This window comes from Triticum aestivum, chromosome 1D (genome assembly GCF_018294505.1).
Source record: "Triticum aestivum cultivar Chinese Spring chromosome 1D, IWGSC CS RefSeq v2.1, whole genome shotgun sequence".
Lineage (NCBI taxonomy): Eukaryota > Viridiplantae > Streptophyta > Magnoliopsida > Poales > Poaceae > Triticum > Triticum aestivum.
In genome coordinates, this window is record NC_057796.1 from 368,090,330 (window position 1) to 368,162,418 (window position 72,089).

The window sequence follows — 72,089 nt, forward strand, 5'->3', positions numbered from 1 at the left end:
AAGCTACCCGCAGCGTAAATTGCTACCTCAGTTTGATGATGAGGCGTTGGAGCCCATACCATCATCGCACAATGCGGCTGACCGACCACCATGGGGTTGGGACAAGGCGGCAACTCAAGCCGAACACCAGCCTGCTCCACCTCACCGTAAGGGTAGAGATCAAACAGCTCGGGGACATACCTATGACCTACGGCAAAAACTGGACAATAATGCAGGACAAACCAGATCGGTCTACGGATCGCGAGGGCGTGCCCCGACATGTGACGACGGCCACCTAGTCGGACGTAATAAGCCCAGTCACGCCTGGGTCGAACTCTGCAGACGGACTCCATCGGAGCTACGTCTCAATGTGGTCTGATATAGAGGCGCCACACACCCTCTTTGCTTCACCGATGAAGTAATGGACCATGAATTCCCAGAAGGGTTTAAACCCGTAAACATCGAATCATATGATGGGACGACAGACCCTGCGGTCTGGATAGAGGATTTCCTCCATATTCATATGGCTCGTGGCGACGATCTCCACGCCATCAAATATCTCCCACTAAAACTCAAAGGACCAGCTCGGTACTGGTTGAACAGTCTGCCAGAAAACTCCATCGGCAGCTGGGAAGACTTGGAAGAAGCCTTCTTGGACAACCTCCAAGGAACATACATCCGGCCTCCGGATGCAGATGATTTAAGTCATATAGTCCAACAGCCCGGAGAATCAGCCCGGAAACTCTGGACTAGGTTCCTAACTAAAAAGAACCAGATCGTCGACTGTCCGGACGCCGAAGCATTAGCGGCCTTTAAGCATAGCATCCACGACAAATGGCTAGCCCGACATCTCGGGCAGGAAAAGCCGAAGTCCATGGCGGCCCTTACGGCACTCATGACCCGCTTTTGCGCGGGCGAAGATAGTTGGCTAGCCCGTTGCAATAATAATGCAAGCGAACCCGGCGCCTCTGAAGCCAAGGATAACAACGACAAGCCCCGACGCAACAGACGCAAGAATCGAATCAATGGCAACCATACCGATTGCACGGCGGTCAACGCCGGATTCAGTGGCTCCAAGTCCGGTCAGCGGAAGAAACCGTACAATAAGAACAATTCGGGCTCATCCAGTCTGGACCGCATACTCGATCTTCCATGCTAGATACATGGCACCCCTGAAAAACCAGCCAACCACACCAACAGAGATCGTTGGGTCTTTAAACAGGCCGGCAAGTTAAATGCCGAGAACAAGGAGAAGGGGTCGCAAAGCGAGGACGATGACGAGGATACCCGGCCACCGAACACAGGGGACAGAAGAAGTTTCCCCCTCGGGTCAAAACGGTGAACATGATATATGCTACACACATCCCCAAGAGGGAGCGCAAGCGCGCACTCCGGGACGTCTATGCGATAGAGCCAGTCGCCCCAAAATTCAATCCATGCTCGTCGTGCCCGATCACTTTTGATCGCCGAGATCATTCGACCAGTACCCGGCATGGCGGATCAGCCGCACTAGTCCTCGACCCAATCATTGATGGATTCCACCTGACGCGAGTCCTCATGGACGGTGGCAGCAGCCTTAATCTTCTCTATCAGGATACAGTGCGAAAGATGGGCATAAACCCATCCCGGATCAAACCCATAAAGACTACCTTCAAAGAGGTCATACCAGGTGTGGAGGCCCGCTGTACGGGCTCAATCACACTAGAGGTTGTCTTCGGATCTCCGGACAACTTCCGAAGCGAGGAGTTAATCTTCGATATCGTCCCCTTTCGCAGCGGCTATCACGCACTGCTTGGACGAACCGCATTTGCTTGATTCAACGCGGTACCTCACTACGCGTATCTCAAGCTCAAAATGCCCGGACCACACGGCGTCATAACAGTCAATGGAAATACGGAACTCTCTCTTCGTACCGAAGAGCATACCGCTGCCTTAGCAGCAGAAGTACAGAGCGGCCTTTTCAATAAGAACCTCAATTCGGCGGCCAAGCTCCCGGACATTGTCAAAAGGGTCCGGCTATTCTGCAGCATGACAGCTTGGCTCGTCAAGAGCTCGATTAGCAATTCGGCCTCCGTCCTAGTCCTGATCAGGTGGCGGCATTAGTCCCACGCGTACATAACTACACACTCAAAATTCCATGGGCGTCAACGGTGGCATAGCTAGCTCATGATCCACAGTACGGCTCGACCGACCCCGGATACACACATGCGTTCACCTTCCCCTTTTTCTTCTTTTTTTCCTGTCCAGGTTCCTTTTCCACAGGCCCTCCCTAGGCCGAGTCACCTGCCCTTTCGAAGGATAAAATACACCAAGGCGGCAAGCAGCTCGGACACATAAGGGAAGCTATAGGAGGCCTCTTCAACGATCATTCTACCTATTTTCGGTACCCGCACGCAGCTTTGCCTTGGTTGTGGCATGATTAATAGCCTTATTGCTTATTGCACCACATGTACAAATACGCTTTGACGTATTAATTATGCTATTATGGAAACTAGTTCGCAGTCCCAGTATTTGCGGCACTGGCTTACTGTCCCTTTCCTATTTCTTTTTCCTGATATTTTTATCAATTGCACCTGTACACTCTGGCACGCTTTCATTCGCCAAGGGCTTCATTGTGCCCCATAACACGGCAACAAAGTCCGAACACTTTCACAGTATAGTTCGGCACCCCGATCTTTAGCATTATATGCATCGGCTCCAAATCATGTCTTTGGTCAATAGTTGGGTTGCCCGGCTCCTGTGCTTACTACCTTACGTTCCGCTATATCGGCTAGGGTAGTAAAGGGAGAACTACTGTGATTGTGCCTTGGTTCATCCGGCTGAGCACCTCAGTAGAGAAAGCCGAAAACTGACTGTCATGATACGGCGTGAGCCGGTCAACTGGTCGAGAGGTTGCAAATCGTTAGAGGTTTTTTTTCCGCATTTCGCGAAGGATCGATTTTTACCCGATCAGGCGTCTACAGCATCCCAAGTTCGGCTTACAAACACAAGGGGTTGCGCCTAAATTTTTATCTATCAAACTCCTATGGCTAAGTGAGGGTAGTAAAGCTGTATAGTCCGATTGCCTGGTTCGCAGCGCTAACACCTCCTTAACGGACCAAAAACCTTTGGATCAAGTGTGTTTTGGCGCCAACCGAACACCCCGGTACTTCCTACATGGAGGCTGAAGCTGACGACTGGCCAACTCTCAGATTTAATAAAAAACGGTCGCGCAGGAGGTAAAACCAAATTTTAAATACAAGCATTATATTACATAATGGCTCTGTTTTTTTCCTAAAAGGCAGGGACAATACGAATGTATTCATTCAAAAACAATGTCCTTATCACATTGGTCCGCCACAATGCGGGCTTCCTCCAGGACACTGTCAAAATACAGTTCGGGCTTGCGGTGCTCTTTGCCCTCAGGTGGCCCCTCGACCACAAACTTGGCGTCCATCTTCGCCCACCACACCTTGGCCCGTGCGAAGGCCATACGCGCGCCCTCGATGCAGACTGATCGCTTGACGACGTCCAGCCAAGGACATGCATTCACCAGCCGCTTCACGAGGCCGAAGTAGCTGCTGGGTATAGCTTCGGCAGGCCACAACCGGATTATCAAATCCTTCATGGCCAGTTCGGCCGTCCTATACAGCTCGACCAGTGGTTTCTGCTGATCGCTAAAAGGGCACTGGATGTTCTGGTGCGAAGTACTGCGACCAGAACAGCTTCTCCGTTGAGCTCCCTTCTTCGGCCCGAAAGAACTCCGCAGTGTCAGACGCATTGCGAGGCAGATCTGCAAACGCCCCTGGAGAACTCCAAATCCGGGTTAGCAAGAAATACTTCTTCTTCACATACTTGCTTTGCATACTAAACGCCTTACCAGCTGCAATCTTCTCGGCCTCCTGGATCCCCTGGAGGGTGCCCTGGGCTTCAACCCCGGGCCTCTTCTGCGATTTGGCGAGCCCTGGCAAGTTCGGTGTCTCGAGCCAAGATATGGCCCTCCATGGTCTCGCATTTCTTAACAGCATCCTGGAGCTCTTGCTGGACCTCGTTGACCCGGGCCTTGAGCATCTTACGAGCGGCCTGCTCCTTGACAGCTTTTTCCTTGGCTTCGGCCAGGGCCTTCTTAAGGGCCTCGACCTCGGTCGTAGTTCCTACATATACCATGCCACTACGGTCAATAAAACTCATTTATTCTTTCCGAATACATAGCAAGTTATTACATACCTTGCTGGTCTTCCAGATGCTTCCTCACTTGGCCGAGCTCGTCCTCGGCCCGCTCCAGTTTCTGCTTCAGTCCGGAGACTTCAGCAGCGCGTGAGGTCGCGGCCAGCAGCGATGCCTGCTCAGTCACATAAGACATATCTAGTTAGTCTCGTACATGATATTGATCCTCTGTCCTGCTTTTACTTTCCGAACACCGGACAGTGTCTCAGGGGCTACTGTCTATATTGGGACTTTCTTAATTACATTATTTACCTTAAAGCCTGTTAGAAGGCTAGTGCAGGCTTCGGTCAGTCCGCTCTTGACGGACTGAACCTTCTCAATCACCGTACCCATAAGGACACGGTGCTCATCTACAATGGAAGCGCCTCGTAGCGCTTCCAGTAGATTATTCGGTGCCTCTGGTTGGACACAGGTAACCGGCGGAACAGGCACACCTCCTCCTTTCGGGGAAGGCTGCTCGCTCGATTCCGAAGCCGTACAGGTCTCCGGAATGGTATTCGGCTGGGGGCCGAATTGGACATGGCCCCCGTTGCCAGTCTCCATGGGGGCTTTCTCCCCCATGTGTCCGGCGGCCGAGGAGTCGTCCTCTGGCGCCGCCCTAAGGGCCTCCTGAACCTCTCCCTGGCCTGGGAAGGTCCTTTGGGACATCACCTCGTTGTCGCCCTTGGCCGTGGGAGAGTGAGCGGTCGGCGGTGACTCGCTGGCCATCGCCTTTGAATCTAACGAACCCCCTGATGAGGATCGCTGGAAGCTGTCGTGGGCCGGACTGTAATAGTGCAACTTAATATATTAATGCCATGAGGCTGGACACATGGACATACACAAGTTTTTAGTACTTATGATGCGGCCAGGGGCTTGGTCCTGCGAGGCCGCTCCGTACTGCTGTCGACGTCCCACGCGGAGTTATCCGTGAGGGGGCCTTTTCCCTTCTTGGGCGCCTCCGCCTCCAAATTTGTGGAGGCTGCCCTCTTCTTCCTTCCCTCCTCCGGGGGGGGGGGGAGTTGCTTTCTTCCTCCTCCTCGTCGTCGTCTTCGGTGGCCGAGGAGTGAGTTTGGTCTTCGGACGACATGTCCGAGGCTCCCTTACGGCGGGGGCCACTTCGGACCCCCTTGGCCTTCTTCTCCGGCGCCTTGTAAGGCGCTAGAACCAACATCTTCTCTAGGAGTGGGACGACTGGTTCTTCGGGCAGCGGAGCCAGACATCGAATCCGCTCCGCCTTCTCTGTCCACGCCTGAAAAGCACACAGTAAAAGTTTTTAGATATATTCCTTGAGTAACTAGGAGGAGGGCGCACCTTGAGACATAAATGACTTACCGCACTGGCAGGGTGAGCAAGATCGTGCCCACGGTCCGAATCTATGGCCGGCGGCGTCTTGGTGCTTTTGAAGAGCAACTTCTAGACATCTTCATGAGTGGTTCCGAAGAGCCTCTCCAAAGTCTGGTGCTTCTCCGAATCAAAATCCCACAGAGGGTATGTTCGGCTCTGGCATGGGAGGATCCGGCGAACAAGCATCACCTGGATCACATTGACAAGCTTGATGTCTTTATCCACCATGCTCTTGACGCGCGTTTGCAGCGCTGTCAGTTCGTCCGACGAAGACCAGTCCAGGCCCTTCTTTAGCCAGGAGGTGAGCCGCATTGGAGCTCCTGACTTGAACTCTGGAGCCGTGGTCCAAGTGGCGTCACGAGGCTCTGTGATATAGAACCTCTGCTTCTGCCACTCCTTGACGGTCTCCACAAACGTACCTTTGGGCCATGTGACGTTGGGCATCTTGCTCACCATGGCTCCTCCGCACTCCGCGTGTTGGCCATCTACCACCTTCGGCTTCATGTTGAAGATCTTGAGCCACAGCCCGAAGTGGGGCTGGATGCGGAGGAAAGCCTCGCACACGACGATGAACGCCGAGATGTTGAGGAAGGAGTTCGGGGCCAGATCATGAAAATCTAGCCCGTAATAGAACATCAGCCCGCGGACGAAAGGGTGGAGTGGAAACCCTAGCCCGCGGACGAAATGAGGGAGGAACACCACCCTCTCATTGGGCTTCGGTGTGGGGACGACTTGCCCCTTGGCTGGAAGCCGGTGGGCGATTTCTTTCGCCAGATACCCGACCCCCCGAAGCTTGATGATGTCCTTCTCCTTGACAGAGGAGGCCATCCATTTGCCTTGCCCTCCAGATCCGGACATGGTGAAATGCTTTCTTGGGGTAGAAAAGGCAAGAACCTGGGCGCTGGAGCTCGAGAACAGAAGGGCAGAGAGAGAGGGAGAAGGCGTGGGTGAAGAAAGGTAGTCCTTATCCCCTTATAAAGGTAGTAAATATCAAGCGCCTCCCCACTCGCCTTAAAACTCGACTATTCCCAAGGGCCGTGCAGACGGCACGATTGGGTTACCCACACTCGTATTGATGAAAATCCCGCAATAAGGGGACACGATCTCTGCTTTGACAAGACGTGCCAATGGAAACCGCATCTCGAAACGCAGAACGGCAAACGAAAACGGTTCAAAATAATGACCGGGTGGATGTGATGTCACATTACGAAAAGGTTGTCGGCGGATTAGACTCATGGAATATTATACTCTCTGCGGCTGTGTGTGGTGTTTCTGTTACAGGCCCGGATACATTCTTCGCGTCCGAAGACCATCTTGGAGTTCGAAAAAGGGAACCTGCCTTGCAATGCCGAAGACGATTTGCGTGCCGGACACCTCGACATTGAAGCCTGGTTCATGGGCTACTGAGGGAGTCCTAGATTAAGGGGTCCTCAGGCGTCCGGCCTGTTAGCCATGGGCCGGACTGATTGGCTGTGAAGACCGAAGACTTCACCCGTGTCCGGATGGGACTCTCCTTGGCGTGGAAGGCAAGCTTAGCGACCAAATATGAAGATTTCCTTTCTCTGTAACCGACCTTGTGTAACCCTAGATCTCTCCGGTGTCTATATAAACCGGAGGGCTTAGTCCGGATCGGGATACTCATTATCATAGTCATACAAGCTAGACTTTTAGGGTTTAGCCATTACGATCTCGTGGTAGATCAACTCTTGTAATACTCATATTCATCATGATCAATCAAGCAGGAAGTAGGGTATTACCTCCATAGAGAGGGCCCGAACCTGGGTAAACATTGTGTCCCCCGTTTCCTGTTACCATTGATACTAGACGCACAGTTCGGGACCCACTACCCGAGATCCGCCGGTTTTGACACCGACACCCCTCTCTCTGGTCCCATGTCGCCGTCGCTGGTGGCCATGAGGGCGCCGGGGTGCGCCACGGCGGCGGCCGCGCCTGCCCTAGATCTAGTCTCCCCTCCGTTTGCTAGTGGGCCATGTGGGGGGCTGGATCTTGGGCTTCCTGGCCTGCTCGTGTGTGGTCGGCCCTCTCCCTCCCTCTGTCTTCTGTGGACGACTTCCCCCTTCCCCCTCGTGGGCCCTGGGCTGTTCCCTTGGTCACTGCTCCACCCCCCTCTCGGCCCAGTTGGCCTGCCAGGCCCATGCAGGGCTGGCCCGGACGGGCTATTTATGGGTGCCGGTGGCTCCGTCCCCCCTCCTAGGGTTTCCGGCTTCCGCTGCGGATCTGCGTAGACATAGAGCTCCCATCCGCCGCCTCGTCAGATCCACCCACCCCCTCCCCTCCTCCTCTTCTTCGCGGCGGCCCTCGCCATGGACAAATCCAAGGGCTCTTCTAGTGATACTGTGTCTGGTAGTAAGCGCCGGCGCGAGGAGTCGCCGGGCTCGGGGATCGATCTGGAGCTCGAAGCTTCCCTTCGTTCCTAGCTGGAGGCGGAGCAGGTGGCTCGTGAGCAGGTGGCTCGTGAGCAGGTGGCTCGCGACCGTGAGGCATGGGCTGCTGGTCCGGAATGGCTCCAGTGTGCGGATCGCGAGCGCGCATCGCCTGGATCTGGCCCTCAGGGCTCTGGATCTGGGCAGACGGGGCCTCCGGCGCTGGATCCATGGGAGGCGGCGGCCCTCTTCGTCGGGGGCTCATCCGGCCCTTGGCTCGGGTCGTGGTTCGTCTGCTCCGGTGCGGCAGCCCCCTCGTCCCGCTGCTGCTGGGGTTGGTTCTCGCCCGCCCCCGCAGTCCTTCTCTGGTCCGGCTCGGCGTCCCCCTGGTCCTCCCCATGGCTCATCCCCGTCGGGCTTGGGGAATGGTATCCTGCCTCCCCCTCCGCCTCCTCCGCTGCATCGCCCAAACGTCTCTGCCCCGAGCAACCCCTCTGCTCTCACCTGCTTTGCGTGCCACCAACCCAGGCATTTCCAGTCAAGATGCACTAACCCACCTTTCTGCCTGATCTGCTGCTCTGAAGGCCATCTCACTGTCAACTGCCAGAATCGCCTGAAACCTCCATCTTTTGTCCACTTTGGGACGGGTCTCCCTGGATGCTCTTTCTTTGCTCTGGACTGAGATCTTCCTCTGGTGGTGGCGCCCCCTCCCTCTCCAACGCTGCCATTGTGACTGTACAAGGCCAGAAAATCTCTCCCCCAACTCTGCTCGAAGGGCTACGGATCTGGGATGAAGAAGGATGAGACTGACAAGTGAATCAGCTCTCAGATTTTGAGTTCTCCGTCGTCTTCCCCTCTAAAGAATGCATTCGCATGATCGCGTCCTGCACAAGCTTCACTCTCCCTCTCAACCAGTTGGTGGTGTCGGTGAAGGCTGCTTCTTGTGGTGTCAAAGCTGTGGGGCCGCTCTCTCAGATGTGGGTGCTCGGGGATGATGTCCCAGTGGGCCTCCGCTCGACCTCTTTTCTGATGGCGTTTGGTGCTCTGATCGGCAAACCTGTGGAGGTGGATACTGATTCTTTGGATAAGATTGGCCCGGTTCGGATCAAGATTTGGTGCGTGGATCCGATTTGTGTTCGTGGTTCTATTGATGTGTTCCCCTCTCCTGATGGTGTTACGCTGCGGGTTGAGGGAGACGAGGCGTTCCACCCCCACCTCCCCCTCCTTCCAACCCTGCGGATCCGGACAAACATGACAAGAATGGTGGTGGTTCAACGGGTGGGCAGAACCCGAGCGGGGGCTCTGAGCCGCATTTCACTCAGTCGGAATGGGATGGGCTGGAAGAACCTGTGCGTGAATTATTCAAATCCAATGCTCCTGTCGACAAGGCTCCCAGAGAGGAGATGGCTGCTCCTGCTCATGTGTCCCTGGCGCCATCTGCGGAGGGGCTGCTGCACAAGGGCCCCACGGCCACGGCCACTCCCATCTCGGGAGTTTGCTCCAACCTCCCAGCCCGTCCGTTCTCTCCCACCCACTCGGACATTGAGGATCTGCCTCCTTCACCCCTACGGTCTGCTGACATGTCCCAGTCTAAGAGAAATAAGAAATCGACGGTGCGGAAATACTTAGCGACAAGCAGGGCCTCCTCGAGTTCCAAACAGTCAATGACGGGCATCTGCCATCGCCTGGATAAGAATTTGGGGTCGGCTTCTCGTTCGGGCCTTGCTTCGGCCTCTCCCGTGGCCCGTTCGGCTTCGATCCGGTCGCCTACCTCCACGGCTCGCAAGGGCAGGCGGCTGCGGGACGCTGGTGAATTGGTGGTGTTGCGGGCGGAATGTCGCGCAGCGGCTAAGGATCTCCCCCCAGGTACAACATCCAGCCCGATCCCCCCTCCTTCCCCGATTCGGCTTGTTTTACCTTCCTTGTCCTGATGATCACCTGTTAAATATCATGACCGATGTGGGAGTGTCTATTGATCCCGAGCAGGGGCCACCTTCTCTCCTCCTCTCTACTATTAGGGCCAATGAGATGGCTCAGGCAGCCATAGCTAAGGCCAAAGAGGCCGTTGCCTCTGCGGCTACGGCTGATCTGTGTCCAGGGGGGCGGGTGGTTTGGAGGTTGGTAGTGGCCAACCCCAGCGTAACACATCTAGAAGGGGCAAATCCAAGCGATCCAAACCCTGCGCTGCCCCTAGCAGGTCGAGTCTTCGCATAAAAAATCTCTCTTACAAATGAAAGCTCTATTCTGAAACATTAGAGGTTTTGGCGCTAGGGGGAGCCGAGACCAAATTAGAGATGTTGTTCGTGGTGATAATATTGACATAGTAGGGCTGGTCAAAACTTTCAAAGAATCTTTCTCCCCTAATGAAATTTCTGCGATTGCGGGCATGGATAGGTTTGATTGGCATGTCCTGCCATCTTCTGTTCACTCGGGAGGGATTCTGATTGGTTCTAAACGGGATGTGTTTGATTTTGTGGCTTTTGATCATGGGATTTTCTGGGCAAGTATTGTCGTGTATCACAGGTCTCTTAACACTTTGTGGGAATTCATGGTTGTATATGGCCCAGCAGATGACTCGCTTGCCTCCCTTTTTCTGGACGAACTCTCTGCTAAGATCGAGGCTTGTACTATTCCGATCGTTATCAGAGGCGATTTTAACCTTCTTTGCACCCCCTCGGATAAGAGTAACTTCAATTTCTCCTGGCCTTTGGCAAACACTTTCAATGATTTCATTAGCAACTGTGCAATTCACGAGCTACCCAGGGTAGGGGCCCGTTTCACCTGGTCTAATCACCAGGCCATCCCGATCCGGTCGGTGCTGGACCAGGTGTTCATCTGCTCCAGGTGGGACTCCTTATTTCCTCGTGCCTCCCTTTATGCTAAAGTCAATGTGGGCTCCGATCATACCCCACTCCTTCTTTATGCTGGGTTGCAGCAATCTAGGCCCTCCTCCAGCTTCTAGTTTGATGCTTCTTGGCTTCTTGTGGAGGGATTCGCAGATATGCTGGCTACTAAGATCGTTAACCTCTTAGCCTCCCAGACTCGCTCCTTTGGTCTTATGGATGACTGGCATAGATGCTCCTACGAGTTGCGTAAATTCCTTAGGGGTTGGTCATGTAATCATGCTGCGGAGGAACGTAGGGCGAAGAATGCGTTAGAGTCTCGGATTGTGGATCTTGAGCGGGCGGCTGACACCTTGGGCATCTCAGAAGCAGGTTGGTCTTTGCATTATAACCTCGAAGCCGCCTTGATGCAGTTGCATCAGTAAGCGGAAACTTATTGGCGCCAACGTGGCACTCTTAACTGGACTTTAAAAGGGGACTCTCCTACTGCCTACTTCTTTGCCATTGCCAATGGTTGCTACATTAACAGCCTTCTCATCAATGGTGTCCAGTCTTCGGACCAATCCCTAATCCTCTCTCATGTGGTGGAATTCTTCTCTTCTCTATTGGGGGCCAAGCTTGCTAGTGGCTTTTCTATCTCTCCCTCCCTGTGGGAGGATGCTATGAAAGTTTCGAACGAGGAAAATGAGGCCTTAATGATCCCCCTGTCAGATAAGGAAATTCGGGACATGGTTAATTCCGCCGATCCCAATGCTGCCTCCGGCCCTGATGGGTTCTCTATCCCCTTCTTCAAGAAAATCTGGCCGCAGTTGCGGTAGCTGGTCTGTCAAATCATTCAGGGTTTTTGTTTGGGCAATATTGACATCTCTCATCTCAACTATGCGCTGGTCACCCTTATCCCTAAAATTAAAGGTGCTGAGCTGATTTCCCAGTTTAGGCCAATTGCGTTGATTAACAATTTTGTGAAGTTCCCGGCTAAAGGCTTTGCGACTCGCCTTTCCCATGTCGCTCATAGAACTATCAATCCTTTCCAATCTGCTTTCATTAAAGGGTGCTTTATTCTGGACGGGATCCTGTGCCTTCACGAGATAGTGCATGACCTCAAATCTCATAAATCTAGAGCTGTTATCCTCAAACTAGATTTTGAGAAGGCCTATGACTCAGTCAGTTGGCCTTTCTTGAGGAAGGTTCTCTTGGCGAAAGGCTTCGACGGTGCCTACGTCCATCGAATCATGCAGCTAGTCTCGGGGGGCCACACTGCGATCTCTGTTAATGGTCATGTCAGTAATTTCTTTGCCAACGGCAGGGTGACCCTGCGTCCCCCGTTCTGTTTAACTTCGCCGCCGAAGCCTTCTCCCATATCTTATCTAGGGCTGCCCATCACGGTCATATATCTCCGGTTGTGTCTCATCTGATTCCGGCGGTGTTACCCACCTTCAATACGCCGATGACACTATCATTATGGTGGAATTGAACGATTCTTGCATTGCCCACCTTAAGTTCATTCTCCTCTGCTTTGAGGCCTTGTCGGGGCTGGAAATTAACTTCTCTAAGAGCAAGGTAATTGTCACCGGCGTTGATGACAATGAGGCTTTGAGGGTGGCGTGCCTCCTAAATTGTAAGCTTGGTCCCTTTCCCTTTAAATACCTGGGCCTCCCTATCTCGCGCGGATATGCTTCATTCGAAAGACTTTGCCCCTGCTGTCTCTAAGGTGGGTAATAGGGTGCTCCCCTGGCGTGGCAGGTATAATTCTGATGCTGGGAAAGTGGCTTTGACCAATGCTTGCTTATCTTCCTTCCTATGTTCCTAATGGGCTTTTACCTCCTCTCGGCTGGGATCCATGCGGGCTTTGATAAGCATAGAGGTGCGTTCTATTGGAATGCGGTAGATAATAGGCGGAAATATAGGCTTGTTAAGTGGCAACTCATGTGTAGGACAAAAAACCTTGGGGGGCTGGGCATCATTAACACTTCCGTCATGAACAAATGCCTGTTAGTCAAATGGTGGTGGAAGATCATGTCTAGTGGGGCCGATTCTTTATGGTATTCTATCCTCAAAGCCAAGTACTTCCCTCACTTTAGCCCGATGTTTGCGTTGGCTCGGCGTGGATCGCAATTCTGGAAGGATCTTATTCGGGTCCGCCCGCTTTTCCTCGAGCATGTTAAATTCATTGTAGGAGATAGTTCCTCGGTTCGTTTTTGGCTTGATTGGTGGTGCGGAGACTCACCTCTCTCTGTGAGCTTTCCTAACCTTTTTACTTATTGTTCTAACCCGAATATCTCCATCACGGAGCTGCCGGCTAATAACTGGGACCTGGCCTTCCGTCGTACCCTTTCTCCTGAAGAGTTGGAAGACTGGCAAACTCTCTCTGCCTTATTCCCCACGCTCTCGGAGGTTCCGGATTCGGTGGTTTGGCCTCTCACTGGCTCTGGCTGCTTCTCGGTCAAGTCTCTGTACTCTAAGGTTATTGGTGGCTCCCCTACAAATAGATTCTCTAATATCTAGCTGGCACGTGTGCCACCGAAGATCAAAATCTTCCTCTGGCAAGCTTTCAGAGGGCGCCTGTCGGTGTCAAAACCGACGGATCTCAGGTAGGGGGTCCCAAACTGTGCGTCTAAGGCGGATGGTAACAGGAGGCGGGGGACACAATGTTTACCCAGGTTCGGGCCCTCTCGATGAAGGTAATACCCTACTTCCTGCTTGATTGATCTTGATGATATGAGTATTACAAGAGTTGATCTACCACGAGATCGTAGAGGCTAAACCCTAGAAGCTAGCCTATGATTATGATTGTTGTTTTTGTCCTACGGACTAAACCCTCCGGTTTATATAGACACCGGAGGGAGCTAGGGTTACACAGAGTCGGTTACAAGGGAGGAGATCTACATATCTGAATTGCCAAGCTTGCTGTCCACGCAAAGGAGAGTCCCATCCGGACACGGGACGAAGTCTTCAATCTTGTATCTTCATAGTCCAACAGTCCGGCCAAAGCATATAGTCCGGCAGTCCGTGGACCCCCTAATCCAGGACTCCCTCAGTAGCCCCTGAACCAGGCTTCAATGACGATGAGTCTGGCACGCAGATTGTCTTCGGCATTGCAAGGCGGGTTCCTCCTCCGAATACTCCATAGAAGATTTTGAACACAAGGATCGTGTCCGGCTCTGCAAAACAAATTCCACATACCACCGCAGAGTGTATAATATTCCACAAATCTAATCTGCCGACAATTTTCATAGTGTGACATCACGGCATGGCCCGGTCATTATTCGAATTTTTCTCAACCAGCTACTGCACATATTGCGAGGCGATTTTCCTGGCACGTCTTGTTGAAGCAGAGATTGTGTCCCCTTATCATGGGATTCTCATCAATACGGGTGTGGGTAACCCAAACGCGCCATCAATCACGGCGCTTGGGGAATAAGCGAGTTCACCGGGCAAGTGGGGAGGCGCACAGTTTCTACCGCCCTTATAAAGGGACGAGGACTCCTCTTTTTCACCCACGCCTTATTCTTCCCTGCCCATCTATTCTCGCGCACTCGAGCTCCAGCGCCCAAGTTCGCATTTTCTCCGCAAAACCACTCCAAACATGTTCGGAGCGGGAGGCAAGTGGATGGTCTCCTCCGTGACGGAGCAGAACATTATGAAGCTCCGGGAAGCCGGATACCTGGCCGCAGACATCGCGCACCGGATCCCAGAGGCGGGGCATATCGTCCCTACTCTAGAACCCCACGAGAGGGTTGTATTCCTTACCCACTTCGTCCGCAGGCTGGGATTTCCCCTCCACCCATTTGTTCGCGGGCTCATGTTCTACTACGGGCTGGACTTTCATGATCTGGCCCCCAATTTCATCCTCAACATCTCGGCGTTTATCGTCGTGTGCGAGGCCTTCCTCCGCATCAAGCCCCACTTCGGCCTGTGGCTGAAGACCTTCAACGTGAAACCGAAGGTGGTGGTCGGCCAGCAAGCGGAGTGCGGAGGCGCTATGGTGGGCAAAATGCCCAACGTCACCTGGCTCGAAGGCTCCTATGTGGAGACCGTGAAGGGGTGGCAATCGGGGTGGTTCTACATCACCGAGCCGCGCGACACCAACTGGGTGGCGGCCCCCAAATTTCGATCTGGCATCCCCATGCGGCTCACATCCTGGAAAGAGAAGGGCCTATCCTGGGGCTCATCGGTGGAGCTGACCGGACTCCAGAACTGTGTTAAAAACATGATAAGCAGGAAAATCAAGCTTGTCAACGTGGTCCAGGTCATGCTCTTCCACCGGATCCTCCCGTGTCAAAGACGGGCATTCAGTATGTGGGAGTTCGACCCGGCTAAGCACCAGACGCTGCGAGAGCTATTTGACACGACACACCAAGACATCTGGAAGGTGCTGTTCAAGTCCGCCGAGGTACCTCCACCCCTTACCGAGGATCACGGACTCAGCGCAAAGCGCCCTGCCAATCTGGTAAGCTCCTTATATCTCATAAGATGTTCCTTTTCCCAGTATAATCATGTGAGGGATCTGAACCTCCACGCCAATTAACAGGACTGGGTCGCGACAGCGGAGCGGATTGATTGTCCGGCCCCACTGCCCGAAGATCCAGCAAGGGCTCTCTTGACGGAGATGCTGGTTCCAGCGCCCTATGAGGCGCCGGAGAAGAAGGCCAAGAAGAAGGCCGCGGGGACCAGGAAAGGTCTCCGGCGCAAGGTTGTATCGGACTCATCATCCGATAACACCGAGGCGCCCTCCTCCCACGAAAACGAGGAGGAGGAAGAGGAAAGTTCTCCCCCCCAGCCGGGAGAGACAAGAAAAGGAAGGCCGCCCCATCTGGGGAGGCCGAAGGGTCCAAGAAGGGAAGGACCCTCCTGTCGGACTGCTCCACAGCGGCCGCTTTCAGCGACGAGGAGTGGTTACCCAGGGATAAGCCCTTGGCGAAGTCGTAAGTATCCGGATACCATAATAGTTCTGGTATATTTCGTTTTATTGCTTCTTATCATGCCAAACATGATCATGCAATCCATTCAAAGCCCATATCGACGTATCCTCTTCGGATGGATCTTTGGGCCCGTCGGTGATGAACAGCGATTTGCTCCCGATAGCCACCTCCCCCCGACCCATGGAAGACACTGAGGTGCTGTCTCAGAGGATACCGGACCAAGGGGAGATAGTTCTGGAGGCGCCCCAAGGCGACATTGCAGGGGCCGGGTGCGTGGGGGGTAAGACTCCCACGGGTTCTGATGACAGGGGCCGCAACAGGTTTGGCCCTCAGCCGGATACTGCACCGGAACCTCCAGTGGTTCTGGATTCTGACAGGCGACCCCTTGCTAAGGGGGGCGAGCCGTCTGTGCCGATGGCCTCTGTCCAACCAGAGGCATCGGACAACTTGCTGGAAGCACTTCGCGGCGCTTCCATTGACGAAGAGCACCGCGCCATCATGAGTGCGGTGGTCGAGAAAGTTCGGTCCGCCAAAAGCGGATTGACCGAAGCCTGTGCCAGCCTCCTAACAGGCTTTGAGGTAAGTAATCAAATTATGAGAAAATATCACAACATAGACAGTAGCCCCTGATGCTCTGTTTGGTGTTCGGAAAGAAAGGCCGAACAGAGGATCAAATAACAATCGCAGGAGTCTAATCAGAATATGTCTATGTGAATAAGCAGGCTTCGCAAAAAATACTAGTAATTCTGCGACAAAACCACTCATTCCTGGTAAGGCAAGCTGATGGCCGCTGCCGCTCATACTGCGGAGGTCGCCGGACTGAAGCGGGACCTTGAGCGGTCCGAGGAAGAGCTCGGCCTTACCAAGAGGCAGCTCGAAGAGAACAAAGGTAAGTGATACCCCGTTTTTATATTGATAAAGATAAAGTGGTTTGTAGATCATAGGATCATCATGAATTTTGATAGGGGCCACGGCCGAAGTGGCGGCCCTAAAGAAGGTGCTGTCCGAGGCCGAAGGCAGAGCGGCCAAGGAGCGCATCGAGCGCGAAAAGCAAGAGGCCCGGGTCAGCGAGGTCCAGCAAGAGCTCCAGGATTTCGTCAAGAAATACAACTCCTTGGAGCGCGACTCTAAGACGCAGGGGTCCGAGCTTGCGAAGGCCCTCGAGAACGCACAAAATGCCAAGGCCGAAGTCCAAAAGGCCCTCCAGGAGATTCAGCCGGTCAAGAAGATAGCGGCGGGTAAGGCATTCATTATGGAAAGCAAGCATGTGAAGGAAACTTTCCTTTTACTTACCCGAATTCGGAGCTCTCCAGGAGCGTTCGCAGATCTGCCCCGTAGCGTATCGGATGCCGCAGAGTTCTACCGGGCCGAGGAAGGGAGCTCGACGGAGAAGTTGTTCTGGTCTCAGTATACTAGGACCGAACATCCGATGCCCTTGAGCGACCAGCTGAAGCAACTGGTCGAGCTTCACAAGGCGGCCGAACTGGCCATGAAGGGTCTCATAGTCCGGATGTGGCCTGGCGAGCCCCTGCCCGGTAGCTACTTCGGCCTGGTAAAGCGGCTTGTGAATGCCTACCCGCGGCTCGAAGTCATAAAGCGGTCCATCTGCATTGAAGGTGCACGCAAGGCCTTTGCCCGTGCGAAAGTGCACTGGGCAAAGATGGATGCCGAAAAGCTGGTGAAGGAGGGGCCACCGGAGGGCAAGGAGCATCGCCACCTCGAAAAGTATTATGACAGTGTCCTGAAGGGTGCCCGCCTTGTGGCGGAGGAATGTGCTAAGGATGTAATATTTGAATGAATGTACTCATGTGATCCTGTGATATGAAACGAGTTCATGTGCGCTATGTAATGCTTGTTAATTTAAAATATTACCTTATGTGCGGCCGTTTATAAAATCTGAGAGTTGGCCAGTCGTCGGCTTCTGCCCCCATGTAACTAGTACTGAGGTGTTTGGGATAAACCTGATCACTCTTTGTCCCAGTTTTGGGTCCTTCGAAGGAGGTGTTCAGCACAACGAACCAGGCAATCGGACTATAAAGCTTTATCACTCTCACTTGGCCATAGAAGTCTACAATTTTAAATTTTGGCGAAGCCCCTAGTATTCGGAAGGCCGAACTTGGGGCGCTATGTACGCCTAAATCGGACAAGGCTGATTCCTCGCCCGAAGCGGAAAAAATCTTTAAGGATTTGAGACCTCTCGAACAACGACCATCTCTCGCCGCATCATGACAGTCAGTTTTCGGCTTTCTCTACTAAGGTGCTCACCCGAAAGAACCGGGTCACAATCGCAGTAGTTCTCCCAATGCTACCTTAGCCGATATAGCAGAACGTAAGGTACCAAAACATGGGAGCCGGGCAAACCCAACTATTGACCCAAGACATGATTCGGAGCTGATGCATATAATGCTATAAGTTCGGGGTGCCGCACTGTCGAAAGTGTTCGGACTTTTCATGCCGTGTTATGGGGTACACTGAAGCCCCTGGCGCACTGGACGTATCAGAATGTACGGGTGCAATTTGTCGTAAATAAACAGACAAGGAAAAAAGATGAAGAAATGTAATAACAAGCTAACGCTGTATATTATTATTTAAATGATACGTCAAAGCGTATGTGTACAAGTAGTGCAATAAGCGAAAAATAGGACTATTTGACATGTCCTATCCAAGGGCAAGCTGCGTGTGGGTATGCAAAACAGGTATAGCGATCGTTATCACAGACCACCTGGGGATTCCCTTGTACGTCAAAGCTTCTTGCTTCCTTGGTGTTTCCTTCCCATGACAGGTCCGATAATCAGATGATCGGAGAGGGCCTTCAGAGAATAGGGGCCTGAAAGGAAGAAAATGTTAAAGGTATACGGGTCCTGAAGCGGTCGAGCCGCATTGTGGGCCGTGCCGTAGCCGTGCCTCCGCCTATGCCCATGGTATCTTGAGTGCGTAATTATGTACGCGCGGCGCAAATTTCGCCGCTTGACTGGGACTGGGACGGAGGCCGAATTGCTAGGCGAGCTCTGAACGTGCCTGGTGATCCTGCTGCAGGGTACTCCGGACTCGCTTGAAGGTGTCCGGGGGCTTTTCGCCGAATTGGCGGTTTGCATCAGAAGGCTGCTTTGCACTCCTGCTATAAGGGCAGCGGTGTGCTCCTCCGTACGGAGCGAGCGTTCTATGTTTCCATTAACTGTTATAACCCCGCGAGGTCCTGGCATTTTGAGCTTGAGGTATGCATATTGAGGTACCGCGTTGAATCTGGCGAATGTGGTTCATCTGAGCAGTGCGTGATAGCCACTGCGGAAGGGGACGATATCGAAGATTAACTCCTCGCTTCGGAAGTTGCCCGGAGATCCGAAGACCACTTCCAGTGTGTTGAGCCCGTGCAACAGGCCTCTACACTTGGTATGGCACCTTTAAAGGTGGTTTTTGTGGGTCTGATCCTTGAGGGGTCTATGCCCATTTTGCGCACTGTATCCTGATAGAGCAGGTTCAGGCTGCTGCCACCATCCATAAGGACTCGAGTGAGGTGAAATCCGTCAATGATGGGGTGAAGGACCAATGCGGCAGAACCGCCATGACGGATACTGGTGGGGTGGTCCCTGCGATCGAACGTGATCGGACAAGAAGACCATGGGTTGAACTTTGGGGTGACTGGCTCCATCGCATAGATGCCCCTTAGTGCACGCTCCCGTTCCCGCTTGGGAATATAGGTTGCGTATATCATGTTCACCATTTTCACTTGGGGAGGAAATTTCTTTTGTCCTCCTGTGTTCGGCGGCCGGGGCTCCTCCTCCTCGTCACTATGCAGCCCCTTTTCCTTGTTTTCAACATTCAACTTGCCGGCTTGTTTGAACACCCAGCATTCTCTGTTGGTGTGGTTGGCTGGTTTATCGGGGGTGCCGTGAATTTGACACGAGCGATCGAGTATGCGGTCCAAACTGGACGGGCCCGGATTGCTTCTTTTGAACGGCTTTTTTCGCTGACCGGATTTAGAGCCACTGAATCCGGCATTAACTACCGTGTCTTCGGCGTTGTCGCCGTTGTTGCGGCGCTTGTGTCTGTTGCGGCGCGGCCTTCCGTTGCTATCTTTGGCATCTGAATTGCCAGGGTTTCTTGATGTGTTGTTGCTGCGAGCCAGCCAGCTGTCCCCGCCCGCACAAAAGCGGGTCATGAGTGTCGTGAGGGCTGCCATGGACTTTGGCTTCTCTTGGCCGAGGTGTCGGGCGAGCCACTCGTCGCGGATGTTATGCTTAAATGCCGCTAAGGTGTCGGCATCCGGACAGTCGACAATTTGGTTCTTTTTAGTTAGGAACCGAGTCCAGAATTTCCTGGCTGATTCCCCCGGCTATTGGGTTATGTGACTCAAGTCATCGGCATCCGGTGGTCGCACATAAGTGCCCTGGAAGTTGTCAAGGAATGCGTCTTCCAAATTCTCAAAACTGCCAATGGAGTTTGCTGGCAGGCTATTCAGCCAATGCCGAGCCGGCCCTTTGAGTGTTAGTGGGAGGTACTTGATGGCATGTAGATCGTCACCGCGAGCCATGTGGATGTGGAGGAGGAAATCTTCAATCCATACTGCAGGGTCTGTTGTACCATCATATGATTCAATGTTCACGGGTTTAAAACCTTCTGGGAATTCGTGATCCATTACTTCATCAGTGAAGCATAGGGGGTGTGCGGCGCCTCTGTGCCGGGCTATGTCGCGACGCAATTCATACGAGTCTTGTCTGCTGTATTCGGCCCTGCCGGATTTGCTTTTAGTATATCCGGCGTGACGGTCGTCGTCACGCGTTGGGGCGCGCCCCCGTGATCCGTAGATCGATCTTGCATGTCCTGCTTTGTTTTCCAATACGTCTTGCAGGTCCTGCGTGTTACCCCGGGCCTTGGTATTTTTGTTTAACTGGCGACGGGGTGCGGGCTGGACTTCGGTCTGACATGCCGCTTTGTCTCGACCATGAGGTGGCCGGTCAGCCGCATCATACGCTGGAAGCGTAGGTTTTAATGCTTCCTCCTCAAGTTGGGGTAGCAACCTGCGCTTTGGGTAACTTTTGGTTGGGCGCTCGAGTTCGTATTCCTCGGCCGCCAGGACCTCGGTCCATCTATCTGCTAGCAGATCTTGATCAGCTTGAAGCTGTTGTTGCTTTTTCTTCAGGCTTTTTGCTGTGGCTATAAGCCGGTGCTTGAAGTGCTCCTGTTCGACGGGATCCTCAGGTACAATCAATTCTTCGTCACCGAGGCTCACCTCGTCTTCGGAGAGAGGCATATAATTGTCATCCTCTGATTCTTCGCCTGCTGCCTGTTCCTTAGGGCTAGCTTGCCCATCCTCCCGCTCGAAGCCTGGCTGGAGGGGATTGTCTTCGTCTTCGGCACTATCCGCAGCGTTATTGTCTCTTGTGCCAGTATGGCTTTTGCTATGGCGGGGCTTAGAGCGGCGCCGTTGACGCCGGTGCTTAGATTGCTTCTCGAGGGGAATATCCTCTGTTGCCTTATTGCCATCGCTTTCTTTGGGGGTGTTCACCATGTATATATCATATGATGAGGTGGCAGTCCAGCGCCCTGTGGGCGGTGGTTCCTGTTCTTCTCCTGCATCGTCGTCCATAAAGTCGATGTCTTCGGAGCCGAAATCAAGCATGTCGGTTAAGTCGTCGACAGTGGCTATTAAGTGGGTGGTGGGTCGGGAACGAATTTCTTCGTCGTCCGCTTCCCACTCGAGCCGGACATAGTTCGGCCAAGGGCCTCCTGACAAGGAGAGAGACCTTAATGAATTCAGCACGTCGCCCAGGGGCGAGTGCTGAAAGATATCCGCGGAGGAAAACTCCATGATCGGCGCCCAATCAGATTCGATAGGCACGGACGCAGGCGGTTCAGATCCCATGGCTGGGGACGAATCCAAGGGTCCGACAACACAGGTCTCGTAGGTGGTGAAGTCAGTATTCGGCTCTATCGCCGCTGAGTGTGCGGCCTTCGTGGCGGGGTCCATCCACCCATCCTCGGACGGCGCAATCTGCTCCGGATTGAGGGCCGGAGTAGCCACAGGTGTGATCTCCCGAACACCGTCCGACGGCAGAGCTAAGTCATGCTCGTCGTGACTGTGCGACGCACCTGACATGGGCTCAAATCCGTTGAAGATCAAGTCTCCGCAGAGGTCGGCGGTATAGTTTAAGTTTCCAAACCTGACCTGACGGCCAGGGGCGTAGCTCTCGATCTGCTCTAGATGGCCAAGCGAGTTGGCCCGCAGTACGAAGCCGCCGAATACGAAGATCTGTCTGGGGAGAAAAACCTCACCCTGGATCGCATCGTTGCCGATGATCGAAGGAGCCATCAAGCCTTTATCGTGACGGCACAGTGGAACTCTCAATGAAAGCACCAATGTCGGTGTCAAAACCGACAAATCTCGGGTAGGGGCTCCCGAACTGTGCGTCTAAGGCAGATGGTAATAGGAGGCGGGGGACACAATGTTTACCCAGGTTCGGGCCCTCTCGATGGAGGTAATACCCTACTTCCTGCTTGATTGATCTTGATGATATGAGTATTACAAGAGTTATCTACCACGAGATCGTAGAGGCTAAACCCTAGAAGCTAGCCTATGATTATGATTGTTGTTCTTGTCCTAGGGACTAAACCCTCCGGTTTATATAGACATCGGAGGGGGCTAGGGTTACACAGAGTCGGTTACAAGGGAGGAGATCTACATATCCGAATCGCCAAGCTTGTCGTCCACGCAAAGGAGAGTCCCATCTGGACACGGGACGAAGTCTTCAATCTTGTATCTTCATAGTCCAACAGTCCGGCCAAAGCATATAGTCCGGCAGTCCGAGGACCCCCTAATCCAGGACTCCTCGGCGCCTCCCTGTTGCCGATCAAATTCGCAAGAGGACTGGCCCGGGCTCGGAGTTCTGCTCTCTCTGCGGTGCTTTGGAAAACACGAACCATATATTCTTTCATTGTGTGCTTGCTAAGCTTGTTTGGAGCTGCGTTAGATCCTGGCTCCAGGTCATCTGGGACCCCTCCACCTTTACTGATCTGAGAGGTCTTGCCAATTCCTTGGCTGGCGTTACAAAGAGGGTTTTCTGGGTTGGTCTGGGTGCCATCTGTTGGTCGTTATGGACTACTAGGAACAAGCTGACGATCAAACATGTTTTTCCTGCTAAACCTGCTGACTGCCTATTTAAATCTTGTATCTTCTTGCAGCAGTGGAGATCATTGACTAAGCCGGAGGACCGGGATGCTCTTGATCTTCTCATATCTAAAGTTCGGGCCTCGGTGTTGTCTCTACCTGGGCAGGATCATGGTGTCTAGGAGTTTTGGAGCTCTGTCGACTAGTTGATGGCTATGTCGTTTATCTTTTCTCTGCCCTGCGTGCCGTGTGCTAGCAGGGTGCCATGTATCCCTCGTACTTTCGGGTTCTTTCGTGCCTACCCGTGTCTGGGTGTACTTGATGGTTCTTCGGTCCGTTCTCGGTGGTGTTGTCCTTTGACCCTGCCTTGTGGCTTTATTTATAAAGTCGGGCGTAGACCTTTTCTCTAAAAAAATATTTACTTCACAAAGTGTGGGCCGGACCTAACCGATCCCCTATATTCAACGAAGTAAAATTTTATTTTTTCTAAAGTTTGCAATTCTAGTATAAATTGCAACTACATATTAGCACACATATAGAAACTAAATATACATTTGAATGTTCAAGCAAGTCAGAATATAGTTTATAAACCGAATTCAAAGTTTGCAATCTGGATTATTCAAATTTAAACACGCTGAATGGTTCAAATGTAGCAAAAAGCATGTGGTAGAACAACTAGGACTCACTAAGACGCTGCGAATGATGCTCAACAAGATCTTGTTGGAGCTGAGCATGAACTTGACGGTTCTCGATCTTGCGATGCTCCTTAAGGAATGTCAATATCCTGTTCGTATCATACTCTGGCTCAACCGGAGTCCCGTTGGTGATGTACCGAAAGTTCTCTCTCGTCTTCAATGATCATATTATGCAATATGATGCAACAAGTCATGATCTGTCATAGAACCTTAGAGTCAGTACTCGGCAGGTCCACGGACAATTGCAAAGCACTTCTGAAGCACACCGAAGACTCTCTCAACATTTTTCCTAGTAGCTAGCTTCTTGACATTGGGCAAAGTGAATGTTTTTGTTACCTTTTGGATGCGGAATTGTTTTGATCAAGGTGGCTCATGGTGGATAGATGCCATCCGCAAGGTAGTAACCATCGAGTAGCTATGCCCGTTGACCGAGTAGTTCCAAGCAGGAGCTTCACCTTTAATAAGTCTAGAAAACAGCGGTGATCTCGACAGCACATTCAAGCCATTGTGAGAGTTAGGCAAACCAAAGAATGAATGGCATATCCAAAGATCCTTTGATGCAACTGCCTCAAGAATGATCGTTGGATCATTGCAGTGGCCATTGTACTGACCCTTCCACCCTGCAGGGTAATTCTTCCATGTCCAGTGCATACAGTCGAGTGATCCAAGCATCCCTGACCATCCTCTTGCTTCACTCCCAGTCATCAGCCTCTGGGTGTCTTCCTCGGTTGGTGCTCTCAAGTACTCCGGGCCAAAGACAGCGATCACTGCTTTAGTGAACCTTCGAGCAACCTCCAAGATTGTGTCTTCACCAATGCGGACATAGTCATCGATTGCATCGGCCGACCACCCATATGCCAAGACTCGAACAACCACAATGCATTTCATCGGAGGGCTTGCACTTATCTCTCCACATGCATTTCTCCGAAGCTTGAACAAATCATCATATCTCTCAACGGCTTTTGCAATAGTCAGAAAAAGACTTGTGTGCATCTGAAAGCGCCGACGAAAGTACTTCTCCGGATAGGTTGGCTCTGGGTTAAATTAGTCTCTCATGATCTTTGCACGACCATCTGCTCTACCACGGTTGATGTGTATGATGGGGAACGTAGCAGAAATTCAAAAAATTTCTACGCATCACCAAGATCAATCTATGGAGTAATCTAGCAACGAGGGAAGGGGAGTGCATCTACATACCCTTGTAGATCGCGAGCGGAAGCGTTCAAGAGAACGGGGTTGATGGAGTCGTACTCGTCGTGATCCAAATCACCGATGATCCTAGCGCCGAACGGACGGCACCTCCGCGTTCAACACACATACGAAGCAGCGACGTCTCCTCCTTCTTGATCCAGCAAGGGGGAAGGAGAGGTTGACAGAGATCCAGCAGCACGACGGCATGGTGGTGGAAGTAGCGGGATCCCGGCAGGGCTTCGTCAAGCGCAGGCGGGGAGGAAGAGGTGTCATGGGAGGGAGAGGGAGGCGCCAGGGCTTAGCGTTTGCTGCCCTCCCTCCCCCCACTATATATAGGGCCAAGGGAGAGGGGGGGGGGGGCGCAGCCTTGGCCCTTCCTCCAAGGAAGGGTGCGGCCAGGGAGGAGTCCTTCCTCCCCAAGGCACCTCGGAGGTGCCTTCCCCCTTTAGGACTCTCCCTTTTTTCTTATCTCTTGGCGCATGGGCCTTTTGGGGCTGGTGCCCTTGGCCCATATAGGCCAAGGCGCACCCCCTACAGCCCATGTGCCCCCCCCGGGGCTGGTGGACCCCTTGGTGGACCCCCGGACCCCTTTCGGCACTCCCGGTACAATACCGATAAAGTGCGAAACTTTTCCGGCGACCAAAATAAGACTTCCCATATATAAATCTTTACCTCCGGACCATTCCGGAACTCCTCGTGACGTCCGGGATCTCATCCGGGACTCTGAACAACTTTCGGGTTACCGCATACTAATATCTCTATAACCCTAGTGTCACCGAACCTTAAGTGTGTAGACCCTACGGGTTCGGGAGACAGGCAGACATGACCGAGACGACTCTCCGGTCAATAACCAACAGCGGGATCTGGATACCCATGTTGGCTCCCACATGCTCCTCGATGATCTCATCGGATGAACCACGATGTTGAGGATTCAATCAATCCCGTATACAATTCCCTTTGTCTATCGGTATGTTACTTGCCCGAGATTCGATCGTCGGTATCCCGATACCTTGTTCAATCTCGTTACCGGCAAGTCTCTTTACTCGTTCCGTAACTCACATCATCCCGTGATCAACTCCTTGGTCACATTGTGCACATTATGATGATGTCCTACCGAGTGGGCCCAGAGATACCTCTCCGTTTACACGGAGTGACAAATCCCAGTCTCGATTCGTGCCAACCCAACAGACACTTTCGGAGATACCTGTAGTGCACCTTTATAGCCACCTAGTTACGTTGTGACGTTTGGTACACCCAAAGAATTCCTACGGTATCCGGGAGTTGCACAATCTCATGGTCTAAGGAAATGATACTTGGCATTAGAAAAGCTCTGAGCAAACGAACTACACGATCTTGTGCTAGGCTTAGGATTAGGTCTTGTCCATCACATCATTCTCCTAATGATGTGATCCCGTTATCAACGACATCCAATGTCCATGGTCAGGAAACTGTAACCATCTATTGATCAACGAGCTAGTCAACTAGAGGCTTACTAGGGACATGGTGTTGTGTATGTATCGACACATGTATCTGAGTTTCCTATCAATACAATTCTAGCATGGATAATAAACGATTATCATGAACAAGGAAATATAATAATAACCTATTTATTATTGCCTCTAGGGCATATTTCCAACAGTCTCCCACTTGCACTAGAGTCAATAATCTAGTTCACATCACCATGTGATTAACACTCATAGGTCACATCACCATGTGACCAACATCCAAAGAGTTTACTTGAGTCAACAATCTAGTTCACATCACTATGTGATTAAACTCAATGAGTATTGGTTTGATCATGTTATGCTTGTGAGAGAGGTTATTAGTCAACGGGTCTGAACCTTTCAGATCCGTGTGCTTTACGAATATCTATGTCATCTTGTGGATGCTACCACGCGCTATTTGGAGCCATTTCAAATAATTGCTCTACTATACGAATCCGTTTACTACTCAGAGTCATCCGGATTAGTGTCAAAGTTCGCATCGACGTAACCCTTTACGACGAACTCCTTTTCACCTCCATAATCGAGAAAATTCCTTAGTCCACTAGATACTAAGGATAAGTTCGACCGCTGTCATGTGATCTATTCCCGGATCACTATTGTACCCCTTGACCAACTCATGGCAAGGCACATTACATGTGCGGTACACAACATAGAATACTATAGAGCCTACGCCTAAAGCATAGGGGACGACCTTCGTCCTTTCTTTCTCTTCTGCTGTGGTCAGGTCTTGAGTCTTACTCAATACTCACACCTTGTAACACAGCCAAGAACTCCTTCTTTACTGATCTATTTTGAACTCTTTCAAAATCATGTCAAGGTGTGCGTTCTTTGAAAGTATCATCAGGCGTCTTGATCTATCTCTATAGATCTTGATGCCTATGTAAGCAGCTTTATCCAGGTCTTCCTTTAAAAACTCCTTTCAAACAACCCTTTATGCTTTCCAGAAATTTTACATCATTTCGGATCAACAATATGTCATTCACATATACTTATCAGAAATGTTGTAGCGCTCCCACTCACTTTATTGTAAATACAAGTTTCTAACAAACTTTGTATAAACCCAAAAACTTTGATCACTCCATCAAAGCGTATATTCTGACTCCGAGATGCTTGCTCTAGTCCATGGAAGGATCGCTGGAGCTAGCATACCTTTTAGCATCCTTAGGATCGACAAAACCTTTCTGATTGTATCACATACAACCTTTCCTTACGAAAACTGGTAAGGAAACTTGTTTTGACATCCATCTGCCAGATTTCATAAATGCAGCTAATGCTAACATGATTCCGACGGACTTAAGCATCGCTACGGATGAAAAAATCTCATCGTAGTCAACTCCTTGAACTTGTGGAAATACTCTTTGCCACAAGATGAGCTTCATAGACGGTAACATTACCGTCCACGTCCGTCTTCTTCTCAAAGATCCATTTATCTTGGATTTCATGGCTTCTAACCATTTGTCGGAATATGGGCCCACCATCGCTTCTCCATAGCTCGTAGGTTCATCGTTGTCCAACAACATGATTTCCAAGACAGGATTACGCATTACTCTGAAGTAGTACGCATCCTCGTCGTCCTACGTGGTTTGGTAGTGACTATCCGAAGTTTCATGATCACTATCATAAGCTTCCACTTCAATTGGTGTAGGTGCCACAGGAACAACTTCCAGTCCCTGCTACACACTAGTTGAAGTGACGGTTCAATAACCCTATCAAGTCTCCACCATCCTCCCACTCAATTCTTTCGAGAGAAACTTTTCCTCGAGAAAGGACTCGCTTCTAGAAGCAATTACTTTTGCTTCCAAATCTGAAATAGGAGGTATACCCAACTGTTTTTGGGTATTCTATGAAGATGCATTTATCCGCTTTGGGTTCGAGCTTATTAGCCTGAAACTTTTTCACATAAGCGTCGCAGCCCCAAACTTTTAAGAAACGACAACTTAGGTTTCTCTAAATGGTGTCGTCTCAACGGAATTTCGTGGTGCCCCTTTTAAAGTGAATGCGGTTGTCTCTAATGCCTAACCCATAAACGATAGTGGTAATTCGATAAGAAACATCATGGTACGCACCATATCCAATAGGGTGCAGCTATGATGTCCGGACACACCATCACACTATGGTGTTCCAGGCGGTATTAATTGTGAAACACTTTCCACAATGTCTTAATTGTGTGCCAAACTCGTAACTCAGATATCTCTATGATCATATCACAGACATTTTATCCTCTTGTCACGACGATCTTCAACTTCACTCTGAAATTACTTGAACCTTTCAATAATTCAGACTTGTGTTTCATCAAGTAAATATTCTCAGCATCTACTCAAATCATCTGTGAAGTAAGAACATAACGATATCCACTGCATGCCTCAGCACTCATTGGACTGCATACATCAAAATGTATTACTTCCAATAAGTTGCTCTCTTGTTCCATCTTACTGAAAACGAGGCCTTTCAGTCATCTTGCCCATGTGGTATGATTTGCATGTCTCAAGTGATTCAAAATCAAGTGAGTCCTATCGATCCATCTGCATGGAGTTTCTTCATGCACATATACCAATAGACATGGTTCGCATGTCTCAATCTTTTCAAAAAACGAGTGAGTCCAAAGATCCATCTACATGGAGCTTCTTCATGCGTTCTACACCAATATGACTCAAGTGGCAGTGCCACAAGTATGTGGTACTATCATTACTATTTTATATCTTTTGGCACGAACATGTGTATCACTACGATCGAGATTCATTTTAGGTGCAAGACCATTGAAGGTATTATTCAAATAAACAGAGTAACCATTATTCTCCTTAAATGAATAACCGTATTGCGATAAACATAATCTAGTCATGCTCAACGCAAACACCAAATCTCGATGGTAGAGGGAGCATGCGATGCTTGATCACATCAACCTTGGAAACACTTCCAACACATATCGTCATCTCACCTTTAGCTAGTCTCCATTTATTCCGCAGCTTTTATTTCGAGTTACTAACACTTAGCAACCGAACCGGTACCTAATACCCTGGTGCTGCTAGGAGTACTAGGAAAGTACACATTCATATAATGTATATCCAATATACTTCTGTCGACCTTGCCCGCCTTCTCATCTACCAAGTATCTAGGGTAGTTCCGCTTTAGTGACTGTTCCCCTCATTACAGAAGCACTTAGTCTCGGGTTTGGGTTCAACCTTGGGATTCTTCACTAGAGCAGCAAACGACTTACTGTTTCATGAAGTATCCCTTTTGCCCTTGCCCTTCTAGAAACTAGTGGTCTTACTAACCATCAACAATTGATGCTCCTTCTTGATTTCTACTTTCGCGGTGTCAAACATCGCGAATAGCTCAAGGATCATCATAACTATCCCTGATATGTTATAGTTCATCACGAAGCTCTACTAGCTTGGTGGCAGTGACTATGGAGAGCTATCACTATCTCATCTGGGAGATTAACTCCCACTCGATTCAAGCGATTGTGGTACTCAGACAATCTGAGCACATGCTCAACGATTGAGCTGTTCTCCCTTTAGTTTGCAGGCTTAAGAAACTTGTCAGAGGTCTCATATCTCTTGACGTGGGCACTAGTCTGAAATCCCAATTTCAGTTTTCGGAACATCTCATATGTTCTGCGACGTTTCAAAAACTTCTTTGGTACCACAATTCTAAACCGTTAGCATTACGCACTGAACTATCACGTAGTTATCAAAACGTGTATGTCAGATGTTTCGCAACATCTACAGACGACACTGAGGTTCAGCACACCGAGCGGTGCATTAAGGACATAAACCTTCTGTGCAGCAATGAGGACAATCCTCAGTTTACGGACCCAGTCCGCATAATTGCTACCATCAACTTTCAACTAAATTTTCTCTAGGAATGTATCTTAAACAGTAGAACTAAAGCGTAAGCTATGACATAATTTGCAAAGACCTTTTGACTATGTTCATGATAATTAAGTTCATCTGATTATTTTATGAACTCCCACTCAGATAGACATCCCTCTAGTCATCTAAGTGATACATGATCCGAGTCAAACTAGGCCATGTCCGATCATCACGTGAGACGGACTAGTCATCATCGGTGAACATCTCCATGTTGATCGTATCTACTATACGACTCATGTTCGACCTTTCGGTCTCTTGTGTTCCGAGGCCATGTCTGTACATGCTAGGCTCGTCAAGTCAACCTAAGTGTTTCGCATGTGTTCCGAGGCCATGTCTATACATGCTAGGCTCGTCAACACCCGTTGTATTCGAACGTTAGAATCTATCACACCCGATCATCACGTGGTGCTTCGAAACAACGAACCTTCGCACGGTGCACAGTTAGGGGGAACACGTCTCTTGAAATTTTAGTGAGGGATCATCTTATTTATGCTACCGTCGTTCTAAGCAAATAAGATGCATAACATGATAAACATCACATGCAATCAAATAGTGACATGATATGGCCAATATCATTTTGCTCCTTTGATCTCCATCTTCGGGGCACCATGATCATCTTTGTCACCGGCATGACACCATGATCTCCATCATTGTGTCTTCATGAAGTTGTCACGCCAACGATTACTTCTACTTCTATGGCTAACGCGCTTAGCAATAAAGTAAAGTAATTTACATGGCGTTATTCAATGACACGCAGGTCATACAAAAAATAAAGACAACTCCTATGGCCCCTGCTGGTTGTCATACTCATCGACATGCAAGTCGTGATTCCTATTACAAGAATATGATCAATCTCATACATCACATATATCATTCATCACATCTTCTGGCCATATCACATCACATAGCACATGCTGCAAAAACAAGTTAGACGTCCTCTAATTGTTGTTGCAAGTTTTTACGTGGCTTGTATAGGTTTCTAGCAAGAACGTTTCTTACCTACGTAAAACCACAACGTGATATGCCAATTTCTATTTACCCTTCATAAGGACCCTTTTCATCGAATCCGTTCCGACTAAAGTGGGAGAGACAGACACTCGCTAGCCACCTTATGCAACTAGTGCATGTCAGTCCGTGGAACCTGTCTCACGTAAGTGTACGTGTAAGGTCGGTCCGGGCCGCTTCATCCCACAATGCCGCCGAAAAAAGATAAGACTAGTAGCGGCAAGAAGAATTGACAACATCGACGCCCACAACTACTTTGTGTTCTACTCGTGCATAGAAACTACGCATAGATCTAGCTCATGATGCCACTGATGGGGAACGTAGCAGAAATTCAAAAAAATTCTACGCATCACCAAGATCAATCTATGGAGTAATCTAGCAACGAGGGAAGGGGAGTGCATCTACATACCCTTGTAGATCGCGAGCGGAAGCGTTCAAGAGAACGGGGTTGATGGAGTCGTACTCGTCGTGATCCAAATCACCGATGATCCTAGCGCCGAACGGACGGCACCTCTGCGTTCAGCACACGTACGGAGCAGCGACGTCTCCTCCTTCTTGATCCAGCAAGGGGGAAGGAGAGGTTGATGGAGATCCAGCAGCACGACGGCATGGTGGTGGAAGTAGCGGGATCCCGGCAGGGCTTCGTCAAGCGCAAGCGGGGAGGAAGAGGTGTCACGGGAGGGAGAGGGAGGCGCCAGGGCTTAGCGTTTGCTGCCCTCCCTTCCCCCCACTATATATAGGGCCAAGGGAGAGGGGGCGCAGCCTTGGCCCTTCCTCCAAGGAAGGGTGCGGCCAGGGAGGAGTCCTTCCTCCCCAAGGCACCTCGGAGGTGCCTTCCCCCTTTAGGACTCTCCCTTTTTTCTTATCTCTTGGCGCATGGGCCTTTTGGGGCTGGTGCCCTTGGCCCATATAGGCCAAGGCGCACCCCCTACAGCCCATGTGCCCCCCCGGGGCTGGTGGACCCCTTGGTGGACCCCCGGACCCCTTTCGGCACTCCCGGTACAATACCGATAAAGTGCGAAACGTTTCCGGCAACCAAAATAAGACTTCCCATATATAAATCTTTACCTCTGGACCATTCCGGAACTCCTCGTGACGTCCGGGATCTCATACGGGACTCCGAACAACTTTCGGGTTACCGCATACTAATATCTCTATAACCCTAGCGTCACCGAACCTTAAGTGTGTAGACCCTGCGGGTTCGGGAGACAGGCAGACATGACCGAGACGACTCTCCGGTCAATAACCAACAGCGGGATCTGGATACCCATGTGGGCTCCCACATGCTCCTCGATGATCTCATCGGATGAACCACGATGTTGAGGATTCAATCAATCCCGTATACAATTCCCTTTGTCTATCGGTATGTTACTTGCCCGAGATTCGATCGTCGGTATCCCGATACCTTGTTCAATCTCGTTACCGGCAAGTCTCTTTACTCGTTCCATAACTCACATCATCCCGTGATCAACTCCTTGGTCACATTGTGCACATTATGATGATGTCCTACCGAGTGGGCCCAGAGATACCTCTCCGTTTACACGGAGTGACAAATCCCAGTCTCGATTCGTGCCAACCCAACAGACACTTTCGGAGATACCTGTAGTGCACCTTTATAGCCACCCAGTTACGTTTTGACGTTTGGTACACCCAAAGCATTCCTACGGTATCTGGGAGTTGCACAATATCATGGTCTAAGGAAATGATACTTGACATTAGAAAAGCTCTGAGCAAATGAACTACACGATCTTGTGCTAGGCTTAGGATTAGGTCTTGTCCATCCCGTTATCAACGACATCCAATGTCCATGGTCAGGAAACCGTAACCATCTATTGATCAACGAGCTAGTCAACTAGAGGCTTACTAGGGACATGGTGTTGTCTATGTATCCACACATGTATCTGAGTTTCCTATCAATACAAATCTAGCATGGATAATAAACGATTATCATGAACAAGGAAATATAATAATAACCTATTTATTATTGCCTCTAGGGCATATTTCCAACTGTGTATGCGGCCAAATTGTGATCCTCTCCTCGGCCACCGAACATCATCATTGAAAATCATGCCTAAAATGGTGTCAAAGTCATCGTCGTCTTCTTCCTCTTCAGATGACGACGAAATCCTCCAAAGCCATCTCCCTCAACCTCTTCATTTACAATTCAAACGACTAGGTTCAATGCAAAATGCTCGGTTCACAAAGAAACGATAAAAAAAACTCACCTAGGCAAATCGTCGAGCACTTGCGATGCGGTGGTGGTGCACCGGCCGTCCGGTGTCGTTCTGATCAAACAGGCCGGCGGGGACAAGAGGGAATGACCTATAGCGGTGTGCAATCATCGTGAGATGCCCAGCTGACAGAAAAAGAAGAAGCAAAGAAGCAATCCGACGAATCGACAATGGCGACGATAGCAGCATTTCACCTTGATTCCGGCGATGGCAACGGGGTCGAACAGGCTCGACGTCGGGCAGAAGGGCGACGGAGGGCACCGGAGGCAACGAGGAAACGGCGGGGCCGGTGGCCGATCGTCGGGAGTCGCACGGGCGATTTAGCAGGAGCAGGGGCGACCCGAGGGAGAGGCGCAACTTTTACTCAGTGCCGAGCGGTGGAGTAAATTTAGGGTGATGTTTGGGGAGAGGAGTAAAATTTTACTCCCTTGCGGCGCATAAGGAATCGACTAGGTGCCTTTACTCCTCAAACCAATTATAAGGGATCGGTTAGAAATGCCCTTTGTGCTTTCTGGTTCTCCTATTTAGGCATTTCTCATGTAATGCATGGCTAATATTACCTCTGTATCAAGATATCAGACGTTTTTAGGCTAAACTAGCTTACAAAAACGTCTTATATTTTGATACGGAGTGAGTAGTGTGAAACTACTGCACGCATAGCAGGATTCTATAGCAGGGTTCTGTCGAACAAGATTCGTACGTGAATTATCGCATGTATATCACGTTCATAGTATAGCCAGTTGTTCACTATATGATGTTGCTATGTCATGTAAAGGTATCAATTAATAAACTTGACTATTGGTTTAGAGTTTGATTTCCATGAGCCACATAAATTCAAGGTAAAAACAAATTTCATTCCCAATCATCCCTCTCTTCCTAATTAATTAGCTATAGAGTTGATTCCATTGCTTTTAGTTTGGGGCATAAACCCCTTTTGACTTTGTACCTTTGATCCTTGGACCCTCTAAGCTGGCTAATGTCCGTTGGGGCGGATCGCATTGGCGAACGATTTTCATGACAATTTTAGGTAAGGGGGGTGACAATTTCTTCACACTAGCATGACAATTTCTTTCGAGAGAAGGCAATTTCATTTGAAAAACTGTCATCGTATGATCTCGATCAAATGGCTACAAGGGCGTTCGCTGGGACTTTCTTCCCGGCAAACGTTCGCCAGTTAGCATTGCCATGATTCTTTCATTGTGTCAGACTCGTCGGCAAATGTTGCAGGATAAAACGAGAGGTTCTAGTGACCATACCGGGGATAAAAAATAGTCAGGACCTAGCTTTCCCAACAGCCCCCCGGAAAAACCCAATAAATGCCTTTTCCACTGTCCCAATAATTTAGGGAGGGTTTGCAAGTGAGGTGCTTTTACAGAGCCCGAAGAATTTCTTTCCCAATACAAAATCTGACTTTGAGGTCCCACTTGTCAATGTGATGTTGTTCTTTCTCCGGTGGTGGCTCAGCAGACTCCGGCGACGCTGCAATGGCCGACAAACGACGGTTGGGCGGTGTTTTGGTCTTCGGCGGCATGCTATGGGTGATGTGGTGAGCGGTCACAGCGGGCGGCGGCGGCGCAGCGATAAGCGGGTTACCAGTGACGGCTGTCGTCGACGAGCAGCGGCGGTTGCGCGTCTATCTTTGGCTTCCGGCGAAGGTGAGCTGGCGATCGGGGGCGGTCCGGCGGCGGGTCTCCGGCGATGGAACGGTGTTCTCCCGTGGCGGCGCGCTAACGTGACAATTATTGGAAGTCAGATTGGGAGGCTGATTATTGTGACGTCCCAATAAGGGATTGGAAGTCCGTTGGAGCATGTTTTTCGTCTCAACTCTCACAATACATGAAATTTATTGGGAAAGGGAGCTGTTGAGCATATCCAACGCTGGCCTTTGAATCGCCCGCATTTGTTCAGATCATGTGGGCCGGGCATGTTTTTCCATCCAACATGTTACACCACCCATCCGTAATCCGGTCTAGATGTCTGTTTCCCCGCAAACCGGGGGAGGGGAGTTTTGCACGCATTCGTATCGCTGTTATGCACGCGTCCAACACCCCTGGTCCCACCCAAAAACCCTCTCCCTTGCCCGCACATTTTCCTCTGTGAAGCAATTGCCGTGCATTCATGCCGGCTCGGAGTGGACGCGGCCTCTCACTGGAGCCGATGTTGAAGCGGTGTGCCGCCCGCGTCGTGCCCCGGTGCACATGCCTTCTTTCGGCATTCAAACGACAACTGTTCGTCCAACTCTCTCCACTGAACAAGCGCAGTTGCCGAGGAACCTACTCCGGTACCCGCATGCGAACACCACACGTTCGTCACCTGCCGGCCGGCATTAAACACCCCGTCACTTGGTCTGGCATCCGCCCGCTCTTTAAACGTGGTCAGGCCCGGCAACAGTTGCGTCACACCTCCGCTCCTGATCTCCTCTGTGCACCACACCTGCCATGGCATGAGTGCCAAAGCCCCGTGGGACTGACTCTCCGGCATTGCGGCCAGTTGGCAAGCCCGCCGAGCCGGCCGGATACAAGCTGGCTTGCCGACGAGCTCTCGGAAGACGCGGACGAGCCAATGGAAGAGGCGGCGAACGACTAGTCGGTGCCACCACCCTTGACGGTCCATGCGGGCATCACCATGAGCGAGGCATGGGTGTACTTCATCGACATGGTGGTGTAAGAGCGGGAGGCGGTGTATCGGCCGACGCAGGTCGACCGGAGGTACAATCTCCGGCTCCTCGACGAGCACTGGCTCACGGAGGAGCAAATCGGCCACGACCAGGTGAACGACAACGCCGTCACGAGCATGGTGGCAGACGTGGATGAGCAGAAGGCACTTCTCATGTCCTAGCGCACCGTTCGCGATATCCTCGCGGGCGATAGCAGTTGCGCATCATGCAAAGATGCTATGTTCACGGAGATCGATGTGGCGGCGAAGGAATTTGACAACAGCACCAATGACGTCCAGCTCGGCGTCGGTCGCGCACCACCGTCACCACGACGAGGCCACCACCAATAACTAGGAAGAGTAGAACATGGGAGGCCGCCGCCGCTTGGGTCCCAGTAAGGCCACCACTAGTAGAAATAGGGGCTTTTGGCCCGGTTGGTAAGGGCCTTTAGTCCCGGTTTTTTGAACCGGGACTAAAGGGTCGTTACTAATGCCTCCCCCATTTAGTCCCGGTTCTTACACGAACCGGGACTAAAGGCCGCGGCCACGTGGAGCTCCACCTTTAGTCCCGGTTGGTAACATTTTATGATTTTTTTTGAATTTTTTTTATTTTCAAATTTCTGAATTATTTTAACCTCTAATCTCTAATCACCACCGCTCATCACTGCTCAATTTATCCTCTAATCTCTAATCATCCCTCATTATTCCAAATCATCTAACTTCCCGAATGGTCACGCATCCACCCACTCCCCCAGCCTGAGCACGCTTAACTTCCGGGTTCTATTCTTCCTCGTTTCCAAGTCTGCACTTGTTGTTTTCCTGACAATAGTAAGATGTCAATCCTATTAACCCTCAGAAATTTAGCTTGAGCATGAACTGACACATTTCACTGTTTGAGTTTGAAACTATTGTTTAAAAAAAATTATTTAGTAACACTAATATTTCTTGAATAATTAGTTTGACCATTGTTTGACCACAGTTTGACCACAGTTTGACCAGGTTTGACCAAAATTCAAAAAAACTGAAACAATTATTTAGTGACACTAATATTCTAGAATAAAAAGTTTAACCACAGTTTGACCACATTTTTTCCAAATATAAAATTTGAAACTATTTTTTTTTCTGTTACTAGTAAGTTTCCCACTAGTAAGTTTGAATTTTTTTTGAATTTTTTTGCCTCTAGATCTTGAAAGCCTCGTATCTTTTTTTCTGTTAGGTTTTTGAGGATTTTGAAAATGTTTAACGGGGTTTCCCCAGTTAAATTCGGATGTAACTTTTCGAGTAGATGAATTTTCATAAAAAAACTTTTTAATCCGAGTTCGTATGCAAAAGTTATGCCCATTTTACAAATTCCAGAGAGATTTTGCAAATAAAGTCGAAATTCATATTTGCAAATTTTTCCAACAACTAGACCACATATCACATGGGAAACTTATTTTATTTTATTTTATTGACATTTCCATCATTTTCTTTTGTTTTTTCTAAAATTGAAAAGGCGGTCGGGGGGGGGGGGGTTAGAGTTTGAAAATGGGACCTTTAGTACCGGTTCGTGCCATGAACCGGTACTAATGCCTCAAAGCCCATTAGTACCGGTTGGTGGCACCAACCGGGACTAAAGGTTGGACCTTTAGTCCCGGTTGGTGCCACCAACCGATACTAATGGGCATCGCACCCTTTAGTCCCGGTTCGTGGCACCAACCGGGACTGAAGGGCCCAGATGAACCGGGACTAATGTCTTAGCCGCACGAACCGGGACCAATGCTCACATTAGTCCCGGTTCGTAACTGAACCGGGACTAATGTGAATATTGCTGTGTGACCAAAGCCCTGTTTTCTACTAGTACATTGCCACCATCTTGCCGGGCCTCTTGCCCGCTTCATGGAGGCGGAGGCTATTATTCTCCCCCTCGTGCTGAAGTTTCATTTCCTGGGGCTCATAGCCGTCCAGTGAGCTTGCTACCCGACATGGGGAAAACATATTGTGGAAAACGGCCGGCGCCGCGGCCGGCGGTCAATTTAGACTCGGTTAGAATAGCCTATTCTGCTATAGTTTAGTTGAAATATGTAAAAAATGTAATGAATGTGTTCCGACTTAGATGAAAATCATCCAGTTTTATGTAAAAATTCTCTATGTTTTAATTGAAGTTGTCAGTTTGTTTAAATTTACATCAAATGTGACTGGACGTTTGCAGTTAACTTTGGATGACCGGCTTTCGTATCAGTGTCCGGACCCATATTTCAGTGGACAAATACAGTGTCCGTTTTATGGATCTGTGCTGGAGAGGCCCTAAGCCCCCGCGATCCCTAGTGCCTGCCGGGACCATGAAACCAAGAGGCAATTATTCCGTATACATGATGCTGGTTGCACCGGAGTTACCATGCTAGAAATCGATCGTCGCCGACGATAGTGTGAAACAAATCGGGTCCAATTCTCTATTGGCAATTGTCCTTTTGGACAATATACTCCGTACATATACCTCTCCTGACTACATTACAACTTGGGGAGAACAAAAAAATTGTACTTACCGCGCCGGCAGAACCATGGATATATGCCGTGACGGCAAAGCTGTCTACCATGTCAACGTCGTACAAGGCATTAGCTTTCTTAACAATTATCCTACACCTACGAACTTTCTTAATTATGCGCCAGCTAGCATTAACGTAATGATCCGTCGCACACAAAAAAAACGTAATGATTATATGAATTACGCGGAACTTTGCTAGACCATAGTGATGGTGGTCGCCGCAATAGTCTTCCCCTTCCAGTGACATAGGCTTAGACCAATGGAATCACGTCAGGCGGTCACTCCGTCTATATAAACGCGGGTGCACGCCAGTCGACCACAACCCGAAAAAGGTCGAGATTCCATCGAGAGCAGTGGCCATGAAAATGGATCTTAAGATGATCATCGTGTGCTCGGTCGTCGGCTCTCTCGGGGTGCTCAGTGCCATCCTGGGGTTCTCTGCTGAGGGCACGAAGCTCACCGTAAGCTAGCCCCCCATTACTTTCATCTCCTTGCGTACTGAACATATGTACATATATACTTCCTCCGTTTCAAAATAGATGACTCAACTTTATACTAACTTTAGTATAAAACGGAGGAAGTATGTGTTTGCTTGGATTCTTGGTCTGTATCTGTGTGCGTGCTCTGTTGAAGCACGTGTGTTTTCTTCATGTTCTGTGCTCAAACTGCGGATATATGTCTCGCAGATTTTGGACGTGTACGTGGGTCTCGGGGTGTGCCTGAACCCGCAGAACCCCGCGTTCGGGCTCGGGGTGTGCGCGGCCATCTTCCTGGCCATAGCCCAGATCATCTTCGCCGCCCTCGGCGGCTGCTGCGGCTGCTGCAAGTCCCGCGCCATCCCCTCCCAGAGCAAACGGGTCATCGGCGTCATCTGCGCCGTCTTCTCATGGTGAGTGACCGATCCCACGCTGGACGGAACACGCGGGTCGCGCGTGGGTGACCAACCACTAGTGCTCACTTAAACGTGCATGCATGCATGCAGGATTGTGGCGGCGGTCGCCTTTGGGATGCTGGTGGTAGAAGCGGCCGCGAACGCCCCCGGGGCGCGTGAAACGTCAGCGTCCGGCTATTGCTACATCCCCATAGAAGGCATCTTCGCCGGCGGCGCCGCGCTCACGCTCGTCGCCACGGCCCTCGGGATCACCTCCTACGTCATGCTCCGCACGCAGCCTGTCACTGTTGCCGAGACCGCCGCACCCAAGGAAGGCGAGCAGATGCCGGCGAGCGCCGCCGGGATCTCGACGGGGCAGCCGCAGTTCCCGCCGCAGCCTCCCCAGGGGCAGGCGCTGCCCGCGCCGCCGAGCTACCCGCAGTACTCTGCACCGCCCCAGGGGCAGCCGTACGACCAAGCGCCCTACCCGCCTCCTCCGGCACAGGGCTATGGAGCACACGCGCCCAACCAGCAGCAGCAGCAGTTTCCCCCTCCTACTACAGAAGGCTACGCAGCGCACGCGCCGAACCAGCAGCACCCCCCTCCTTCTGCTCCTCCTAAAGGACACGAACAGGTGTAACGCGCGCCATCTGATCAACCATGCACCGTCAATCGTGCGTCCGTGTTATTTCCCTTTCGATCGTTTTTTTTTTCTTTTGCATGTAACATGCGTACCTTACTCTCTAATGTATACCTTGTATTGTTTTTTTCTTTTTGAGATGGTCGCCTTTGTATTGTCGTGTTACTTTTGGATAGGGATGGCAAGAGGAACCCATACCTGCCAAACTCATGGGATTTCATCTACTAGGTGTTGGGAAGGGCGAACATCCCCATAAGGATATTTACAATGGGGATGGGAACGATATTCTATTCCCCAGACCCAATACTCATCGGGACTATGGTCAACTTTAAAATATTCACAAACGAACTTGTGAAAAAAAAAGTCCTGAAGAAAACCTTAAACATATCTCGCATCCTTACCTCAGCTGCCAACATGATCAAGAAGTCAGTATGATCTAGATGGGCATTAGCAGGACAAGGACAATACCATGTATATATGTTGATTACATGTAAGAGCATCTCCAATAGATGGTCCACATGTAAAAGTAACTAACTTTTGGACCGTCTGGGGCAAAAAACGCTGCTCCAATAGACGGTCCATATGCAAAAAAAAATTGGACCGTGGCCTCCTCGTGATGTAAAATACAACACCTCGCGGTGCAAATTTACATCACGAGGTGCATCTGGTCCAAAACCAGCCGCCGCCCGCGGACGCCCAACCGCCACTTCCTTTCCTTTCCCGCCCGAACCCGTCCGCCCGCCCGAAGACCAGCCGGCCGGAATCCGCCGCCGCGACCGCCCAAAACCTCGCCGTCGGCGCCGCCACCACCCCACATCCCCGCCGTCGCCCTCCGCCGTCGTCGCCCCCATCGCCTCCCTCGCCGGTAGCCTGCTCGCAGCCGCCCGGACGCCGTCGAATCAGGAGGCAGCCGACACGGGATTCGGCGCCTCCGGCGGTCCGGCTGCCGCGATAGGCCTCCGCCGGATCTTTGGGCTGCCTCCGACCTCCTCCCGTCGGCCGTGAGCCTGTCCACGGCCGTTGCGCCGGCCGCACGACTGCCGCACCAAGCCCTCCGCCCGGCTGCCGAACTATTCTTCACCGCCCGCCGAGCTCCTCTTGGCCGGCCTCCAAGCTCATTTCTTATCACCGCCGCCGTCTAGAGCTGACCGCAGTCGTCAGCAGCAGCCAATCCAACCAGCGGCCATCTTCTTCCACCACGCGCACAAGGTGTTCGACGGAATTCCCCAAGGTAAAAAATGACGAAACTTGATGATTTAACTTGGGATTGGATAGTATGTTTGACGGTGGTTGCGTGCATTGTAGATGAGCTCGGTTGACTCCTCTTTCGTGGATGATTCATCGTCGGACAAGGAATTTGATCTGCATGAAGAAGAGGAGATTTCTATGCTAGTGGCCATGCACAAGAGGAAGAAACCGAATCACGGTGGTTCCGTTTATGGTCGTGCGTTCATTCGGAGAGAACGGATTGATGCGCACAAACGGTTGGTGCGCAACTACTTTGCATCATCACCTGTTTTCCGGAGAATTACTTTCGACGCCGTTTCAGAATGTCGAAAGACTTGTTCTTCCGCATTTGCAATTCCGTGAAGCAGCATAATCCAGTCTTCGAGCAGAGAAGGAATTGTGCCGGGTTGCTTGGCCATAGCATTGAGCAGAAGGTCACTGCCACTTTGCGCATGAGGGCATATGGTGTTCCGGCAGATTACATTGATGACAACTTGGCGATGGCAGAGAGCACTTCTATCTTCTATGTCAAGCAATTTGCAATAACTATGGTAGAAGTGTTTGGTCCACAGTACTTGAGAGCACCAATGCTCAAGACACTCAGAGGCTTTTGGAGATGAACAAAGCTCGAGGGTTTCCAGGCATGCTCGGGTCTGTGGATTGCATGCATCGAAAATGGAAGAACTGTCCAAAAGCATGGCATGGACAATTCAAGGGTCGTGGGAAGGATGCCACAATCATTTTGGAGGCAGTTGCTGATCACGAAACATGGATTTGGCATGCATATTTTGGTATGCCCGGTTCTTGCAACGACATCAACGTGCTCGACTGGTCACCTCTCTTTGCCAACTTAGCAAATGGAGAAGCACCACCGGTGACCTTCGAAGAAAATGGCCGCACCTATAACTATGGGTACTATCTTGCAGATGGGATCTACCCGAGGTGGAGTACATTCGTCAAGCCGGTTGCAAAACCTGAAGGTAAGAAAGAACTTGTCTTTCATAATGCACAAGCGGCGGCTAGAAAAGATGTTGAGAGGGCATTTGAGATTTTGCAATCCCAATTTACTATTGTGCGAGGACCATCTAGATTTTGGGATCAAAAGATCCTTTGGTACATCATGACCGCTTGCGTGATCATGCATAGCATGATCATTGAGAACGAGCGTGGAAAACATTTAGATTACAACTTCTATCACTTGATGGGCATTCCTGTTAACCCCATGCGAAAAGAACAGCGCATCAGACGTTTAATGAAGGTGTATAGCGAGATTAGAGACACCGATGTGCATGACCAACTCTAGAAAGATTTGATGGAAGAGCATTGAAAATGGCATGGCGAAAGATCAACATAGATTCATTATTTGTTTGTTCAAAACTATGTTGTATTGTGCAAAACTATGTTGTATTTGTGTTGCATTTCATCTCCTGGATCTGAAGAACTATGTAATAATTTGATATTGTGGACATAAAATTTTTTTATGTTGTTTTAAAACATGTTTTATGCAATATGTGCGGCTGTACAGTGGCTGGACAGCGGCTGAACAGCAGCCGCGCGGCTGCTGGCCGGTTTTGGACCATGAATTTGGACCATCTATTGGAGTTGCTCTTTTGGACCATGCATTTGGACCATCTGTTGGAGTTGGCCTTTTTTCGGAGCTCCAAAACGCACTTTTTGGCGGTCCAAATTTTACATCTCCGGTTTCGAACTGTCAAAATTTGGACCATCTATTGGAGATGCTCTAAAGGAGGATGGGGATGAAATGATGGGGAATAGATAGGGATAGAGATGTTCTAGGCATCCCCATAGGGCATTGTCCCCACTGTCATCCCTACTTTTGGATTAGACGATCAACAATGCTTGTTTGTTGTTTATGTTGGGACAGGCTATATACTAGTCAACTGAAAATCGAAATAGGGCTGGTTGAATCATTTTCAACCTTTCGATGTAGATCCAACGGCTTAGACACCTTCTTCTACCTTCTAACTATTTTCATGTTCATCTTCTACCCCTGATCAAGCCGCCTGCTGCCGCCGCCCGCGACCGCCTCGCCGCACCGCCCTCCCCTGAACCTCCCCCAATAGGCGGTCTTGACGCCGCCCTCGGCCATCCCTCTAGCCCCGGGCCTCGCCGGTTTTTTCTCCGGTGAACTTGCACCACCGCCGTTCTTACGCCACCACCCTAAGATAGATCATGAAGAAGCTTCTCCGACGAGCCCCCCCCCCCCCCCCGCGCTGCGGCTGTTTCTTCCTTCCCTCCAGTGCCTCCTTTCTTGTAGCAAAAATCGACTGACTCAAATCAGATTTTCAGGCGACTGACGTTTAGCTATTGTTGCTTATGTTTGCATTGAGATTTCTTGCGTAATCTTGAGACAATCAAGAATACATCAATTAATGCTAGCTTAGGGCGTTTGAGCTATAGGTGACTGACTCGTCAGAGTCTGCATCTCAACTCTCCGTGAAACTGTGCAACCACCATGATTCATGACATAATACTATGCAACAAAGTGAAGAAGATGAACGCACGAACCGCATCTGGGCTAACTTGCGTACCCTAATGTGTGTATGTGACCTCTCTTTAGGGCCAGGGCTAGTTCTTTTCACCCCCGATCACGCAGATTCCAGCTCTATAGAATCTAAAGCACAAAATAACACAATTTTGCCATAGAAATCCTCGAGAATCTGGTCACAATCCTTGTGTAATTCAAAATGAAACGAAACCCCTCATTCTAGTCACTCGTTCAAAATAAAATGGTTTGTTTTGTGGCAGTACCCCTATTTGAACAAGTAATTATAGGGGGAATGCCAGACGGGCCGAAAACCGGACAGGAGTAAACGAGTCAGCCGGCTGCAAGTTTGTCTCCTCCCCCCCAATTTATTTAGGGTTCAAGGACAAGTGACGTCGTGCCGCATTGGAATTTCTCCTCGACTAACCAGCCTCCCTCCCCGCCTGCCGCCAATGCCATCTCTCGCCCCGCTCTCACGAACTCGACGTCGTATGTTGCCCTGAGCCCGATGCCGAGCGCCACTCGTACCATGCCGCCCCCATCATTCCAAGTCTAAAGATACCAACCCCGATGCCTGACCCGCCCGCCATCACCGTCAGACGGTAGCGCCGCCTTGCCCGACTCCACAGGATCCCTTGATGGATGTGAGCTCTTCCCTTTGCTTCCTCTCTTCTTCTGTCTCAAGTTGTGGTTGTTGCTGCTTGGTAATGTCAATGGTGGTTGTGTGAATGTACTAGTAATGGTGGTTGCTAAACCTGCTAGTGTGAATTTACCGGTCGTGTAAATCTTCTGCTAGTGTCAATGGTGGTACTAATTTGGTACATGTCAAAAAGGCCATTGCCAGTATTGTCAATGAAGTGTTACTAATTTGGTGGTTGTGAAACATGGTATCGCTGCCCCAATTTGCTGGTACTGTTAATGATGGTGCGACTAATGATATATAAATTATGTATGGTATAGATTAAAATTTCGATACACATGTTGTGAATGGATAAAGTCAAGGGAGTCAAATCAAATTGAAATAGTGTGGCTCATACCATTTTTTATGGATGTGTGCGTAGAGAAAATGCAAGCAAATAACCCTCCCTGACTCGTGTTTGTCTGAACTTGGATATGGTAATTTGATTGCAAAGTTCAACGAACGCACAAACAGAAACTATTCACGGCAACAATTAAAAAACAAGTTGGGTGCATGTGGAACTGGTTATAGTATATGGAAGGCATTGCTTCAAAATACATTTGACATACGATGGTACAATTTTACAAAGACCATTGATGCTACGGATGATTGGTGCCCATTGAGTTAAAGGTTTCATTGTTGTCATGTCATAACTACAAATAGTGTGTAATGTTGCTAGTATCATTGCATCTTACATATAGTTGTGCTATTTGATTGCAGGCACGACCACAAGCTGCCATGTTTTGGTTTGCTCGAATCGTGGAGAAGTATCAAATGTGAGAGGTGTTTGATGCTTGTTTCACAAATGATCATGCGAGGGTGCCAATTCCCACATATCAAGGTGATCCCTCTCAAGTCAATTTGGAAGATGATTTTGTCTATGAAGGCGAGGATGCCCAATTTACACCTCTCCTAACTCGCGTAAAGGGTGCGAAGAAGAGAGCATATCCTTATTCGCCAAGTCCTAAGAAGAATGAAGAAGATTGCAAGTGAGAGCGCTAAAAATGAGGCATTTGCGCGTATGGTGGAAATCTTTAATGCAAGGGAAAAGATAGTGGCAACTCAAAGCGCAGATCAAGTGAAAATGTCATGGTCGTGTGTGATTTCGATGCGAGATTCACTCGTGTTGATCCTGGATGACCCAAATTTGTTCATACCACACGTGTATATATGCGGCGATGCTATAGTTTGGTATGATCATTTTTCACAACCCCAATAGGTAATCTTGTATGTACGCATGTCGTTGTATACATGATGCTACGTTCTAAATTTCACATGTCTTTCCATGTCTTATTATTGATAAATACTACCTTGTGGCCTCCCGATATCCAAACAGAGTTGGATATCTAGCACGATACAAAGGGCAACAGTATCATGTACTAGAGTTGCAACAACACCCTCCGAGGGGAAGACACGAGACATGCAACCATTGCCATTCTCCTTTGTGAAACATCATCAAAAGATCATTTGTTGTTCTCAAGATGAAATGGCAAGTTCCCCTAGGCATACCACGGTATAAACTAGAGACCCAAAGGATAATCGTCACTGCATGCATGTGTCCCCACAACTGCATTCGTGATAACAGGTTATGTGATGTGAATTTTGACAAGTTTGACAATGATGTGTATGTGCAATCTCCCATGCCTTTTACACGTGCGAACACTCAAACATCCCAAATGATGGTACCATGGCCTCAACATGTGAGGCTGTTGTTGTTAGTCTCGCATCTTGAGATTAGTCCTTCTATTTTGTAGTTGACCACCTTTTGCTAGGAAGGAAACATTAATACCTTTTAATTGTAATATTTAGCACTTTATGATATCCGTAAATTGCTTTCATGCTCATATTTGACATATTCGATGAGAAACTGTTCAAAACAACCAAGTGTTAGCCATTCAGCACACAGTTTCAGTCTAGTTGCATCACAGGCATTTCAGCACCCAACTCATAACGGAGTATCATACTATAATCTCTGGAAAGAACTCGAATTCCGTGGGAAGATTTCTAGAATCTGAAAAGAACTGGCCCTTAGTCGTATGATATCATGTGGTTAAGCCAAGTGCGCAAAAATGCCTGCAGTTTACCAGAGCCTCAACAGGGCTAGATTTTCTCTGGAGCTGATCGTATAATACTTGCACTTTTGCAAGACCTGCTTTTTCTTCCCTTTCGTCCATGTGTCATTCAAGTTCAAGAAAGGTAGCATAGATTATATGAGAGTAGTAGATAAGTTTGCCAGACAGTGCCGAGAAAAATTGAGTAGCTAGACTAATATGTAGGGTGGCGAACGGTTGTGATGTGAGACATTCGGGCCTAAATTATGCATATTTTTTTACTCCATCAAGCATCAGAGCAAATCTAGCAGACTCACTAGAATTTGAGCATTTTTAATGGTTTTAATTGGCATTTAGAAACAATGTGAAGTTTTGGAGGTGCTATGCTACTTTAAATTTCCTACGTGTAGGCTGCTACTTCTTGAGCTTGCGTTGGTTTTTCTCTTGAAGAGGAAAGGATGATGCAGTAAAGTAGAGATAAGTATTTCTCTTAGTTAAGAACCGAGGTATCAAATCCAGTAGGAGATACAAGCAAGTCCCCAATCTATGCATCTGCACAAACAATCAAACACTTGCACCCAAGGCGATAAAGGGGTTGTCAATCCTTTCACGGTCACTTGCAAAGGTGAGATCTGATAGAGATATATATAAAAGATTACTAAAATGTAAAACGAAGTAAAAGTAAATAAAACACAGCGAGGTATTTTTGGTTTTTTTGTTTATAGATCTGAAAATATATGATGGAAAATAGACTCGGGGTCCATAGGTTTCACCAGAGGCTTCTCTCTTGAAGGCAAATAATACAATGGGTGAACAAATTAATGTCGAGCAATTGATAGAAAAGCACAAAGTTATGACCATATCCAAGGCAATGATTATGCATATAGGCGTCACGTCCGTGTCAAGTAGACTGAAACGATTCTGCATCTACTACTATTACTCCACACATCGACCACTACCAGCATGCATCTAGAGTATTAAGTTCATAAAGAACGGAGTAACGTCTTAAGTAAGATGACATGATATAAAGGGATAAACTCAAGCAATATGATGAAAACCCCATCTTTTTACCCTTGATGGCAACAATACAATACAGCCTCGCTACCCCTGCTTTGTCACTGGGTGAGGACACCGCAAGATTGAACCCAAAACTAAGCACCTCTCCCATTGCAAAAAGAACCAATCTAGCTGGCCAAACCAAACCGATAATTCTAAGAGAAATACAAAGATATCAAATCATGCATATAATAATTCAGAGAAGATTCAAATAATATTCATAGATAATCTGATCATAAATCCACAATTCATCGGATCTCGACAAATACACCGCAAAAGAATATTACATCGGATAGATCTCCAAGAACATCGAGGAGAACATGGTATTGAGAATTAAAGAGAGATAAGAGACCATCTAGCTACTAGCTATGGACCCGTAGGTCTGTGGTAAACTACACACGCTTCATCGGAAGGACAATAGAGTTGATGTAGAAGCCCTCCATGATCGAATGCCCCTCCGGCAGGATGCCGAAAAGGGCCCCAAGATGGGATCTCAAGGGTATAGAAGGTTACGGCGGCGGAAAGTATTTTGGTGGACGCTTCTGGTCGTTTGGGAATAATTGGGGATTTATAGAGGAAGAATTAGGGTTAGGAGAGCTCCGAGGGGCCCACAAGCCCTCAGGGCGCCCCCCCCTAGGGCCCGCCCCTGGCTTGTGGATTCCTCGGGACTCCCCTGCCTTCAACTCCAAGTTTGATGGGTGTCTTCTGATCCAAGAAAAATCATCGCGAAAGTTTTATTCCGTTTGGACTCCGTTTGATATTCCTTTTCTGTAAAACTCAAAAACAAAGAAAAAACTGAAACTGGCACTGGGCTCTAGGTTAATAAGTTAGTCCCAAAAATAATATAAAATAGCATACTAATGCATATAAAACATTCAAAACAGATAATATAATAGCATAGAACAATCAAAAATTATAGATACGTTGGAGACATATCATAGGCTTTTTTGCATAAACAATAATAGGCAAAGCCCACTTGTTCTTGTCACATATGTTAATCCCCTCTTCATGCGAGCACAAGGTCAAAACTCTTGCCGGCGTCCACCTGGTGGCCGACGGAATATATGAAGGGATGACCGGTGAAGGTCGGGGAAGGGAGGAGGGGTCGCATGGGGGACCTCTTACCCTTCGTCTAGCACGACAGGAGCAACAGGAGTGTCAAACTTGCACCACAGCACCGCTCAACACCGGCGTAGGGACGACGGTTGGGGCGCAGGATGCGGTAGGGAGAGGAATTGTCTGTGGAAGATGGGCAAGGGGTTGTCTTTGAGAGAGGGAGGACAAGTGAGGAGGGGCTGCGGATGTGCCATGTTGATGTATGCCATTTATGATGGTGGCATCGGTTGCTCAGGGAGTGGGGACGGGTATCGGTACGAATTGATTATTGAAGAGGAGCGAAACAGTTTGGGGCGATTAGGCGATAGCGGGAGCCCCGAATCGATGGGGGTGCGGGACAGTGGCAGGGAGAGGAACCAGCTCGAGGTATACTCCTACGACGCCCAAGAAAGGTTTTCAAAAGCCTTTTATATGGCCCCTAATTCGAGAAATGTTAAAGCCCGATTGTTATTTTGAAGGGCTGTTTAAGAACTCCTAAGTCACCCAAAAAAGGTTTTTAAAAAGCCTTTTATATGTCCCTTCCCATTTCAAAAATGTTAAAGTCAATTGTTGTTTTTTTCGCATTAGAAACTTCCAATCTATTCTCCTTAATCATGGCACTACAAAGAACAATGGAGGTAATAAAATTACAATGAGGTCCGTGGACCACCTAGTGAGGACTACAAGCACTGGAGCTAGCCAAAGGCGCATCGCGGTCATTGCCCCTCCCTCGCCGGAGCCGGGCAAACCTTATTATAGTAGACAGTCGAGAAGTCGTCGTGCTAAAACTCCATAAGACTAGCGCACCATAGCAACCATCGGCGATGAAGAAAGTCATAGATCAGAAGGATCAAATCTATAAACACCCAAACAAAGGCAGACGAGGACCGGATTCAAAAAGATCCACCGAAGACCAGCACCGACCAAACCCCACGAGATCCGACGGAGACACACATTCACACACCCTCCGATAACGCTTGAGCACCATTGGGACGGGGATAGAACATAAGGACACCGCCACCGCAACACAACCCCAATCAAGACGTTAAACCTAATAAGATTCGAAACAGGGTCCCTCCCGTCAGCGGAGGGCCGAGGTCCTCCGCACCTCCATGCCCCAAAGGCAATCGGAGATGGGGCGAACCAGCGGCTGCGCCGACATGGGGAGGAGGAAAGCTAGGGGTCTATTCTTTTGGAGGAGGAAAGAGTTTTGGCCCTCTGCAAGGAATGCCAATTGTTGTTTTGAAGGGCCGGTTTGAAAAGATTCAAGATAGAGGGGTGTCAAGAGTGTGTGTTTTGCCTTCCTGTTTCTGTGAGTGTACAGTACACAGCATATCTCGGCTTCCAAAACACTCGTAATCAGCGGGCAGCATCAATTTAACTTGGCAGATGCACACGTCCTGCGTTGCTAGATGTCTACGTAATCAGGCTTTGTCGTGAGATGATCCTTTTCGGATACGACTATGTACGATCGTCAGCCTTAGCCTTGCGGTCATCGCCAGCCGGTGCGAGACGATGCTTGCGGACAAGAGAGTAGTACGCGTGAAGGCACCTTCGTGGAAAACCTAATAGCCTGGCCGACCTCATAAGCGTCCTCTATATAAGCATCAGAACATTTGATCATGGCTTTTATACCCATCCATCACCTCACGCAGTCACTATCTCGGACGACGGACCAAAAAAGGAAGTCGTGAAGTTGTTAGAGAAATGAAGATTACCGTGATCGTCTTGTCCGTCGTGGTAGCATTGTTTGGGGTCGCAAGTGCCGTCCTGGGGTTCATCGCCGAGGGCACCAAGCTCACGGTAAGCATGTACACTGGTAGTGGCTCCGTCCATCTCAAGCAAACTGAACTGACCAGCGCGCTTGCGGTGCTCGTGGCGCGCAGCGGAATGACATTGAGGTGTACAGCAACGAGTGCGTGTACCCTGACAACCCGGCATACGCGCTGGGGTTACTGGCGGCCCTCCTGCTACTGTTGGCCCAGATCACCGTCTCGGCCGTCGGCGGTTGCTGCGGCCGCTGCATGCCTCGGGGCGGCGGCTTCTCCAGGTCCAAGGCCGTTGCCAAGTCCAAGCGGGCCATTGGTGCCGCCCTCTGCGTCCTTTCATGGCGAGCTTCTGTGACAGCCTGGTTTTTGCTCTTTCTTATTTGCTTGAAATTTCATTTAAAAGTTTTTTAAACTTGGAGTTTCTGAATCTTTTCATTTAGACTTAAACACTTGGGCATCCTTGGCTTTCACCCAAGTGTTCATTTCTTTTCCAAACCATCACTTCACTTCTGATCCACCACAAAATAACCTTTGGAATATTTTTCTTAATTGAAAAATATTCATTTTCTCTCAAAAACCCTAAGCCAGATCTGTTTGCTTCAAGGCAACCCTAATTTTTATGGCTCAGAAAATTCTAAGATAATTCACACATATTCTAGGGACCCTAGGGCACCTCCCTGAGCAAAAATATTTCATCACTTTTTGGAATATTTTTGCTACAGAAAATCTTTTCTGTTCTGGACAGAAATGGTGGTTTCTACAGCAACTACCATTTTACTTGCTCCATTTGACCTGAACTGTCTTGTGCATCTTTACCTTAGTAACTTATTACTAGCCTCCAAAGCACAGCCCCAAACTCTCAGCCATTTGACCACAGTAATATCACAAAGTTACTGACCAGAAACTTACCTGGCTTGTAAAACCTTCTCTACTGCACCTGGATCCAAACCAAACCGTGCTGAACTTCAAAACTACCACGAACAACATGCCAGACATGATTTTTGGACGAAGGCTGACTGGAGGAGAGAGTTCGCGCGGTGACCACGCGTGTCCACGATGCCAGGCATGCGTGTCGACGCGCTCTGGGTGACGCCGAGCGCTCTATTCGAGCGTGCTCGCTTCCCCCGCCTGCCCAACCATGCCAAACCCCGCCACCATCATCGTCTCGACGTCCTTAACTCCTCCCTGGCACTCGCCGATGCCGGAGCTCGCCGCAGCGAGCACGGGCAAGGTCCGGCCAGCCCAACAGTGCGGAGCGCACTGTGCTCGTCGCCATCCCTTTGATCTTGTTCTCGTCTCCGCTCGCCCACAGTGGCCGCGTGACCTCCGTCGCCTTCTCCCCCTCTCACTGACGCCGCTCGTCACCGGGCGCCGTGGACAGGTGTCCACCGGCGGAGCCCGAAGCACCCTTGCCGCTCGCCTATAAATAGAGCCACCCGCAGCCTCCTCGAGCACCATCCAGCACTCACACACACACACCACGATCGAGTAGGAAGCCGTAGCCCGGCCGGGCAGGCCTCGGGCCGCCGTCCCCGAGCTTGAGCTCGCCGGCAATCCCCTCTGGTCGCCGCGGCAGCTCCAGCCCCTCCCAGGCCTGGGCGACCTCTCCAAGGCCTCCGCCTCTCTCCGGTGAGGCCATCTCGCCTTCTTGGAGCCTCTGGAGTGACCTCTGCTCGCCGTCTTCCTCAACTCCGGCGACCTCCACGTTCTGCCTCCGCTTGCGAGCTAGTTTCCGACGCCGTCCGACCACCCCTAGCCACGCTACAGGTACGGGCAGGTGCGCCATCGTCCCCTCTCCCAATCCCTCCCTCTCGTTTGGGCCAAGGAGCCCTCGTCGCCGGCGAGAGCTCCGGCGAAGCCGCGGCCCTCTCTGTTTCTCTCTCCCTCTTCCCCCACCTGACTAGCGGGGCCCGCTAGTCAGCCACTCAGTACACGTGCGAAGCGGTACGAGTGGTGGCGCCCCTGGGCTTTACGCCTTCGACGTCACCCCCCAGCTGTTTCTTTTTATTCAAATTCATTTATATTCCAGAGAGCTTCAAACAATTTTAACTTTTTAACCATAAGTCCAAATGAGATGATTCTTTTTGCATGGTGTTCTTTGAAAGGAAATCTAACAGCTCACCAAAGATGAGATTTTTCTGAGCTGTTTAGAATTTCTGGTGAATTTCAGAAGTGTTCTTGATATTCTCTTTTTGTGTTTAAAATTATTTTCAGAAGGTGAGGCTTGTCTTGAGGATCACCAGGAGGCTTGTGAACCTCATCTGTACTAAGGCAAGCCACAGCAACATTTTTATGATTCCATTTCAATATTTGTGATTTTCTCACTTAAATGAAATGATTAACCCATGCATTTAAAATTATTGAATTATTTATATTCTGTTAAGTATTGGTCAGTTGTTATGCTTGATTTACAGAATAGTTGAAACTAGTTTAAGTGGGTAAAGCAAGTTAAAATTTATTTGAGGTGATGTTAGAAATAATTTTGTTATGCATGTTAGTAATTATGTAAAGCTTTGTGTTTGCATTCTTAAATTGATAAAAATTTGTTAGAAAATATTCTGTTAAATACTTGTTTAATCATATTACTTGTCTTATAGAATGTTTGAACCCAACTTAGTGATAAAAAATTTAATAGTTGTTGATAATGATATTTTTTGATCAAACATATGAAAGATTTATCGGAGTTACTTTCTTGCGTAGGAAATTAATAAAACTTGTGGCAAAATATTTTGGTTCAGTTGTGAGTCATTTTGAGCAAGTAGAGTAATATGAGCTGTTGACGTTTATGCTTGGTGTGCATATGGATGACGTCGGTCATTTTTATCAATATGTGATGCATGTGTTGTTTTGCATTTCATGGCATGCTATGACACCGGTCATTTTTAGTTTAAAGATTAATCCTGAATATAATTCAACTTGAATAGACCGTTGACTGGATCATGGTGCCGCTGAATCGAGTTTCTTTTCAGTGCAACCACATTTGCCTTGTGGGAGGCCTTGATTCGGTCCATTGACACGGCCTCTGGTCGGTGCCTCCATCTAGGGAAGATTATGTCGTGCTTGCCCTGGCCCGGTAAGCACACATAATCTTGTGTGCTCGTTGATGAGATTATGGTACCGAGTCCCCGAGTGGGAGTGTTTTGACCACGACGGTGGTCGGGGTGTCTTTGGTAGACACGAGGCCACCCAGGACCAGCCCGTTGGGGATTTGGGTCACTAGTAGAAAAGGGGGCTTTTGTCCCAGTTGGTGGTTTTTGAACCGGGACTAAAGGGTCGTTACTAATGCTTCCCCCCTTTAGTCCCGGTTCTTACACGAACCGGGACTAAAGGCCGTCCACGTGGACGCAACCTGGAGCTCCACCTTTAGTCCCGGTTGGTAACACCAACCGGGACGTTGCCAACCGGGACTAAAGGAAATTTTATGATTTTTTTTGAAATTTTTTTTTGCGATTTTTTTTATTTTTTTATTTTCAAATTTCTGAATAATTTTAACCTCTAATCTCTAATCACCACCCCTCATCGCTGCTCAATTTATCCTCTAATCTCTAATCACCCCTCATCATTCCAAATCATCTAACTTCCCGGACGGTCACCCATCCTCTCACTACTCCAGCCTGAGTACGCTTAACTTCCGGGTTCTATTCTCCCTCGTTTCCAAGTCTGCACTTGTTGTTTTCCTGACAATAGTAAGATGTCAATTCTATTAACCCTCAGGAATTTAGCTTGAGCATGAAGTGACACATTTCACTGTTTGAGTTTGAAACTATTGTTTTAAAAAACAATAATTATTTAGTAACAGTAATATTTCTGGAATAATTAGTTTGACCATTGTTTGACCACTGTTTGACCAGATTTGACCAAAATTCAAAAAAACTGAAATAATTATTTAGTAACACTAATATTCTAGAATAATTAGTTTGACCATTGTTTGACCACAGTTTGACCACAATTTGAAATTTTTTGAATTTTTTTGCCTCTCCAGATCTTGAAAGCCCCGTATCTTTTTTCTGTTAGGTTTTTGAGGATTTTGAAAATGTTTAACGGGGTTCCCTAGTTAAATTCGGATGTAACTTTTCGAGTAGATGATTTTTCATATAAAAAACTTTTTCATCCGAGTTCGTATGCAAAAGTTATGCCCATTTTAAGAAATTCCAGAGAGATTTTGCAAATAAAGTCGAAATTCATATTTGTTAATTTTCCCAACAACTAGACCACATATCACATGGGAAACTTATTTTATTGACATTTCCATCATTTTCTTTTGTTTTTTCTAAAACTAAAAAGGCGGTCCAGGGGGGTAGAGTTTGATGGGCCCTTTAGTACCGGTTCGTGCCATGAACCGGTACTAATGCCTCAAAGCCCATTAGTACCGGTTGGTGGCACCAACCGGGACTAAAGGACTAACCTTTAGTCCCGGTTGGTGCCACCAACCGGGACTAATGGGCATCGCACCCTTTAGTCCCGGTTCGTGGCACCAACCGGGACTAAAGGGCCCAGGTGAACCGGGACTAATGCCTTAGCCGCATGAACCGGGACCAATGCTCACATTAGTCCCGGTTCGTGACTGAACCGGGACTAATGTGAATATTGCCGTGTGACGAAAGCCCTATTTTGTACTAATGGGTCGGAGTGGCCGGGAGAGTGCTGTGGCAATGGAGGGGTTTTGTCGGAATGCCGTTGGTCCACCCGAATGGGAATGCGAGGCCATGGGTTCCGTGGTGTGGGTACAGTGTGCTACCTCTGCAGAGTGTATAATCTATCGATAGCCGAGTCCACGGTCACGGACACCTCGTACTAGGTCCCACCATGAATCAACGTTTAATAAAAATTGCACACTAAGCTATGAACTTTGCATTGTCAATGGATGGCAGAAAGGCCATCGAGGTATTTGGGACCAAATGATGGTCGTGGTTGTGATCGCCGTAAGGATCATGAGTTGTTCTTGAGAAAGACCACTATGGTGGTGTGTTTGTGGTCCAGAGATGATCACAGTTGGTAAGCTGTCCTGAGGGACGTTCGGGCTTGATCACAGCATGTTGACATATAATGTTGCATTATTAATAATTGGTTAAATATCATGATATTGTTTGTCATTATGATTATGCTTGTTGTGAGCTTGCAAGTACATTCAATGTACTGACCTGGCGTGTCATGCCAGATTTCAGGAAAGTCTCGTTGGAAAGGAGCGCTGTTCGAGTCTAGATCGTGTCCACATCAGTGTCCCTGTGATATGGAGCTTCCGCTACGACGTTATTCCGCTGCCACGTAGTTGTTCAAGTCGAGGCCCCTTTATGTTCACTAAATAATGTACACATTGTTCCGCCGCACCGAGTGTGCCGCTTGGCCTCGACCACTGTTGTAATATGAACTCTGTTCCGCTAGCATCAATAAAGCGGTTGTTTTCTGTACCAATATGTTGTGTGTTGCCAGAAGACATGATCTCTGGGCTGGCAATGCAGGGTAAACCGGTCGCTCTGAGCCGGGGTGCCACAACGTCCGTACTCATAGTGCATGCATTTCTGACAGGCATGTCGAGGGTTCGCTCAAGGTGACGGCCAATCCAACGGGCGATGAACATGCTGGCGTTGAGTGTGTGCAGGATAACGGCGTTGATCGCGGAGCGGTTCTTCTTGGTAGGCGCGGCGGCGAACATCCCCATGACGCGCCAAACTAGCCAGGGTCGGGGGTGTCACTCCATCAAGGACGGCGTCTTCATGATGGGGGCCATTCTGAGCATCGTCGCCACCGTGCTGGGGATCATATCTTACATCATGCTTTACGCGGCGGCGGCTGGTGCTACTACTACCATGGGGGCCGTGGCGGGGCCGTCGTTGGCAGGCGAGATCAGACTTGACGAGATCGCGATCGGCCACCCTGTTGCCGCACAACAACACGGACAAGCTGTGTAGCTAGAGGGCGTACTCTTGCTTCTACCATCTAGACGGGTGATGAAGAATTGCAAGCCTCCTTCCCGGGAGAAATCCCTTGTCTTGCTTAGACTGGACGGCAACGGCGCGGTGCGTCGCCTCCTTCTTGAAGGTGCCGTCTTGGGCAAGGTGGGAGCGTGCAGTGGGGCATCGTGGTGGCTGCGTCTTTGGCGAGGGAGATGGAACGTGGTGCTTTGTTTCTGAATTAGTGCAGCTCGACATTCCTTGATTTGTTCAGTTGCAGGTCAGCTTCTGCTTGACTGGCGTCATTGCCTTGGGCAGGGAGGGGATAGGGGTCCTCACTAGCAACTGCGCGACGCAATGACACGAACATGGCTGATTTCTGTGGGCTTGAGCTAATTCCAATTGTGGTGCTCCATCTCTTTTCGCTGTATGTTTGTTCAGTGACAGCTCCTTTGTGCAGTTTTTCCTCTTCGTGCTTGTATCAGTGAGCCTCGGTGTGGATATCCTCGGTTTCCTTCGTGCAGCGACAGGTCGGGCTGAGTATCCCCCTTGGTGGCCGGAACCGTGTCCGTTCTTTGCTCTAGGGTGAGCAATTCTATCTTCCAGCGGTCCGGCGCCTTTCGAGCCAAGGCGAGCGGCAGGGGTCCCCTCCGGATTTGGAGAACTGCGACATGTTTTCGGTGTCCACCGTCCTGGGTTGATGACGGCGCGGTCCTTTGTCGTTGGGCACTGGTGCCGTTTGATGTTCCTCTCTGTTCGCTCTTCTGGGTCAAGTGCACTTGGAGGACTCCGTCGACTACAAGCTAGAGCTTATTTAGGATTTTGTGTAGGGCTTGTAGTCTTTGGTGCTTGTAAGCTGCTGGGCAACACTCTGTATCCGCTGTAGCTTTTCCTTTCTGTTCCGTGTTGGTTGTATTGGTGGCCTTGTGTAATCCCTGGCCCGTTGATGGCTTCGTTAATTCAAAGCCGGGCTCCTCTGGAGCCTTCGTTCCAAAAAAAAAAGAATTGCAAGCCGACGTTACATGGGGTGATGCCCCAAGTGATACCATTTTTTTCTTACCACTATTTCAGTGTGATTTTTAAACTTCGGCTGACTGCATACAGTCAAAGGAAGAAGACGGTCAACACTATTTTTTATGTAATTTTAATTTTTCCTAATCGTCTTGTAGTTTGGTGTCATTCCATTACATTGTTCACTGTTATCCTTGATAATATTTTTCAACTATAAATTGACTTCTGGCGTCTAGTCTAAAAAAAAGTAGGATTGGTGTCTTTCCATTACATTTGTTTTTTGCTTTTGTTTATATTTTTTTAGAAAACTCTAAATACATATATTCCAAAATTAATTTAGTTAACGCAATTGAAAAATCATGAATTTGAAAAATGTTAATGCAGTGTAAATATTTTGTCACCGTAAGTTTTGAAAAATGTTGATAGCTTCAAAAACAAACTTTTGTGACATTTACAAAGTGTCCACACATTTCAAAAAAATGTACATGACATTTTTAGAAATCTATATACAATGGAAGAAATGTTCGTGTAATTGAAAAATAATGTTTCATACCATTACAAAAATGCATTTAGAAAATGTTCATTCATTTCAAAAACTATGTTAGTGATATTTTAAAAAATACAATGTAAAAACATGTTGGCCTAGTTTTAAAAAAGCAGTGTATCATTAAAAAATCAATGTGTTTTTGAAAAAAAATGTTGAGCATGTATTTAACAAATATGAAACTTGTATACAAAATCGTGTTTATATGAAAAATGTACAATGTGTAGTAAAAAAGTAGACATCAAAACATGTGTTTGAACAAGATGTTAATCTTGAAAAATGTACAAAAATTCATAAAACAATTTTTCCTTGTGTATGCAGAAAATATACAACGTGTATGAGAAAACGTAGACATCGAAGCAAATTTTCTTAAAAATGTCAATCGTGTATCCAAAAATGTTAAATGTATATAAAAATGTCCCTATTGTATGAGAAAAATGTACAACTTGTATGGAAAAAATGTCATGAATCTAAATAAAAAATTCAAAAGCAAAAAACTAATTAAAAAAACCAATGAAACCTGCAGGAAACTATAAAGAAAAACACAAAGAGGAAAAAAACAAAGAAACCAAGCAAAACACAGAAAAGTAAGAAAACAGAAAAAAAATCAATGAAATTGAATAAACCAATGAAAACCGTAACGAAAACAAACAGAAAAACAAAGAAAAGAAAAATGAAAATGAAAAGAACCGTGAAGAAAAATATAGTAAAAGGAAGAAAGAAAAAACAAAGAAAAACTGTAAAGAAATCACATAGAAACGAGGAAAGAAAAACCCAATGTAAACCGAAGAAAACCATTAAGAAAACCACAGAAAAATAAAAGAATAAAAAGTTGTTGAAATTTGGACCTCTCCAAACTATACAGCCAGAAGAAGAAAAACCAACGAATAACTACAACGAGTAAGCGAGCGAGCGTCTTTTGGTTCGCTAGCCATGAAGAGAAGAAGTGGGAAAACCCTACAGACGAGAGTAGCATAGGGCTTGCACTAGCGCAATAAAAGTAGGACATGTTAGCATGTATATGCAATAGGTGAAGGCCACGTGTAGGTCTAGAATTTTTGGGGCGAGGACCAAGTCTAGCTTGTTCATGAGCTGCTAGTCGACTCCCACATACAGTGATCAAACATTGCATGTGATAACTCAAGCAACACGTGATAACAGTCCTCAAATATTCCTACTATGGTACATGCGAGGTATCCGCCTTCTTGCATGGTTTTGATCTCACTAGATGACCCGGTGCGTCAAATGGCGCAGAGACCCATTTGAAACCATGTTCGCGTTGAAAATATTTGCCTTTTTTAGTAACTTTATGTTTGATTAAGGATAGAGACCAAGTCAAAACCAAAGTGTTTTGAACGAGTATTTGTACAACGTGCCATTTGGCTCTATGTTACCCGAGTAAGGTGCAAGGTCCAAATTCAAGCATCAAGGGTAATGATTCTAAACCTTTTATAACAGAAATCTTTGCATTTGTTAGTAAATTCGAGTTTTAGCAATCACCGAAGGTAATAATTCTAAATCTTTTATATGAAAAATTAAGGAATACCTATGTTCAAACTATATACCTTAGCATATGAACCTAATAAAAACCGAGCTTTCAAACCGTGCAAGTTGAAATATTTAGAGACCGGTCATAAAATTGCCAAATCAGGTTATAGAAGCAAGAACAGAGTACCATCAGTTTCGTTGAACTAACAGAAGTGCATTTTACATTGCCTGCTCACTACTATTGTTCTCCATAAATAAATGTCTATCTATTGTTGTACTCAGGTTAACTTGAATTAGCTAGGATGAATCAAACACTTCTGAAATGAGCACTAACAGATCAACAGGGTATGCATCTGCATGAGACGACTGATCTTTTCTTGTTAGCAACGAAACAAATATTGGTTTCAGTCACGGGCAAAACAAGATGTAAGTAAATCTAATATTTCTCAATCTTTGACCATGTCTCTAAGGAACAACAATAGCTCAAAATTGAAATAATACCATGTTGGTTAGGGTTCGCCTTGAAGTTGGTTAAGCGGTCTGATTCGGTGAGGATCCACCTGAGGAACTAACGTGTTGATATTGCAATCGAAGTTGAGGAACAACGATGATGGTCTGGAAGAGACAGGGTGAGCGAGAGAAGGTTTGGTACACGGAGGGAAGAAGGGGATTGATAAGGTCAAGGCGTCAGCAACCGTCCCTGGTCCCCATGTCGGCCCAACAAAACTTAATTTATTATTTACCTTTTTCTAAGCCCAACAACATGGTGTAAATTTGAATTGGCACAACTAAATTAAATTATTTTGTCTAAAAAAGATGTTAAATCAAACAATAAAAAGTTAAATCAAATAAATGAAAGAAACATTAGCTGATAGATTTATAATGGTTATCCAAGAGTGGTAATATAGATGATCAGTAACGGTAGCTATTTTATATGATCGGTACTGCTAGTAGATTTATAATGGTTATCCAGCAGTGGTGATACAGATGATGGGTCTTTTCAAACATTAGTTGCGCATATATATCATCATGGATAGATGCTTGATTATATATAAGACACATGACCACAAAGGGATGTTTAGCACATAGATGTTTACAAAAATCTAAAGCCTATACATGTCTTATTCTTCAGAGTAGAAAAAAAGGGTTAGGGCATCATTGGAACTAAACATGGAGTATACTGCAGAAGAAACAAAAAGTGGCTTCTCCTGGGGGGGTCACACATGCATTGTAGGTAAGACAGATCCAACAAATGTAATTAGAAACGGCCTTTCATAGTTTCCAGCGGTTGTTCTAACTTCATACCTATGAAGCGTAATCTCTGTGCCAATTCCTCAATGTGTGCAAGAGTGGCTATCATAACTCCTTTGGTGTCATCCTGTCCTTTTAGGTGACAAACAGTTGTCATATTCTGCAGAAAACAAAAGGGCAGAAGTTGATGTGACATAACACATAACATGTGAATAAAGATGACATCCTTGTGGCACTGAAAGAAATAGTGCTCATATGGTTAATTTAAATACTTCTTTGTATCCTAGAAGATATATAGTTTATCTGTGCTACTCTTGTGAGATGAAAAGCCTTCCTGTACATTATTCGTCAACGTTAAATCTTAAGGCTGGTGCCTTGCTACTAAACAAAGGTCTAGTTTATTTGTTTGGTTTTTAATGACAAAAATTTTATTCTTGGACCAATAATATATACCAAAAGCAAGGTATGAAGACAAAGTGAAAGAATGTAAATTGCCACTAAACCAGTATCATATTCCTGCTAAGTGAAGAAGGTACGTAGAAAATATGAACAACACCTCACTTTTGGTGCAGCGCATGACCTATAATGTCATGATTGTTTGCAGCCTGATGCCACAAAAGCCAATTCAAATGGTACACCAGATCATAGAATGGAGTAATAATTAAAAGTTTTAGTTACCAAATGAATTGTGCAAACCAATGTTCACATGTACCCAGTAAAGGAAATTGTAGTATCTGATTACTAAATATTCAACCATAGAAATGGTGGTGTGTCAACAGGCACAACTTAATTGTTCCAGAACTGTGCACAGCTCCTCAAATCTGGCCAAGATGTAAAAAACATTATCTATGGTCATTTTGAGTAAAAGGTAGTTGAATGAAAAAGGCAAAAGTAGAAGCAAAACAATATATCACTGAACTAAGCGAGGGAAATATCATCATGGTCATGGACCTTTTAAGGAGAGGCTTTGGATTGTAAGGAATAAATCTTTCTTATGAAGATATTCCAAAGTTCAATTTAACAAAAGGAGACATACTTTGGCACTCAAGGAAAGTTCTTGTTTGCTCTTCCTTTCCTTGTCATGATAGGAACCTAACTTAGTGCCTTCCTAGAGACCAATGTGGGCTCACCAAAGACATGGATGCAGTAAGCACCCAATGGCCATCTGCAAAGCTGATGCAGTGAGGCAAAATTAAACAATATAACACATGTGCAGGAATATGCTGACCTACAATCTGGCTTGAGCACGAAAAATAAAAAACTATCAAAAGGGGCAAAACACAAAACTGAGAGGGTGAGGGAAGCTGGCCAAGGCAACAGAGGCGATGTCTGACGAAATATCCATGAACCTGGGAAGGTGAGGTATGTCTAATGCGTTTGTCGTGAAGTATATCAGCATGCGCTGGTATGCGTCGGTGATAAACAAACATTTTTTAACCCCTTTCCGAGACGACATTTGGAACCGTCGCCAAGTGAGTGTGGGCGATAGGGGGTCCTTCCCACAGAACCAAGAAACCGACGGGGATATGCCCTCCTGGCACACACGCTCGGCAAAATGAGGTCGTGTGTGACCGGCGAGCGCTCAAATACGGAAATACGTACAGTAGTGCTAAAAAATACAATTATACAGGCGAAATCATTTCCGGTCGTAAGTGCATCCCACATAGTCAGGCACCACTAAACATTTTCGTTCGTATATACATCCCACACAGTCACTCCAAGGAAAAGTTTGCGCAAGGTGGCGTAACGCAAACAATTTTCAAGAGAATGTCGTGTGTGATTGTTCATTGATCCAACACGGTTTATTCCTAGAAACTGTGTGCGTTGCCTGAGGTCATCGCCCACAATGTTTTCTCATTAACCGTTTGCAAGAGGAAAACCCAATTAGCAAGCTAATTGGCCAATTAGCGGGCTAATTGCCCTATTATTAATAATACATTTACTAATCTAATTGACATTCATATTAAGCACACAGTATATTCCATTTCCATATTAAGGAAGCAGGATTTCATAATTGAAATACATCGGAGTACAACATGATATAACTTCAGCACTCAGCTACCCCATTACACAACTGCACCAACAGCAAGTTTCACATGCAACATCTAGAACCTTTCGAAATTAGCATCGTGGACGATACATAGAGAGATGCATCTCATCTGAAAACTGCTAAAGCGGACGGCGAATATTGAGCCTTCATTCATGTTGAAGGTCTTTGCAACTTTAGGCCAGTGCCTGTGGATGATTGATCGTCCATCCTTCGACCTCTTTAGGAACACTTCAATATTGAACCGTGGGTGTTGTATGAAAACTTTCCTCGCCTCCAGACCACAGAGGTGGTTTGAGAGGTAATCTTCAGTGAAGCCTGAAAACAAGGATGTGCATAAATATCTTCTCTATATTGGAAATGGGGCAAATGAATAAAAAAGGCAAGGTATAATAGTTAGTACCATCTTGTAAACCTCTGTGTTTCCCATTGTTTCCCTGCAACACATGTAAGGTAGTTAGTCATCAGGTTAAGTAAGGGTTCGCATGCTATCAGTAAAATATGTTAATGAAAAATAAGCACATTGCAGATTCATCAGATTAATTCAAGCCACATGGAAAACCCATTTATCCAAACCAAGCATGATTAAGAACTAGGAAATATAACACTTGTATATGTTTCTCATGAATTAAGTGCAGCCAAATTCGATTTATTTCTCACATGGTATACAATAAGAGAATGCAGCCATAGCAATTGAACATCGCATTGCAGAATTGAACCAAGCAGATAACTAAACACCACAACAAATGAACCAAACGTTAACTGAGCACCACATTGCACAATATAACATACTCCTAATAGAAGATCAGACAGTTAACCAAACCAAGCATGCTTAACAACTTGGAAATATTGCACCCTGAAGAATTGAACATCACATTTGCAGAATTGAACCAAGCAGTTAACTGAACACCACATTGCACGACATATATAACATATACACTATAGCAGAAGATTGCATGGTAAAAATAGATAGCACAATTCACTAGAATTTGTTAAGGAAAGGCAGTAGCTAGCAAACTGAACATGGGTCCTTATAGTGAGCTAATAAGACAAGCTACTCCTCATTGTCGGAGATATCGATGACGATTGGCTCCTTGGACATGGAAGAGGGCGAGGCCTCTGCATCGTGGGTGCCCTCGTTGTAGGGGTGAGTTGCCTGAGCCGCTCCGGGCAACAACCTGCTGGCTCTCGAGATGAGGTAATCACGTGCACGCTGAGAAAACACCTCGTAGTCTTCGTTGAAGGCACCGACGATGGCCTCGAGAAAACACCACGAACTGTCGTTTAAAGCAGCCAACCGCGTCGCGGCGTCGGCGTGCGAGGCGTCAACGGTGGCCTGGACGACGAGGTGCTCCTCCAAGATCTGGGGGGTCGACACGAATGGCAGCCATCGCGACCTCATCCGCGCGTGCGGCCGCGATTTGCTTCTCCGCTGCCAAATGCTCCTTGAGGTCCTGGCTATACTACGTGCACCATGGCTTAGGCCGGTGCTTATTTAGTGGAGGGGTCGGTGATTTGGGTGGAAGGTGTCGTGCTCCCGCCGGAGGTCGGGGCATGTGGGATGTAAGGAGGAGGAGGATGGAGGTCGGGTGTGGATTACCTGCCTGGATAGGCGAGGCCGAGCAGCGTGAAGGAGGGTCGGCGGCGAGGAGGCGGCGCTGCAAGCAAGGAGTGAAAGTTTCAACTTTGAAAGGAAGGCAGAAACAGGGGAAATGTGGCTTTTGGTAAGTGGGAGGGGGCGGGGAGGTAGATATTTCCGCGGAAGCCGAAAAATTGGAATCGCTTCAGCGAAAAAACTGGCGCGCAAAGTGTCATCAGACACGGTCCCTTATTCAGAGCGGGCTGTGGACTGTAGCCGTCGCACCTTCTCGCGTAAGCTGTATGCGTACTATACTCCGACGGTGCTCCAAGATATTTTGTGTTGCATCTCACACGGTTGGTTATAATAAACTGTGTGGGATCTACTTGATTTTTCGTCTTGATTCGAATTACATAATGGGGTCACAGCGGCCATGGACGGTGTTTGATTTGCTAGACCTTTTATCTGTAGTGAACATGCAACTATATGTGTGTCATAAAAGAATTGGAATTATTCAGGGTTCGTTTGGACATTTTTATGCATTAACTGAGTTTTGAATGCATTTATGTGCATAATTCAAATTTGAACTACATGCACATGCTCGAGTGCATATAAATTGGTTGAAAAATCAAATATGTGTCCTTGGGTGCATGCTTAGGTCCCATGCAAGAAATGGGAATGAATTTCAAACACCAGGGCACCGTTTATTGCCGGCAAAACATTGAGATGCCTGGTTTTTAAATTCTAGTAAATCCAAAACTCATCTGAAATTCATGAAACTTGGCATGCTATCATGGAGCGCCATAAACATGCCGTGGTGAAATTTTTGTCCCATTTGGGACATGTTTGGGTATATGCTTCTCACAAACCAGAGCTTCTCACAACAAGCATGATGGTTTTGATAGGGAACATCCCACCTTTGGGGACGAAATGATATCCATTGCCTCTTATTGCTTTCAAAAATTTTCTCGTGTCAACATAGAACAAAAGGAGTGTTGTGTTATTTTTTGTGATTTTTCGGGGTTTGTTTGGACATTTTTATGCATTAGCTGAGTTCTCAATGCATTTATGTGCATAATTCAAATTTGAACACATGCACATGCTCTAATGCATATAAATTGGTTGGAAATTCATATCTGTGTCCTTGGTTGCATGCTTAGGTCCCATGCAAGAAAAGGGAATGAATGTCAAACACCCTGCCGCGGTCACTCGGCCGCAAACATTGAGATACCTAGTTTTTAAATTCTAGTAAATCCAAAGCTCGTCTGAAATTCATGAAACTTGGCATGCCCTCATGGAGTGGCATCAACATGCTGTGGTAATTTTTTGTCCCATTTGGGGCAGGTTTGGGGATATGCTTCTCAGAAACCAAAGCTTCTCACAACAAGCCAGATGGTTTCGGTAGGGAATGTCCCACCTTTGGGGACGAAACGATATCCATTGCCTCTTATTGCTTTCAAATTTTTTCTCGTGTCAACATAGAACAACATGAGTGTTGTGTCGATTTTGGGGGTTTTTCGAGGTTCGTTTGGACATTTTTATGCATTAATTGAGTTTTAAATGCATTTATGTGCATAATTCAAATTAGAACTACATGCACATGCTCTAATGCATATAAATTGGTTGAATGATCAAATATGTGTCCTTGGGTGCATGCTTAGGTCCCATGCAGGAAATGGGAATGAATGTCAAACACCAGGGCATGGTCACTCGGCCGCAAACATTGAGATACCTGGTTTTTAAATTCTAGTAAATCCAAAACTCGTCCGAAATTCATGAAACTTGGCATGCTATCATGGGGCGGCATCAACATGCCGTGGTGAATTTTTTGTCCAATATGGGGCAGTTTTGGGGATATGCTTCTCACAAACGAGAGCTTCTCACAACAAGCGTGATGGTTTCGGTAGGGAACGTCCCACCTTTGGGGACGAAATAATATCCATTGCCTCTTATTTCTTTCAATTTTTTTTTCTCGTGTCAACTTAGAACAACATGAGTGTTGTGTCAATTTTTGGGATTTTTCGGGGTTCGTTTGGACATTTTTATGCATTAATTGAGTTTTCAATGCATTTATGTGCATAATTCAAATTTGAACTACATGCACATGCTCTAATGCATATAAATTGGTTGAAAATTCAAATATGTGTCCTTGGGTGCATGCTTAGGTCCCATGCAAGAAATTGGAATGAATTTCAAACACCAGGGCAACGTTGATTGCCGGCAAAACGTTGAGATACTTTGTTTTTAAATTCTAGTAAATGCAAAACTCGTTTGAAATTCATGAAACTTGGCATGCTTTCATGGAATGGCATCAACATGCCGTGGTAAAAATTTTGTCCCATTTCTGGCAGGTTTCGGTATATGCTTCTCACAAACCAGAGCTTCTCAGAACAAGCATGATGGTTTCGGTAGGGAACACCCCACCTTTGGGGACGAAACGGTATCCATTGCCTCTTATTGCTTTCAAAAATTTTCTCGTGTCAACATAGAACAACAGGAGTGTTGTGTTATTTTTTGTGATTTTTCGGGGTTCGTTTGGACATTCTTATGCATTAAGTGAGTTTTCAATGCATTTATGTGCATAATTCAAATTTGAACTACATGCACATGCTCCAGTGCATATAAATTGGTTGAAAAATCAAATCTTTGTCCTTGGGTGCATGCTTAGGTCCCATGCAAGAAATGAGAATGAATGTCAAACACCCTGCCACCGTCACTCGGCCGCAAACATTGAGATACCTGGTTTTTAAATTCTAGTAAATCCAAAACTGGTGTGAAATTCATGAAACTTGGCATGCTATCATGGAGCGGCATCAACATGTCGTGGTAATTTTTTGTCCCATTTGGGGCAGGTTTGGGTATATGCTTGGTTTCGGTAGGGAACGCCCCACCTTTGGGGACGAAACGATATACATTGCCTCTTATTGTTTTCAAAAAATTTCTCGTGTCAACATAGAACAGCAGGAGTGTTGTGTTATTTTTTTGTGATTTTTCAGGGTTCGTTTGGACATTTTTATGCATTAACTGAGTTCTCAGTGCATCTATGTGCATAATTCAAATTTGAACTACATGCACATGCTCCAGTGCATATAAATTGGTTGAAAAATCTAATCTTTGTCCTTGGGTGCATGCTTAGGTCCAATGCAAGAAATGAGAATGAATTTCAAACACCAGGGCACCGTTGATTGCCGGCAAAATGTTGAGATACTTTGTTTTTAAATTCTAGTAAATCCAAAACTCGTCTGAAATTCATGAAACGTGGCAGGCTATAATGGAGTGGCACCCGACATGCTGTGGTATTTTTCATGTCCATTTTGAGAGAAGGCGCACTCGAATAACAGCCAACAAAGGCATTTTGAAAAAATAGTTGCCACTTTAATATCTCAAACGTTTGTATAATTCAAACCGTGTGCGTTATGTTAACCATTCACGTGACGCCATGTGTCTTGGTTTTAATGGCTATAGGTTTTAATGGCTCTTGATCGCAAATGTTTTAGATAGAACACCCGTATGCAAAGTGAGAGCAGGATTTGTGCATCTCTTGAACACAAATGACCAGTGTGAACCACTTACAAACAATTTGGTGTGATTTGCATCTGTCATATTGGGTATGTTGCCATTTGTCAAACTAGAAAGATTGACATTTGTTGATCTAGTAACATTGCCATTTGCCAACCTTGTAACACCGCGATTTGTCAAAATATGAAGCTAAAAATCACTAGCAGTATCTAATTTTTGCAACTAAAATTCAGTAATTAAGCATAGATGGAGGCGAGGAGGCGTGTTCAGCCGGGCGTGCAGCGGGCGGCGCAGTACTATTCGACTTGATAGCGGGTGGCGCAGTTCCCGATACATCTTTAATGCAGACGAGGGAGAGGGTAGCGGTTCCCAAAATGTTGAACGGCCAATGATGCATCCTCCTTCAATTAGCATCATGTGAATGCATGAGGGAAGTAATGGGAGGAGGTCCGGGAAAAGTGGCAGCACGATGTGAATGCAACGCAGTTTGCACTCATATAAAGGCGCCCCTCCATTCCAATGCATCTACCACATCATACGCACCTAAGAATTTGCCTAAGCACCTACACTAATAAGCGCAAAAGTGCTCACTCCAGACCCATGGCAGCGATGCGCGCGAGCGTCCAGCGGCTATGCCAGATGGTCCACGACGCCGGCCCGCGGCATGGCACCGTGGATCATCTCCACACGGTGTTGGCGACCGGCTGGTGGATGGCCGGCGTCGACGCCTGATGGTAGCTAGAACTACGTCGGTATTTCCCCGGAGAGGGAAGGATGATGTAGCACAGCGACGGTAGAGTATTTCCCTCAGTTATGAAACCAAGGTATCAAAGCAGTAGGAGAACCAAGCAACACAACGTAAACAACACCTGCACTCAAATAATAACACCTCGCAACCCGACGTGTTAAAGGGGTTGTCAATCCCTTTTAGGTAACGGCGCCAGAAATTGGCAAGTTGGCGGGAGAAAGTTGTAATAGATTGAAGTAATAGATCGCAAATAAAATAAAGTGCAGCAAAGTATTTTTGTATTTTTTGGTTTAATAGATCTGAACGAAAATGCAAAGGAAAAGTAGATCGCAAGGCAAATATATGAGAAAGAAGACCCGGAGGCCGTAGGTTTCACTAGTGGCTTCTCTCGAGAAAAATAGCAAATAGTGGGTAAACAAATTACTGTTGGGAAATTGATAGAACTTCAAATAATTATGACGATATCCAGGCAATGATCATTACATAGGCATCAGTCCAAGATTAGTAGACCGACTCCTGCCTGCATCTACTACTATTACTCCACACATCGACCGCTATCCAGCATGCATCTAGTGTATTAAGTTCATGAAAAAATGGAGTAATGCAATAAGAACGATGACATGATGCAGACAAGATCCATTTATCTATATGGCGGTAGATATAGATCTCGTCTTTTTATCCTTAGTAGCAACGATACATATGTGTCGTTTCCCCTTCTGTCACTGGGATCGAGCACCATAAGATCGAACCCACTACCGGGCACCTCTTCCCATTGCAAGATAAATAGATGAAGTTGGCCAAACAAAACCCAAATATCGGAGAAGAAATACGAGGCTATAAGAGATCATGCATATAAGAGATCAAAGAAACTCAAATAACTTCCATGGATATAAAAAGATATGACTGATCATAAACTCAAAGTTCATCAGATCCCAACAAACACACTGCAAAAGAGTTACATCATATGGATCTCCAAGAGACCATTGTATTGAGAATTCAGTGAGAGAGAGAAAGCCATCTAGCTACTAACTACGGACCCCGAAGGTCTACAAATAACTACTCATGCATCATCGGAGAGGCACCAATTGAAGTGGTGAACCCCTCCGTGATGGTGTCTAGATTGGATCTGGTGGTTCTGGACTCTGCGGCGGCTGGAAGAATATTTCGACGCTTGTTCTAGGGTTTCTGGAATATTGTGGTATTTATAGAGCAAAGAGGCGGTCCGGGGGCACCCGAGGTGGGCACAACCCACCAGGGCGCGCCTGGGACTCCTGGCGCATCCTGATGGGTTGTGCCCCCCTCGGGGCACCCCCAGGTGCAACCAGGGCCCATTGCCTTCCTTCTGGGCCATAAGAATCATCGTGGAGTTTCGTGGCATTTGGACTCCGTTTGATATTGATTTCCTGCAATGTAAAAAACATGGAAAAAACAGCAACTGGCACTTGGCACTATGTCAATAGGTTAGTACCAAAAAATGATATAAAATGACTATAAAATGATTATTAAACATCCAAAATTGATAATAAAACAACATGGAACAATAAAAAATTATAGATACTTTGGAGACGTATCGGCATCCCTAAGCTTAACTCCTACTCGTTCTCGAGTAGGTAAGTGATAAAAACAGAATTTTTGATGTGGAGTGTTGTTCATCAAGTCATATCATATTATTTTCTTTATAGCATGGACAATTGGACTTTTATGTGATTCAAAGCAATAGTCTAGTTTTGACATAATAATTTAGATACTCAAGCATATCAACAAGCAACCATGTCTTTCAAAATATCAACGCTAAAATAAGTTATCCCTAGCCCATCATGCTCAAACATTGATCCATTCATGAAACACACTCGAATATTAACTACACCAAATACTTGAGCACGATCATATTGCCTCCTAGTTGTTGCTTTTTATGAGAGAAGATGGAGACTCAAATTTCAAAAATAAAAATTGCATAAAGTAAAAGAAGGGCCCTTCGCAGAGGGAAGTAGGGATTTGCAGAGGTGCCAGAGCTCAAAGCGAAAAAATAGAGATAAAAACATTTTAGGAGGTGTATCCATCCCACCAACGAAAACGACTTAGAGTATCCAACACTTTCCATGCTAGATATGCCATAGGCGGTTCCCAAACAGAAAATAAAGTTTATTCCTTTTTCCACCATTCTTTCACTTTCCATGGCTAACCGTATCCACGGTTGCCCTCCATACCAACACTTTCCAAGGAATTTATTATTTGACAACATAAAGTAAATTCATTTTTGCATTTCGGGACTGGGCATCCCTAAAACCTTTGCCTTACTATCGTGCAATGACAAGTGAATAAACACCCATCTTGAGAATAACATATCCAGCATGGAAAATATTAGCCACCCGTTAAGCGAAACAAACACACAAAAGAGAAGTTTATTTTGAAAATTAGAGATAGCACAAGCAAATTTGCTTGGAACGGCAAAAGAATACCGCATATAGGTAGATATAGTGGAATCATTTGGCAAAATTGGTTTAAAGGATTTTGGATGCACAAGTAGAGATCATACTTAGTGCAAATTGAAGGCTAGCAAAAAGATTGAGAAGTGACCAACCAAGAAACGAATAATCTCATAAGCAAGCATTAAGCATAATTAACACTGAATAATGCACCACAAGTAGGATATAATTTTCATTGCATGATTATTGACTTTCGTGCATGCATAGGGAATCACAAACCTTAACACCAATATTCTTACTAGAGCACAATTACTCATCAACATAACTCACATATCACATCGTCTCTCAAAACTATTACTAAGAATCAAGTTTATTTTGTCCAATGATCTTCATGACATTTTCTTTTAATTTATCCTTCTTGGATATCTATCACTTTGGGACTAACTTTTATGTGTTGCTTTTCATAAGCTCAAACAAATATAAGTGAAGATCATGAGCATAACAAATTTTCTTTCTCTCAAAATAATTTAAGTGAAGCAAGAGAGAATTTCTTCAAATTTTTACTAACTCTCAAATAAATATAAGTGAAGCAAGAGAGCATTTATGCAAAAATAACAAAGCACACCGTGCTCAAAAAGGTATAAGTGAAGCACTAGAGCAAGTCCTAGCACATAAAAGATTTAAGTTAGACAACAAGGATTGATGACTTAAAACACAAAATAAAACAATCAAAGACACATATCATAAAAGATGCTCCAAGCAAAACACATATCATGTGACGAATAAAAATATAGCCTCGAGTAAAATACCGATAGTTGTTGGAAGAAAGCGGGGATGCCACTCGGGGGGCATCCCCAAGCTTAGTTGGTTGCTCATTCTTGGATAATATCTTGGGATTCTGGGGCATCCTGAAGCTTATGCTCTTACATCATTCCTTCATCCATCGTAAGATAACCCAAAACTTGAAAACTTCAATCACACAAAACTCAACAAAACCTTTGTGAGATTCGTTAGTGTAAGAAAAATAAACCCCTACTATAAGTGCTGTATCAAACCAATTCATATTTTGCTTTTGTATTATATCATGTATTCCAACTTTTCTATGGAAAAAACTCATCAAATAAAACCATAGAGCCATCAAAATAAGCACACAACACAAAGAAAACAGAATCTGTCAAAACAGAACAGTCTGTAGCAATCTGATTTGTTTGAATACTTCTGGAACTCCAAAAATTCTACCAAAATAGG

The 72,089-nt window shown here is 47.4% G+C and overlaps 2 protein-coding genes across 2 annotated transcripts; both read left to right on the plus strand.

Annotated features, from left to right (window-relative positions):
- Window positions 1-8,768: 8,768 nt before the first annotated feature.
- LOC123159333 (uncharacterized) lies at window positions 8,769-39,954 on the plus strand. The gene is made up of 4 exons (XM_044577160.1): window positions 8,769-9,010; window positions 38,718-38,904; window positions 39,130-39,332; window positions 39,426-39,954. Exons 1-4 carry the CDS (start codon window positions 8,769-8,771, stop codon window positions 39,952-39,954), a joined length of 1,161 nt encoding a protein of 386 aa, XP_044433095.1.
- Window positions 39,955-50,219: 10,265 nt separating this feature from the next.
- On the plus strand, window positions 50,220-56,246 carry LOC123159343 (uncharacterized). The gene is made up of 3 exons (XM_044577172.1): window positions 50,220-50,371; window positions 50,455-50,678; window positions 55,937-56,246. Exons 1-3 carry the CDS (start codon window positions 50,276-50,278, stop codon window positions 56,244-56,246), a joined length of 630 nt encoding a protein of 209 aa, XP_044433107.1. The 5' UTR covers window positions 50,220-50,275.
- Window positions 56,247-72,089: the final 15,843 nt, after the last annotated feature.

Excerpts from the sequence above, each read along its gene's own strand:
- LOC123159333 (XM_044577160.1), top strand. The coding sequence starts at position 8,769 with ATGATCGCGTCCTGCACAAGCTTCACTCTCCCTCTCAACCAGTTGGTG. Across the intron at positions 9,011-38,717 it reads CCGGTTCGGATCAAGATTTG|GCGGTCACTCCGTCTATATA; the intron begins GTGCGTGGATCC and ends GAATCACGTCAG. Across the intron at positions 39,333-39,425 it reads ATCTGCGCCGTCTTCTCATG|GATTGTGGCGGCGGTCGCCT; the intron begins GTGAGTGACCGA and ends GCATGCATGCAG.
- LOC123159343 (XM_044577172.1), top strand. The coding sequence starts at position 50,276 with ATGAAGATTACCGTGATCGTCTTGTCCGTCGTGGTAGCATTGTTTGGG. Across the intron at positions 50,372-50,454 it reads CCGAGGGCACCAAGCTCACG|CGGAATGACATTGAGGTGTA; the intron begins GTAAGCATGTAC and ends CGTGGCGCGCAG. Across the intron at positions 50,679-55,936 it reads GCCCTCTGCGTCCTTTCATG|GATAACGGCGTTGATCGCGG; the intron begins GCGAGCTTCTGT and ends GAGTGTGTGCAG.